General features: G+C 41.1%; 1 protein-coding gene across 3 annotated transcripts; it reads right to left on the bottom strand.

Moving 5' to 3' along the window:
* Window positions 1-14,750: 14,750 nt before the first annotated feature.
* Window positions 14,751-50,010, bottom strand: ZC4H2 (zinc finger C4H2-type containing). 3 transcript variants are annotated; one of them, XM_068533293.1, is made up of 6 exons: window positions 49,867-49,941; window positions 38,580-38,671; window positions 21,652-21,823; window positions 19,889-20,061; window positions 18,845-19,007; window positions 14,751-16,199 (listed from the first exon to the last, which is right to left on the bottom strand). In XM_068533293.1, exons 2-6 carry the CDS (start codon window positions 38,663-38,665, stop codon window positions 16,086-16,088), a joined length of 708 nt encoding a protein of 235 aa, XP_068389394.1. In that variant the 5' UTR covers window positions 38,666-38,671; window positions 49,867-49,941; the 3' UTR covers window positions 14,751-16,085. The 3 variants fall into 3 exon arrangements, with proteins under 3 accessions (XP_068389394.1, XP_068389395.1, XP_068389396.1); XM_068533294.1 differs by lacking the exon at window positions 38,580-38,671 and having other exon boundaries at window positions 49,867-50,010; XM_068533295.1 differs by lacking the exons at window positions 18,845-19,007; window positions 38,580-38,671 and having other exon boundaries at window positions 49,867-50,010.
* Between the last annotated feature and the right edge of the window lie 22,079 nt (window positions 50,011-72,089).

Consider the following 72,089-nt stretch of genomic DNA (forward strand, 5'->3'; position numbering starts at 1 on the left):
GTTAGGGATGTTTTTGGCTATAATATCTTCAAATATTTTCTCAGGCTCTTTCTCTTTCTCTTCTCCTTCTGGGACCCTATAATGTGAATGCTGGTGTGTTTAATGTTGTCCCAGAGGTCTCTGAGACTGTCCTCATTTCTTTTCATTCTTTTTTCTTTATTCTATTCTGCGGCAATGATTTCCACCACTCTGTCTTCCACCTCACTTTTTCGTTCTTCTGTCTTGGTTATTCTGCTACTGATTCTTCTAGTGTATTTTTCATGCCAGTTATTGTATTGCTCATTTCTGTTAGTTTGTTCTTTAAATCTTCTAGCTCCTTGTTAAACATTTCCTGTATCTTCTCAATCTGTGCCTCCGTTCTTTTCCCGAGATTTTGGATCATCTTTACTATCATTACACTGAATTCTTTTCAGGTAGATTGCCTATCTCCTCTTCATTTAGTTGTTCTTGTGGGTTTTTATCTTATTCCTTCGCTTGCAACATATTTCTCTGTTGTCTCATTTTGTCTAACTTTCTGTGTTTGTGGTCTCCTTTCCACAAGCTGCAGGATCGTAGTTCCTCTTGCTTCTTGTGTCCACCCCTGGTGCATGAAGTTGTTCCAAGTGCTTGTGCAGGCTTCCTGGTGGCAGGGACTGGTGCCTGCCCTCTGGTGGGTGGAGCTGGGTCTTGTCCCTCTGATGGTCAGGGCCATGTCAAGGGGTGTGTTTTGAGGTAGCTGTGAGCTCAGTACAACTTTAGGCAGCGTGTCTGCTGATGGGTGGGGCTGTGTTCCTGTCTTTCTGGTTGTTTGGTCTGAGGCATTCCAGCTCTGGAGCCTGTAGGCTGTTGGGTGGGATTGGATCTTGGTGCCAAGATGGGGACCTCTGGGAGAGCTCACGCTGATCAATATTCTCTGGAGCCTCTGCCACCAGTGTCCTTGCCCCCAGAGAACCTATCCCGGAACAACGATTTAAAAGATGGCTGCTGCCTTTCAGCAGACTCCATGGAGGACCAGAGAAAATGGAGACTCTTTCCAAAGCTCCCCAGGAACGACAGTTTAAAAGATGGCTGCCTTCTCAACAGAATCCATAGACAACCAGAGATAATGGAACAGAATCTTTCTGATATAGATCACCAGTGTGTTATAAAAGGATATAACTCACGAACAGCCATATAGAGGAGATGCATAAGACAAGGTATGTGGGAATGGTGTGGATCTTCCATGCTCTCTCCAGGCCTGCCACTCGCCCCTCTCTCCCTCAAATCCTAATGAGAGCCTTGCTGGGTAGAATATTCTTGGTTGTAGGTTTTTCTCTTTCATCATTTAAAATATATCGTGCCACTCCTTTCTGGCCTGCAGAGTTTCTGCTGAAAAATCAGCTGATAGCCTTATGGGAGTTCCCTTGTATGCTGTTTGTTGCTTTTCCCTCGTTGCTTTTAATACTCTCTCTTTGTCTTTACTTTTTGTCATTTTGATTACAATGTGTTGTGGTTTATTCCTCTGTGGGTTAATCCTGTATGGGACTGTCTGTGCTTCCTGGACTTGGGTGACTGTTTCTTTCCCCAGGTTAAAGAAGTTTTCAGCTATTATACCTTCAAATGTTTTCTCCGGGCCTTTCTCTCCCTCTTCTCCTGCTGGGACCCCTATAATGCGAATATTAGCACCCTTGATGTCGTCCCAGTGGTCTCTTAAACTGTTCTCAATTCTTTTCATTCTTTTTTCTTGTTTCTGTTTGGCAGCAGTGATTTCCACTACTCTGTCTTCCAGCTCACTGATCCGTCCTTCTGCCTCACTTAGTCTACTATTGATTCCTTCTAGTGTATTTTTCATTTCAGTTATTGCATTCTTTAATTCTGTTTGGTTTTTCTTTATATTTTCTAATTATTTGTTAAAAACGTCCAATTTCTCACTCTGTGCATTCATTCTCCTCCCAAGTTCTTTGATCATCTTTACGATCATTACTCTGAACTCTTTCCCGAGTAGATTGCCTGTCTCCACCTCACCTAGTTCTTCTTCTGGGGTTTTATCTTGTTCCTTCGTCTGAAACATTTTCCTCTGTCACCTCATTTTGCCTAAATTGATACTTGTATTTTTATGTATGTGGTAGGTTGGTTACGCTTCTCGATCTTGGAGAAGTGGCCCTCTGTAGGAGACATCCTATCTGTCCCTGCAGTGCACTCCCCTCTCACGCCCCCAAGGGCCAGGGGCCAGCTGGTCCCAGGGTAGTGTCTGGCCTGTGTTTGCAGACTTGATCTGCAGGCTGTGAGACTGTAGTTTTCTTGCTGCTGGTGTCTGCCTCCTGGTGGATGAGGCTGCTCTAGAGGTTTGTGTAGGCTTCCTGGTGGGAGGGGCCAGTCCCTGCCCCTTGGTGGGTGGGGCTGGGTCTTGGTCCTCTGGTGGGCAGGGGCTGTGTCTAGGGGTATGTCTAGAGGCGGCTGTGGGTTCAGGAAGTCTTTAGGCAGCCTGTCTGCTGATGGGTGGGGCTGTGTCCCCACCCAGTTGGCTGCTTGGCCTGAGGCATCCCAGCACTGGAGCCTTCAGGCTGTTGGATGGAGCCAGGTCTTGGTGCCAAAATGTCAGCCTCTAGGAGAGTTCACACACATGCATGCTCTCCGATATACCTGCCACGAGTGTCTATGTCCCCAGGGTGGGCCACAGCCACCCCCTGTCTCCCCAGGAGGCCCTCCAAAACCAGCAGGTAGGTCTGGTTTGGGGTCCTATCAAAGTACTGCTTTTGCCCTTGGTGCCAGTGCACATGAGAATTTGTGTGCGCCCTTTAAGAGTGAAGTCTCCATTTCCCCCAGTCCTGTGGAACTCCTGCAATCAAGCCCTGGTGGCCTTCAAAGCCAAATGCTCTGGGGGCTCCTCTTCCTGGTGCCGGACACCTGGGATGGGGGGGCCTGACATGGGGCTCAGAACTCTCACTCATGTGGGAGAACCTCTGTAGTGTAATTATTCTCCAGTTTGTGGGTCACCCACCCTGGGGGGTATGGGATTTGCTTATATCATGAGTCTTCCCCTCCTGCTAGTCACATTGTGGTTCTGTCTTTATGTCTTTAGCTGTGGAGGATCTTTCCTGGTAGGTTTCAGTCTTTTTCAACGATGATTGTTCTGCAGATTGTAGTGATTTTGGTGTGCTCATGAGAGGAGGTGAGCTTAGGGTCTTTCTACTCTGCCATCTTGGCTGTTCTCCCCTGGTCAGGGTGCACGGGGCGGCCTCATGCAGGGGCACCTGCGGCCGGGCAGGAGTCTGCCTGCCCGTTGGTCCCATCCTGTTTCCTCCTACTGCCCGAGCGAGCACAGTCTCGCTTCCTCCAGACAGCACTAATATTGTGACTTTAGGCAAATTACTTAACCTCTGAGCTTTAGTTCCTTCATCAGTAATGTGGATCTATTAATGCCTAGTTAGAACGATGGTTTGGAGTATAACAGAGATTCCAACTATGTTCACTTCAGAAGTCAGATAGAACTGAAATGCCAATAGGATGGCCCCTTCAACTCCACAGGAGTATGTTTGCATATGAAACCAAGGAGCCTTCTGGGGAAACAGTTACCTTAAAGGGTGGGAGAGTCAAGAATAATGGCTCACTGTTCAGTGGAAAGATTTTGAGTACAGTGTAGGGTCTGCCACTCACATTTGCCCAGTCTCTGAGAACCCATTCCTAAGTCTCATGAAAGTAGGACTTAGAGATTTCACTAGCAACTTTGCCTGTGTTACATGGAACTAGTGAAAGTAGAGTCTGCTTTTCCTCATAAAACAGACCAAGTGGCTCAAGAATCAAGCAGAGAAAGGGGGCATCACACCAGGGAGCAAGAGGAAAATGAAGTGAAATGACTGACACCAGGTAGTAATCAGAAGGAATATACTACCACAATACATGAGAACCTCCTGAGGATTCCCAGGTCTCCTTAGGAGGCATTTCAATGTCCTTGACTTCTCACTGAGGGAGTCTGGGTAGAGCTAGGAAAAAAAAAATTGTTACTATTAATTTGTGGCCCATTTTTTCCCCAGATGATTTTATAATGGAAATTTTCAAGCGTATACACAAATAGAGTATAGTGTGATCAAACCTCATGTACCCACCTCCCAGTTTTAACATTTGTCTGCACATGGCCACGCTATATCTCTCTTTACTCTCTCACCTCCTTATTGGAGTAGTCTGTAGCAAATCCCAAACATCATTTCATTTCACCCTAAAATACTTCAGTATGTATTTCTAAAAGATAAGGACGCTTTTTTTCCTCCCAATATTACTGCTGTATCATTATCACAGCTTAAAGAGTTAACAATTCCTAATGTCATCAAATAGTCAATCAGTGCTCAAATTTCCCTGACTTTTCTTGTACTTTACAGTTAGTTTGTTTGAATTGGGATCCAATCCAAGATCTAGAAATTGCATTTCGTTGATTCATATCTTAATTCTCTTTTAACCTACAAATTATCAGTGATAGGCAGATTAATGCCCCCCCCCAACATGTCCACATCGTAATCCCTGAAAGTAATGAATGCATTAGGTTACATGGCAAAGGGAAATTAAGGTTGCAGGTAGAATTAAGTTCGCTAATTGTCTGATCTTAAAATAAGGCGATTATCCTGTATTATCTGGGTGGATCCAGTGTAATCACAAGGGCCCTGAAAAGTGGAAGAGGAAGACAGGAGAGAAGAATCAGAGGGAGATGTGAGTACAGAAGAATGTCAGAGAGATTAACATTGCTTGCTTTGATGATGGAGGAAGGCGGCCATGAGCCAAGAAATGTGGGCAGTCTCTAGAAGCTGGAAAGCACAAGGAAATGGATTATCCCCTAGAGCCTCCAGAAAGGAAAAGAGCTCTGTCAACACTTTGGTTTTGCCCCAATGATACCCGTGTTGGACCTTTGACTTACAGAACTGTAAGATAATAAATTTGTGTTGTTTTAACCCACCGTTTGTGGTAATTTTTTAAAACAGCAAATTGAAAACTAATTCATTCTCTTACTCTCTTTTCTCTCTCTCCATTTATTTCTTGGTGAAACCACATTTGTCCTACAGAATCTCCTACATTCTGAATTTAGTTGATTGCATTCCTGTGGTGTCATTTAACATGTTCCTCTGTCCCTTGTATATCCTGTAATCTGGTAATTACATCTAGAGACTTGATCAGATTCATGTCAACTCATCAACATAGCTACTTCATAGGCATTGAGTGGTCTTCCTTTCCCAGGTGATTCTGAGGCATCCAGTCCATGGACCAGCATTTGGAAACTACTGATCTTGTCTGACTCCTAGGAATATTGAAGCCCAGAGAGAAGATGGGACACACACAAGATCACACAGGAAGTTAGTGGCAGAGATGAGACTATAATTCTGATTTGAAATTCATAATACCACCAGATCCTGGGGCTAGATGGATCCTCAGAAGGTCATTGAGGCAGAGCTCACATAATCAGCTTTTTAGATGATTCAACATTTAGCTCATAGGGTAGCCTCAATCTTACAAAAAGATTTCAAGTCTTTCACCCTAAACTGCTGCCAGAATGGAAAAAAGAAGAGTCAGGTTAACTGGACCCTGGCTAATCTTGCGGTTTGCTCTTCTGGGGAAGCTCTTCCTCAGAGTGACATCCTAGGGTGGTCACCCCAATGCTGCTTCTTGCCACCTTCTGAGTCAGGGTTCAAGAACATAGATAGCCCTTGTGAGAGAATACACTCACAAACACACACGCGTGCGCACACACACACACACACGCACGCATGCGTGCAACTAACATGAGGAGAGTTTGTTTGTTATAATTCGTAAAATCACTGTATCATCCATTATGCCATTTGATCCTCCCCAAAGTCCTGGGAGGTGTTCTGAGCAATAACTATTACCCCCATTTTACACATGAGCAAACTGAGGCTCAGAAAGGTAAAGTGACTTACTCCAGGTCGCAAAGATTTCAGATCTGTCTGACCCCAGCCTCTACATCCTTGGATCCCCCACCCGTGTCTTCTTCCCAAACTAAGCCCTTCATGTGTCCACCTGCAGGCTCAAGTCCATCACAGGTCCTGAGCCAGTCCCCATCAGAGTAACAACTTGGTCAGCAGCTTCTTTGTACTAAGCAATAAGACTTGGAATTAAGATGTATTGCTACCCAGGTCACTAGGGAATAACAGCCACCATTTATTGAGCACCTACCATCTGCTAAGTATTCTTCTAAGCCCTTAGATGGATTCCCCACCACACTATTTTCCACACTTTATGGAAGAGGAAAATGAGGCTTAAGAGTGATTATTGACTTGCCCAAGATCACACAGCCAATAAGTGGAAGATACAAGATTCAAATTCGAACCAGTCTAACTGTAGACTGCCCTTCTCCCCTACCCATGCTGCCGTAACACATGCAATTCTGAGCACCCATGTGGCCTCTGGGTGGCAGCCCTCACTCCTCTTCACGGAAGGAACAGGAAATGATCGTGATCAGGGTCTAACTGCACTGTGCTAAAGGCTCAGATGAGGTTAGGGACCATGAATGCTAAGCAGGGCCAGGCTACCCAGGGCTGGGAGGTGTTCCCAGCAGCACTTGGCTGCCCGGGACAACATCAGCAATGATCTTTGATTTGAGGTTCTCTGGGTAAGATGGAGGAAGGATGGGGACAAGGAGAGCTGAAGGTATTGGCAAATGAAACGCTGAAGCAATGGACCAGGAGGTCCAGGCTAGAGGAGAAAGGCAGGATGGGTCCCAGGCCTGAGGTCTCTGTGGGGTCCAAGAATAGGTAGGCAGAAGGAACTGAGAGAAAGAGGAAGGAGACTGGGAAACATGGTAGGGGTGTGAGGGGCAGAAAGGGGACATGGTGTCATAACATTTCAGAAGTTATGAGGTTATCCCTTTTGGATGTGGACAGATCTTGGAATTGGGAGTTGAGAAGGAGCAGAGATGAAGGTCCAACAAGCTTTGATCTGTGACTGGAGGGAACAAATGCCTTCTCTTGAGATGAGCCTCAGGCAGTAAAGACCATCCTGTCCCTGGAAGGGGTTCAGCCTCAGTCTTCCTAGATGGTATATGGAGCTGGATTTTTCCCCAAACACAGTTGGCTTGTCCCATGGGACTGAGCTCCTTTATGCCCCCTCCCCTCCATCACAGCTCACTGCCATGCAGCAACAATGGCCAGAGGCTACCTTTGGTCACGTGGAAGACAAGATCACTTAGGGATGCCTCAGAGAAGAGGGTATCCAGTAGAAGGACATCTAGCTACTTTGATGAATCAGGGCAAAGGTGGCATCAGGAACCTAGAATAGGCTGGAACTCAGGAGGAGACCTCGGTTCTAGCTCTTCCTCTGCAGTAGACTGATTTGTGACCTTGTGCCAGTCCCTTCCTTTCTCTGGGCTTAATGTACCCATTAACATGAGGACGAGTTGGACTAAATGACTCTAAGTACCTTTCCAGCTCTAAATTCCTAGGCTCAAATCTAACAAGGGATCAGCTGTGTAAGGAATGGGAACTAATGTCTGGCAAGTTATGAAGGGATTTTAATGGGATCACACGGGGATTATTGAATTTATTTTTGAAGCTTTAAGGTGTGCTGCCGTTTACTCCTCTGCTTGGCTAGGGACAACTGCTGAGTTTCTTCATACCGAAGTTGATCAAGCTGGTTGCATAACAGGGTAGAGGCTGCTAAGAACCCTAGGCTGGTTGAATACCTATCATATTATTGGGCTCTGAGGCAAAACTGAAACTGGGTTTTCTCCTTCCTTCCCTCCTCCAATCCTGAACTTAAGGAAGAGAATGAGTGTGTCTAAATTAACATTTAGAAGATGGACTAAATAGATACATCAGGAAACCTCATTAATCTTCCAGTAGTCACCCATCAGCTGGCACTGCAGCATAGCCTTAGGTCCTCCCATCTCACTCAACACCTTCTCCATGCTGTGGTTGATCATGACGCATCCTGCAGAATGCTTTGGGGGAAATTTAAAAGGGAGTTTAGAAGGCTTCTAGAGTTGCCTACAGGAAACAATATGGATGTCTACCAGCATCTATCCCCCTGCCACTAATTGCCACAAAAGAGAGAGTCAGAGAGGGGAAGGGAAGCATTGAGAGATACTGGGCAATTCCAGCCAGAGCTGTACCACTGTTTGGCTTGGGCAGTGCTTAGCATGATGGGAGGCAGGACAGGGGAAGGGGAATGGAGCAAGTGTCTGATTACCATTTTCCTTATAAGACAGGGCCAGGACTGGGCCAGCTAGTCTAAACAGTCTACCGACTGAGGTCAAAGTTGTATTCAGAGAGGCCACAACCAGAGCATAAGCCCCAAGACAGCATGCCAGTGGATGAGCTGAGGTTCCAGCATTGCTCAATCAACCCCAAACCCCAAGACCCAAGGAGGACCAAAGGTGTAATCAAGGTCAAGAGCCAAGAGTGTGCATTGCAAAAGGATGAAATTGGAGCAAATGCAGGTCAGGAACAAGCAAGGGGGTGCCTCAGAGGCTTGTCATAAACAGCCTTGTGGCATTTATGAGGCATGGGGTACCTAGTTTGTGCATTTCTCCAGTTGGCTTAAATGGCCAGAGCAAAGATGGAGCACCCCTGTCTCCAACACATACATGCTATTCCCTGGTAAGGGTTGGCCCTGGACTTCACTTTATTGGTGAAGGAACCTAATGGGTTCATGGGCGTTCCTGAGATGGAAGGTGGCTTTTCACAAGCTTTCGCCTGGCCCCGAACCCTTTACTGCACCAGAAACTGGGGCTGAATGTGGTGCTAGTGGAAGTTCAGACTTCCTCCATTCTGCTCTCCAGTTCTCCATCTCAACTAGCTGGGGCTGGACACAGGGCTAGAAGATGGGGAATGTGCTCTAGGCAGTAGCAGATAAGTGAATCTTCATAGACGTTGGCAGCTGGAAACAGAATGCCATGGGGTTTGTTTCCTTAGTAACTGTCTCCAGATTTTTGCAGGGGTAAGGGTGATAAAGATGGCCTCTGTATGGAGATTGTCTTCTCTGGTGCTCAGGGATGAGTGTTGGCTTCACATTATTCCTCTGTAAACTCCAGTGGGTCCTATAGAAATTTTTGAAGCTATGCTGCTCATGCAAGTGGCTGAGGGCTGGGGTAGTAGCAGAAGTAAATGCCACCATTGGGGTAGAATGGAGAACAGCAACCAGTTATACCCATAGATTCAGCAGTGGTGAATCTAAGCTTAGTGTCAGTAAGAAGTGTAACAGCTGAGGTACTCTCTTGCTAGGCTCTGATTATTCCTGGGTTGCGGATGATAGACTAGAAAGACAGGTGGAGAGGGCACTGAACAATACTTTCCAATGTATCATTGCCCAGTCCTGCTGTGGCTTTAGGAAGACACTCACGTCAGTTATGAAGTTCATGGTGATTGTGTCCAGGAGCACTTCCATTGAAAATCAGATTGCGGATCTCTTTGGGAGACTGGTTATGCACTTGAGTTTTGGTGTCTGATGTCTTAGGTTTGAGTCCCAGCTCTGCAACTTACTGCACGACCTTGGGCAAGAAACCTAACACACTTGGTGCCTCCGATTTTTGTAAAATGGGGATAATAATCGCACATATCTTTTAGGACTTCTGTGAGGGTTAAATGTGAGCATTATGTGAAGCACACAGTTCAATGCCTAGACCATAGTAAATGCTCACTCAATAAAGAGAAGCTATTATACTGTGTCTCTTTCAGGTCTGTCTTCACCCCAATGCATGTGTCACAGAGGGACATATATTAGAAGGCATCGGACCAAAAGCAGAGCCATCAAGGGTCCTGGCAATCCATGTTTTTTAAAGGGATATGGTGCCCTGCCAGAGTAGCATTAGGCAGAAGGAGTGCACTTCTCTGTGCACTTTTCTCTTGGGAACCCATAAACAGCCATTTGTATTCTTGGGGACCCCTAGGCTGACTCTTCACTTTTTCCTGGTGCTGCCATGTATGGACATCTGTTCCTTGCTCCTTTTGGATGAATATAACCACCTGCCTGCTGTGGAGGCATCCCCTCTGCTTTCTGGATGGAACCCAGAGGCCTCCTGGTGGGCAATGTGGTTACTTGGTCAGGATGTGGAAGAATGTCTGGAGTCAGGGTTGGCAGTAGGACTCAGAGATCAAGGGCAGTGTCTCAGGCCCTTGGAGTTGTCAGGGTTATGGAATTTCAAGCTCAGACGGCTAGGACTAAGGTGATGTATAGAGGAGAATGGCGGAGGCATAACTGCCTCTGCACTGGGTGTGCACAGCAATGTGGTGGGACGTTCCGTAACAGGTTCACCCCATCACCAGCAGGGGGCAGCATCTACCCAGATGGCAGGGTAAGTGGGTCAGGGCCAGATCTGAAACTGTCTGCCCAGAGCCCCTGAGCATGCTATGACATGGATTAGAAACAACAGGTGACAGCTGCCCTTAACACTACCAGAAAGAAAGAAGACTCACAGTACAGCTGGGCCTAGGACTGAGGGATTTCCCAGGATGTAGGACTTTCAGTTTTAAAGCCAGAGCAGTCCTGGGCAAACTGGGACAAGTTGGTCACCCTAAGTAGGAACGCAGAGCTGTCTCTCTCTCTCTCTCTCTCCATTATCATCTGTTCTGCCCGGTGCTCTGCCAATTCCACATGGTGTGTGTGTGTGTTGGGGGGGGGGGTGGTCAGTGAGAGCTATGCTGATTATACAAGAGGTCAAATTATAAAGTGGGAATGCTGGGGAACAAACCAAGGCTTTTAGGCAGAGAAGTAACATTACCAGGTAGATGTTTTATGGCTCCGATATTTTATTATGAAAGCAATTACATATACAGCAAATTTTACAGGTAGCACCCATATGCCCGCACCTAGATCCTACTATTAGCATTTTACTGGACTTCTTTTATCACATATCTATTCATCTATCCATCCACCAATCCACCTAAGTTTTGATGCATTTCAAAATAAATTGTAGACATCACTACACTCTTCCAAGCATTTTTGAGGTTTAGTGGAGTCAGACAGACCCAAATTTGAAGGCACTTGCCTTCTACCAGCTTAAATTTTCTCATCTCTAAGTTGATGACACTGCGTGTTGGTAGGAAGATTTGATTTGTTTACTTTATGAAACACTCAGGTAATGCTTTCTATGTGCAACTCATAAATATTATCTCATTTAATCCTAGTAACAATCCAATGAGGTAAATTCTGTTATTACCCCCATTGTACAGATGAGGTTTCAAGAAGTTAATGAGCTCCCTGAAGGTCACACGGTCAGCAAATGGCATTGCTGAGAGTTGAATCCAGACTCTCTGACTTTGGTATCCACGCTCTTAGCCACTACACTATGCTGCCTCCCACAGCGCCCACTAAATTATGGACATCCAGTGAATGGTGACCCTCGCCTTCTTTGTTTTTAAATTTTTCACTGCAACCCCGCACAGTAGGTATTATCTCCAGTTTACAGATGAGGAAACTGGAGGTTGGAAAAGTTTGATAACTTGCTCAAGAATGCACTGCTAATAAATAAAGGATTGGGGATTTGAACCCAGGAACGACTCGTTCCTGGGTCAGTGTCATTTCCCTGTACTGCACAGTACAGAAACCACTGAAGTGCACATGAGCCTAGACCACTTATGGGGGATTCTTGTTTAGGGATGGTCTTTCCTCAGCCATAGCAGAAAAGAATGTGGTGAAAAGAGGGGCTTCTGCCTAGTTCCCATGAGGGGCCCGTGTCTTTTTATAACTATGAAACAGACTCAGTGGCAAGTGGCAGCAGAGCCTCGAGATCTCATCAAGCTCCAGGAAAGGAACCATGACTCTTAGCTATCAACTTTCCCTCTGAGGGAGGCCCTACATGGGGGCAATCCCTTCCCTATTGTACCCTGCCTCCTCTTTCCTTTTCTCCCCCTCCCTTCTCCTCCCCTTCCCTTCCCTTTCTCTTCTTCCTTCTCCTCCTCCTCCTCCTCATCATCATCTTTGGCCTCTCAGGAAGCCAGTCATAATCATTATCATTTTCTTCCTCATAGCTATCATTTACTGAATGCTTCTCAAGTGCTGTTCTAGGCACTTTACATATATTATTAGCTCATTTAATCTTCACAACAATGCCATGAGGAGAGGACTACTACTATTCCTACCTCACATATGAGATATTGGAGCCTCAGAGGGGTTAAGTACCTAACCTAAGGGAACCTGGCCCTGAGTTAACAGCCTTCCCAGAGTTCACCTTGGGAGATGTTGATCATCGCAAAGATGCTGATAATCGCTATGGGAAAGCTGGGGGCATAATAGTAACAGGGAACTGGACTTTAAGAGCAGAATTGCTAAAATTGCCTGGCCTTCCCCTGTGGAGTGAGCACCTATCCTCAGTGTAAAAGCGACCCATCTGGCACAAAGCATGTATACAATTCATCCCCACTGTGTCAAACGTGTAAAGAGAGCCCCAAACCGGGTTATTCCCAGATTGGAAGACCTGGGTTCTAGTTGTGGCTTTGCTCTTAACCTGCTAAATGACCTTGGGCAAGTCAGTTCCCCTCTCTGGGTCTCATTTATAAAATGTAGTACTACATGCTCTACTAACAGTACAAGGCTATTAATGTGAGCATTAAATGAGAATGTTGAAGAAGGTGCTTTACAGCATCTTACCAATATAACAAATAACTTCCCTTACTCTCCTCCTCCTCCTCCTTCATCTCTCTCTCCTTCACCTGCCTCGTCTTTGTCTTTTACTCTATTTTGTTCCTTCTCTTCCTTTCTTTAGTCTCCTCTAACCAGGTCTCAGACTTATCTGAAGAACTGCTCTTAGGCAGAAGAAACACAGGCTTTAAAGGCAGACAGACCTAGCTTTGCCTCCTGGCTTTGCCCCTTCCTAGTTATTTGTTGGGCAACTATTTTACCCTTTCTGAGCCTCAGTTTTATCATCTGTGAAAATGGGCACGCATAATGCCTTCCTTGTAAGGTTGTTGTTGGATGATGTGGTAGGTTGTCTGCAAATACGACCAACAATTGCCCCCATCTCTGGCATACACGCAGCTCCTCCCATCAAGAGGCGGAGTCTCTTTTCCCCACTCCTTAAATCTGGGCTGGCTCTGTGACTTGCTTTGACCAATAGAGTACAGCAGCAGTTTTGCTGTATGACTTCTGGTCTTATGCCACAAAAGGCCTTGCAGCTTTTGTTTTCACCCTCTGGGAAGACTGCTGCCACATCAAAAAAATGTCTCACTACTCTACTTGGAGAGAGAGGCCCAATGGAGAAAGAAAGGCCCTGGAGAGTAAAATACTACAAAGGGAGGTGGGAGGCCCAGCCAGCCCACAGCTGTTTCAGCCACCACAGCTGAGGTATCAGATATGAGAGAGCACACACCTGGGGTCCTTCAGCCCCAGCCAAGCTGTCTGAGGCAACACCACATGGAATAGAAATAAGCCATTCACAGCAAGTCCTGCTCAAATTGCAGAATCACGAGCAAATAAATGGTGGCTGTTTTAAGCCACTAAGTTTTTGGGTGGTTTGTTTCACAACAGATAGCTGAACCAGAAAAATTAAATGAGATAGTAGCACCCCACCCAGTGGCTGGCAGGTATAGGTGCTCAACATTTGATTGTTCCCTTCCCATTCAGAGGTGTTCCCTGGGAAACAGCTGACCTGGCTAGTTGTGCTGCAACTGAATTGACAGATCTGATCTCCAGTGTGCCAAAGATGCAGAGCAATGACCACTTCTCCTATACTTTACAGGGACCTGCTGAGAGCTATACAGGTTAAGGTGTACTCCAAGTTACACAGCTGAGTGTCCTCCCTTTGCCCAGAGTGAGTCTAGGCCACCTTAAAAGCAGGCTTGTAGCTGAGCAAAATCTGGGGTGGTAGAGTAATGTCAGCTAAGACAAATAGTGTTTCTTTTGACCGCTCATCCAATCTACCTGGTGCCAGAGGCACAAGGAGTAGAAGTACTTACTATATGCCTGGCATTGAGTGCTTACTATATGCCTGGCATTGCTCACAACAGTGCCAGAAGTAGGTACTGTTATTTTCCCCATTTTTCCAGATGAGGACACTGAAGCACAGAGAAGTTTCTGTCAACTGTTGGGTTTCTGGAAAGCACTGGGACAGTTTAATGTACAGGATATTAATTAGGGAGCCCTTGGGATCAACACTTGCAGAAGAAAAGGGAAGAGAAGGAGGCAGGATTGGACAGAGGGAGCTATTGAACTGCAACTCAGTCTTAATGGAAACCACAGTACACCCACCCATGGGGAGCTCTGAAGCTGGTATGACCCTTCGGAGTTGTTCCCAATTGTATCCTCATAGGGGAACAGACCTTTACATTCCTGCATCAGTCACTGAATTCCTAGTCCCTGATTTCTAGTTCAGAGTTATTTCACCTACTCCTGTGATCAAGCCATCCCAAAAGGGAGACAAGCTTAAAAAAGTGATCATGGAGAAAAAGTAGGAAAAAAAAAAAAAGGACTCTGGAACCAGACAAATCTGTGTTCAAATCCTGAAACTTCTCTTACTAGCTGTCTGTTTAACTCTGTACAAGTTATTTAACTTCTCTGAGCTTCAGTTTACATTTTCGGAAAATGGCAATAAGAATACTTAGCTTGAAAAGTTGTTTTGAAAATCAAATACAATCATCTATATAAAGCATCTTACATAGAGACTTGACACAGAGTAGGCACTGAATACATGGAAATTATTATAAAAATAGGGTAAATTATTATGCGGCGGTGTGCCTGGTTTTCTCACTTGTAGGGTGGAGTGAATAAGAGTAAAGAAGAGCTACCCAGAAGGGGAAAGGGCATTACATCTTTTCTGTTACCTGGTACTTGTAGGCACTGAGTCAGCATTTACTCCAATGAACAAATGTTTATTTAAAAGGATTTGTACAGACATAACGCTCTTACTTTCAAAGAGCAGAGGAACCTTTTATATATTATGAACACACACACACTGTGGCAACTTAAAACTACAGCTAAGAAAGGAAGGAAAAATATCCCCCCCTCCCCAGCCAGGAGCTAACACTTTTTCAGTCAGTCAGCCCCCATCCCTGTCCCTTAAGTTTGAGAGCGACTTGACTAGAGATGTGCCTTTGGAGGAGGGAAGAGCTGTAGGGCTTGGGGAGCCTGGTGCCTTTTCTTTTGAGAGGGAAATCCACCTGCACAATCCACAGGAAAAGGGGTGGCCAAAAGCTGACCTGAGCTGAGGCTGCCTTAGAGAAGAGAGACTGGAGTAGAAGTCCCACCTACCTGCATGTGTAAAGTGACTGGCATTCACTTGAATCTCAACCCACTACTCTGACCTCTAAGATATACCATTTGAGTAAGTGCCAGAGTAATGGTTTTGAACAAAAGGCAACACAAATGTCAGCCTGGGGCCTCTACAGCCTAAGGCAGCCCCGATAGCAGAGCCCTCAGACCAATGACTTAGGCATCGAGTTAGGCAGGACTTGTGGAGTGGGTCTGGCTCCTTGATTTCACTGTGGGGAACATCTGCTACTGATTTTCAAAAGCTAGGTTTTATTATGGGAGAAAAGCCCACAGATTTTAGGATCCCCAGACACATAGCCTGGTACCTGAGAACTTTAGTATATCTGGGATACTGCCAGGTGGTGGGGTGGTGAGCTCAATAATAACAGCCAGGCCTCCCAAATGAATATGAAAAGGAGAGCTTGTCCAAGCTACCTCCGGGCCTTGAGGAAGAGATGAGGTTGGGGGTGGGGGAGATAAATGCACCAAGCCTATTGAAAAGTCCAACAAGAAGACTGTTGTCCCTTCAGAGCCTAAGGCAAAAGTACAGGGAGGGGGCACACTGGAGCCTTCACCTGAAACAAGATATGGGCCTCCCCAGGCCCTCAGGCCTTAGGCCCCAGGCCTCAGGCACAAGAGACAGAGAATCACATCTGGGACTTCTGCCCTTCCCTTAGCTCCAAACAAGGGCAAGGGTTGAAATGTGGGTGAGAGAGAAGGGATCTTCAGACACAACTGTCATTAGCACCTGAACCACATCTCTTCCTAAACCAGAAACTCCAAGAGCAAAAAGAAATAAGAGCAAAGTGAGAGAGGGGTTGTGCTTCCATCACATTAAATAGGAGACTTTGTAGAGGTGGGGAAGGGTTGTTTCACATGGAGACATCAATCACTCTGGCCAAGGGGAGGGGTTATGAGCAGCAGAGCTCTAAGTGTTCTCCCTCTTTTCATTCATCCTGCTTCCGTTTTGGCTTTTTGGGGTTCCTGGACCGACTCTTGGCTTTGCACAGAGGGCATATAGGTGCATTCCGGTGAATTTGTTGATGACATGACAAGCAGGCCTGGTGGGGGGCACAAGACAAAGCAAGTTAGTGGTCAGATTCTTCTAGGCCCTGGTTCATCTTTCCCAGGGGCCCCCACAAGCAATTGCGATTTCCCAACAGAAAGAAGCAAGACCCAAGTAGCGAGTCCCAAGTAGCGAGATCTGTGCTGGATGTAAGGGATGCAAAGGATATAAGGGAGTGAGAGTCAAAGAGGGGTATTGAGGAAAAATATCCAAAATTTGGCAATAAGGCAAAATGTGAATTGCATATTCATTAAGCATTATACTGGAGCATGGTCTAACAGGCTCACTGAAGGATTATTTAATTCTCTAGGACAGGTATCAATAAACTTCTCCTGTAAAGGCCAAGATCGTAAACATTTTGGACTTTCTTTTCAGGTCATATGATTTTAGTTGCAACTACTCATCTCTAACTGCTTACATAAAAGAAGCTATAGACAATACATAAACAAGCAGGCATGTGTGTGGGCCAATAAAACTTTATTTACAAAAACGGGGAGCAGGTCACACTTGGCCTATGGGTTCTGGTTTGCTGACCCTTGCTCTAGGAGAATGTCTCTTTGTTTGACTGTTTACTACTTATTTAAAAAATTGAAGTATAGTTGATTTAAAATGTTGTGGTAGCTTCTGGTATACAGCAAAACGGTATAGATGATAGATAGATAGATAGGTAGATAGATAGATATTCTTTTCTGTTATGGTTTATTACAGGATATTGAATATAGTTCCTTGTGCTATACAGTAGGACCTTGTTGTTTATCTATTTTATACACAGTAGTCTGTATCTGCTAATCCCAAAAGCCTAATTTACCCCTGTCCCACCCCCTTTCCCCTTTGGTAACCATAAGTTTGTTTTCTATGTCTGTGAGTCTGTTTCTGTTTTGTAAATAAGTTCATTTTTATCATATTTTATATTTCACATATAAATGATATCATATGGTATTTGTCTTTCTCGGTCTGACTTACTTCACTTAGTATGATAATCTCTAGGTCCATCCATGTTGCTGCAAATGGCATTATTTCATTCTTTTTTATGGCTGAGTAGTATTCCATTGTATATATGTACCACATCATCTTTATCCGTTCATCTGTCGATGGACATTTAGGTTGCTTCCATGTCTTGGCTATTGTAAATAGTACTGCTATGAACATTGGGGTGCATGTATCTTTTTGAATTAGAGTTTTCCCTGGATATATGCCTAGGAGTGGGATTGCAGGATCATATGGTAACTCAAATTTTAGTCTTTTAAGGAACTTCCATACTGTTCTCCATAGTGGCTGCACCAATTTACGTTCCCGCCAACAGTGTAGGAGGGTTCCCTTTTCTCCACACCCTCTCCAGCATTTGTTATTTGTAGAATTTTTAATGATGGCCATTCTGACCGGTGTGAGGTGATACATCATTGTAGTTTTGATTTGCATTTCTCCAACAATTAGTGATGCTGAGCATCTGTTCATGTGCCTATTGGCCATCTGTATGTCTTCTTTGGAGAAATGTCTATTGAGGTCCTCTGCCCATTCTTTGATGGGATTGTTGGTTTTTGTGTTATTGAGTTGTATGAGCTGTGTTTATATTTTGGGAATTAAGTCCTTGTTGGTCGCATCATTTGCAAATATTTCCTCCCATTCCGTAGGTTGGCTTTTCATTTTTGTTTATGGTTTCCTTTGCTGTGCAAAAGCTTATAAGTTTGAATAGGTCCCATTTGTTTACTTTTGCTTTTATTTCTATTGCCTTGGGAGACTGACCCAAGAAAACACTGGTACAATTTATGTCAGAGAATGTTTTGCCTGTGTTCTCTTCTAGGAGTTGTATGGTATCATGTCTTACATTTAAGTCTTTAAGCCGTTTTGAGCTTACTTTTGAGTATGGTGTGAGGGAGTGTTCTAACTTCATTGATTTACATGCAGCTGTCCAGCTTTCCCAATACCACTTGCTGAAGAGACTGTCTTGTCTCCACTGTATATTCTTGCCTCCTTTGTCGAAGATTAATTGAACGTAGGTGAGTGGGTTTATTTCTGGGCTCTCTATTCTGTTCCACTGACTATAAATATTTTTCCATTAAATAGTATACTATTTGACTATTTACTATTGATCAGGGCCCAGATGCTGTGACTTAATGTTGATAAGGCACAAATGGTTTTTGCCCAGTAGAGATGCAAATTATTTTTGTTCCAAAGAAAAGGTAATCACAAAGATTACAGTTTTATTTTCCTGTAGGACATTAACCAGTTCTGGATTTAACATTGCAAACTTATTTCGGCATTCCTTTCCTTCCCTGACCTGACTATATAATTATCTGTTCCTCTAATGCTTCTGGAACCAGCTTTGTAATGCTGCTGGCTCCCTCGTTAATGACACACGTTCACTATATATTTGTCCGAGTCACGTTTCTAACTTTCTGAAAATTATACTTTAGCAGAGCCTGCCAATCTCCCTGCATTCTAACCCCTCTGGGAATATGAGGCAACAAGACCAGTGGCTCTACTACAGCACACATACACACCACCCCTTCCTCTGTGCCCCAAGCGAAGGCTGTTTTAGGAAGACCCCAAATAAGTAAGGCCAAAGACCCAGACCCAACCTTCCATGGGGCTGCTTGAGGATACCTTGCTTCCTCCACAGTCCATACCCAGCTCACTCACCTTCATAGGTGGGGGCTGCTGCCTGAAGGTGGCTGTCTGCCGAGTGTCCTGCTTCCTAGCCACTTGGAGTTGTTGGGCGGCAGCGGCTGCGGCGGCCAAGGATTCAGGGATCGGGGGCTCCTGAGGCTCCGTCTGCCACTCTGCTTTCTGCTTCTCAAAGTAACTTTGGAGATGAGAGACATTAGCTGGATCATTCTGAAAGCAAGGAGAACCTTGCCCCTCTTAAGGACTCCATGCTACAGAACGAAGGGGGTTGGGCTGTGGCTCACTGTAGGAAGTTCCTGCACCCTCTCCAGCACAAGGCTCTTCTCCCTGGGTGCCAGGCCCACTGTGTGTTGGGAAGGGTACTCCTCCTGCTCCTTGGCTCTGACAGGCCCAGAAAAATAAAAAAAATCCCAAGGCTAGCCAAGTCCTCAAAGGGCATTTGTCTACCCTCCATCCCATGATCCTTTGCAGTATTCCTATTAAGTGTCCTCAGGCCTCTGCTGGCATACCTCTAGGAATAAGAAGCTCACCACTTCCACAGGCAGCCTGCTCTACCTTAAGGAAGTATGTTCCCTTCTATTCCTTCTACTGAACTGAGCTCTGTGTCTCTGTAAAGTAAGCCTAGTTCCTAACTCTGGGTCTTGAGATAAAGTTCCAGGCTAGCCCCTGGAGGCCATGAAAGTTCACCCTTCTGTGTTTTCAAGGTTTCTGGACACCCCTTCTAGACCTTGACTTGGGAAGTGACCTCTTAAGAGTCACAGATGCATACACACACAACGAGTCATAGACATAGTCTTGTATTGTCAAAATTGCACAAAGAACTTTAAAAGCCATCTAGTAATTCTAGTCTAATCATCTAACAGCCCAACACAGAGACTTACCCAAGGTCATGCAATGAGTCAGCCACTGACAGGCCTGGGGCTAGGACTGGGTACCCTGACTTTCAGACCAGGCTTTATGTGTGTATATATGTGTGTGTGTGTGTGTGTGTGTGTGTGTGTGTGTGTGTGTGTGTGTGTGTGTGGTGTATGTTGCAGGGACAGGAGGCAGGCAGCTTACTCCAAGGAGAGCTTCTCCTCCTCTTCACATAAGTCAGGGAGCCTCTGCAGGCCCAGAGTCATGCGCAGGGCATCCACATGTTCCTTCAGCGGCTTATACTCATCATGTAGCCGCCGGGTAGACTCTAGCAGCTTGTTTAGGTCATTCTCAGACTGTTTGATGGTGTTTTCCATCTGGAACACAGAGTGAGGTAAGCACAGAGAAAAGACTCCAAGATTCTCAGCGAGGCTGTACAGCTGAGTGGATAATAGCACAGGCTCCAGAGCCAAACCAATCTATGATCAAGTCCTCAATCCACTATGTATTCTATGTGACTCTTGTCAAGCCTCAGTTTTTTCATCTGTATAATGGTGATAACAATCATACCTACCTCATATAATCTTGGTGAAGATTCAACGATTGAATTCATATAAGCGCTCAGTACAGGGGCTAACACAGAGTAAAGGCTCAATTAGTGGTAGTTATTATTCAAATATAGCATCTTAGAGCTGGAATGGCCCTTAGAGCTCATGTAGTGCACCCCACCACCATTTTACAGATCAGAGAATTGAGACTCAGAGAGAAGAAGTAACTTCCTCAGAGAAATGCTTCCTAGGAGCAAAGTCTACATAAAGACTCAGGGCTTCTGCCTCCCAGGCCAGTGGCTTTTCTCCTAGATCAGTGGTTCCCAAAATGCAGTTACCAGATCAGCAGCATCAGCATCAACTGGGAACTCATTAGAAATGTAGATTCTCAGGTACCACCCCAGATATAAGCAATCAGAAATTCTGGGGTGAAGTCCAACAACCTGTGTTTTAACAGGCCCTCTAGGTGACTCATGAGGCATGTTCAAGTTGGAGATCCACTGGCCCAGATTTTCAGCCCCTCTGTGACTAATACCTTGTTTATTTCTCTATCCTTAGTTAGCTGGCAGCAGAACTGCCAACGCCTCATGAGACCCTGATATCCTGTGATCTTGTGACACAGAAAATCCCAGGTAACTACTGTCCAAATTGCATTCATATTTCCTTTAAGACCCTAGGCCTGGCAATATCAGGAAGTATATATTGCCACAGAAATGAGTTTCCCAAGAATAGAAACTTAGCTCCTTCAAACGTGATTAAAAAAAAAAAAATCTCATTATCATAGGCTCTAAGGGTTGGAAAGGGCCTTACAGGTCAGCACCTCCAACCTCCCTCCTGGTGAAGGAATCACCAATACTGTAGCCCAGACAGGTGACCATTCAGACTCTGCTTTAATAACTCTAAAAAGTGGGGGACTTATCACCATAGCAGGCAGTTCATTCCCCACATTCCAAGGGTCTCCAAAAGAGAGACTGTAATGAGGGAGCCCCAGTTTGGTAGGCTGGCAGAGATGGTTTGTTTGGCTTAGTTGGAAGCTTTGGAGCCCTAAATTTAAGTTAGATCCCCAAGGCATCTGCCTGCTCTGCTTTTCCCCAAGGCTAGCTCTCAACTCCTAGACTCCCAGAATGAGAGCACATCAGTGCTGAATGAGACCTCAGAGGTGACTGAATCCCTCTCATGGTACAGAGAAGGAAAATGAGGCCCCGAGAGAAGAAGGAACTTGTCCAGTGATATACAGTCGATCAGTGACAGAGCCAGGGCTGGGTCTCAGAACTCCTGGATTCTTCCATTTCACCATAGCCTGATGCCTACTCCCCCAAGTTGGCCACAGCCACATCTCAAGGAGAGTCCACAGCACTCACTACTGCCTATTCCTCCTCAAAGGGCCCAGAAATAGGCTTCAGGCAGCCATCCACATACCACATTGATATCAGCGTGGATCAGTCGGAGTTCCTCCACATGGGCCATCTTCTCCTGTAGCAGGAGGTCCATCTCCTGCTTGTATTCCTTCAGGTGCCTCTCCTCTGATTCAAGGGCCTCAAACTCAGCCTTCAAACGGGTCTTGATCTTTTCCATCTGCAGGGTCTTGTTCCTGCCATTCCCCAAAATGAGGAAACAGACCAGCAGGAGAAGGCAGGAAAAGGGAAATGGAGTACAGAGTTAGAGAAATGGAGTACAGAGTTAGGCCCTGAGCCAGGGCTATCTTGTTAAGCCATCTTTCTAAGCTTCCCTCTCTTCAGGCAGAGGCAGCCTGAAGCCATCCCCACAAAGACAGGAGATTCTTTCTTCTAAGATAAAAGCTCAGTGGGTCTCGAATGGGGATGATTTTGTTCCTTGATGGAGCATTTGCAAACGTGGGGCAGGTTTTAGCTGTTAGATTGATTCAAGGGACAGCACTACTGGCATTTAGTGGATATGGGCCAGAAATGCTAAACAGCCTCTCAATGCACAGGAAAGTCCCACATCACAAATAACTCCCACCCAAGATGCCAACCATGACCTCTTGAGAAACTCTAGAGCAGCACTATCCAATAAATTTTCTACAATGACGGAAATTTTCTGTATCTATGCTTTCTAATACAGTAGCCACTAGGCACATGAAGCTACTGAGCATTCAAAATATGGCTAGTGCAACCGAGGAACTGAATTTTGAATTTTATTTAATTTTAATCAATTGATTAAAATTAAGTTTAAACAGCCACATGGGGATAATGGCTCTCATATTGGACCGCACAGCTCTATAGGGTCCCCTCATCAGTTCCAGAAGAGGTAGGAGACGGGAAGAACTGCAGCTCATTTCTTTTCCTAGAAAAAATAAAACCTATTTCTGGCTGTTAAATCCCAATTGCATACCCTCTGGCTCAGTAATCCCACACCTAGCAATTTATTCTAAAGAAATAAGTCAGGGAAGCAAAAAGTTAATACACAGGGATATGCTTTCTGGTCTATGGGCAAAATTGGAATATTTGGCAGCCACTAAAAGGAATCATTATGAAGACTTGTGACATGGAAAATGTTGAAGATACTCCATGAAAAGGTATATACACTAGGATTGCAATTTCAAAATACACATGCATGTGACTAAACAAAAGGAATTGGCAAGAGTACAGTTTCAAGGATCTTTGAGACCACTGAAGCCTGCCTAAGTGAAAGAGCCACAAAACTTTGGAAGGAAGCCCCTCTAGGGCACACTGTTGCCCTCCCACTCACTCTCTACTCTCTGGTTCTCAGGTTCTGTCTAGCCATCATCCGTTACTCAGATTAGGCATCTCCTTTATTCTGCCTCAGTAGCTGGCTTTCTCCTCTGCCCCAGCCCATCCCATGGTTACTCTTGCTCCACACCCTGGCCTCTGGCCTCTGACCTCAGCCTGCTTCTGTGTTCATTCTCTCTCCTTTCTTCAGCATTGCCTGCGGCTCCTGCCTCAAGAGGTGGCCCTCAGTGGCACAGAACCACAGAAAGAATTATGTTAGGTGGGTAGGATGACAGGAGAAATTTTTCTTTCAATATTCAAAAATTTCTTTTCAAGTTATTATATTGCTTTTACCTTAGAAAAGGTTAAAAGGATGGGTGTTATTATCCCATCTGTAAAGAAGGAAATTGGGAGTTCAGGATGGTAAGTTGCAGTAAATGGGATGCTGGGATTTGAACCCAGGGCTCTCTAACACCACCCACTACTCCACACTGCCTGACTGGGGTTACCCAGGCTAAGGGGCATAAACATATTGAGGGTTCTCGGTATACCTGTTCAACTGCCTTGCAGAGGGATGATAGTGATTTGTACTGGTCAGTTAATCCACTACTTAGAGCCCCCTCCCATCTAGACTTCTATTCTCTTCCTCTAGATTGCATACAGAGCAGTCTAAACTTCACCTATCCCTACCCCAATTTACAGATGGGAAAACTGAGATTCAGAGTGATATAGTGTCTCACCCTGATTCATACAGCCAGTTTGTGGCAGTGCTAGGCCTAGAACCCATTTCTGCAGGCAGAGCCATAATTTGAAAGGAACATGGGCTTTAGATTCAGACGTGGGTATAATTCCTGGTTCTGCCCCTGACTAGCTATTTGTCCTTGGACAATAAGAATAACAACTATATTTATAGTTTAATTATATTCATTGAGCACCGATTATGCACCAATTATAGAAGGCTTAAAGATACATTCATTCAACAAATACTTATGGAACATCTATCATGTGCCAGCCACTGTACTAGGTGCTAGAGATAGAGCAGATAACAGGACAGCCTGTGGACAGGGATCTTCATCTAATGAGGAAAATAGACCCTGAACACATGTAAAACTAAGTGATAAGTAATATGGATGAAATGCAGAATGCAATGGAAAGACACACCAAAGGGTTCTAACATAGTCTGAGGGACACTGTAGTCAAGGGGGCTGTCACAGGAAGCTCCCCTGAGAAACTGAGAATGTGACATCTAAGCTAAGACCTGGAGAATGGGTCGGAGGTAGATGCCTGGGTAGCAGGTAGACATAGAGGAGAGCAGTCCAGGCAGAGAGAATACTATTTGCAATGGCCCTAGAACAGAAAAGAATATGGCACATTAGAGGAACTGAAAAAAGGTCAGTGTGGCTGGAACATCTACTGCAAGAGGTGTGTGTGTGTGCGTGTGCGTGTGCGTGTGCGTGCGCGTGCGCGCGTGTGTGTGTGTGTGTGTGTGTGTGGTGTGCTGGGGGCTGTCTGAGATGAAACTAGGGAAGTTGCCAGAACACAGCCTGGAGATTGAGATGAGGAGCGAGTACTTTTATCTTCAGGAGAAGGGGGAATCATTGTAGAACTTTAAGCAGCAGGAGAGTGACATAATCTGATTATCTCTTTTCACTTTTCTCAGCCCTGGTCTCCTCATCAGTAACACAGGAATAATAATAGCACTTACCTTACAGGTTCTTTGCTGAGGGCTAAATGAGCTAAGACATGTAAAGTCCCCAAGCAGAGTATGTGGCACGTGGTGAGCAGTCAACAAATGATAGTACCTGTCCCTCCCCACACTGCCCAACTCTTCTGCTATGGTTATCTCCTTTACCACAGTGGTTTAAACTTTGTTATAAAGAGCCTACAATGGGTAGGATGTGTGTATAATGTGTGTGTGTGTGTGTGTGTGTGTGTGCACATGCATGTGTGCACATGTACTAGCATGAGTAGCAAGGTATATTACCACTTATTAAGACTATAATAATAATCATTAACATAAGTCACCTCATAATGTCAGTATGAATAATGGCATTTTATAGGGCTGGCCCAAGCCTTCCTAATTTGTAATCAATTCAGTTAAGATGCTAGCGACTACTACTAAATGAAATCAGGGGTGAGAGATCTCTCTCACTGACACTTCATAGAAATCAACATAGTACATCTTTCCCTGCTTGGATGAGTGCCTTTTATCTAATCCTCCCTCCTCCATCCATGTCCAATTCTGCTTATAGACAACCCCATGTTGTCAGGCAGGGGACACTGCAATCCCAGATTAAATCAAAATAAACCAAAGGTTTTCACCTGGTGGGGTCACAGTTAAAGTGCTGCCTGGAACTGGAAAATCAAAGGCACAAAGGCTTCCTCAAAAGCACCGTGGTATTTCCTCTCCTTCAGGAGGAGGACTGTCACCAGCAAAATGGCAGCTTTATCCTTTGGGTATGAGGGCCAGGGTAGCCACAATCCAAGGTGTTTTGGAGCCTTTTTCTATTGTCCACTGTGGCAAGAAATGGCAAGGACTAGGGACCCTGGCTAAGGGGCAGAAGGGCTAAGACTCCTCGTTATGAGAGGGAAGCAGAGTTATGAAGATGGAGTTCAGAAATAGCCTCTATTTACTGCTATTTCTAAAGTCAGTTTCTCGGGGGCTGGCGGGGAGCCCGGCCCATGCTTTAGTGGAGGGACAGCGGTGTCACTGCAGCCTTTGATGGTACCACTGTTACCTCTCAGCAGTGGTTTACCAAGGGCCGGGCAGTGAGAGCAGTCCACCCCAGGTGCGGAAAATAAAGAGGTGCATTGTGTGCAGAGAATTAAAAAAAAAATTAATAGAACCAACTAAAGTTGGTCTGCTCTTTATTATCACCATGCACTGACAATTCTAAACAATGTCCACTGAAGGACATCTGGGCTGATTCCAGTTTTTGGCGGTTATGAATAAAGCTGCTATGAATATCCAACTACGAGTTTTAGTGTGACCTTAAGTTTTCATTTCTCTAGGATAAATGACCAAGACTGCAATCGCTGGTTTGTATGGTAATTGCATGCTTAGTTTTTTGAGAAACTGCCAAACTGTTTTCCAGAGCGGCTGTACCATTTCACATGCCCGCCAACAATGTATGAGTGATCTAGTTCCTCTATGTGGCCAGCCATTTTGCTTGAACTGTTTTAAAAGGTATATGGAGATACCTCAAAGTGATCTTAATTTGCACTTCCCTAGTGGCTAGTGATACTGAACATCTTCTCATGTACTTATTTGCCATCTGTATGTCCTTTTCCAAAAAATGTCTGTGCATGTCTTTGGCCCATTGGACTGTTTGTTTTCCCAGGGTTGAGTTTTGAGAATTCTTTATGTGTCCTAGATATGAGTGCTTTGTCAGATATGAGGTTTGCAAATATTTTCTCCCATTTATTAGCTTGTCTTTTCATCCTCTTAACCAGGTCCTTAGCAGAACATTTAAAACTTTTTTTTGATGAAGTCCAATCTATATATATATTTTATGGATAATGCTCTGGTGTCATGTCTAAGAGTCTTCACTAAGCTCTAGGGTCTGCAAATTTTCTCCTATGTTATCTTCAGAAAGTTTTATAGTTACATTTATGTCTACAATCCACTCTGAGTTAACTTTGGTACAAAGTTCGAGGTTTAGGTTGAGATTCTTTTTTTTTTTTTTTTTTGCTTATGGATATGCAATTGCTTCAGTACCGTTTGTTATAAAGACTGTCCTTCCTTTGTTGGATTACTTTTGCACCTCTGTCAAAAATCAGTTGGCCATACTTGTGTGGATCAATTTCTGGATTCTCAGTTTTGTTCCAATTACCTATGTGTCTGTCCCTTTGTCAGTATCACGCAATCTTAATCACTGTAGCTATATAATAAGTTTTGAAATCAGGAAGAGCGATTTCTCCCATTTATTTTTATATCTCAAAATTCTTTTGGCCATTCTAGTTCTTCTGCCTTGCCATATAAATTTTAGAATAATTTTGTCTATATCTACCAAAAATCTTTCTGGCATTTTGATGGGAATTTTATTAAATTTGTACATCAATTTGGGAGGATTGGCATCTTTACTATATTGACTCATCTTCCAAACCCTGGATACAGTGTCTCTCTCTATTTAGATCGCCTTTGATTTGTTTTATTAGCATTTTGTAGTTTTCAGCATAAAAGTCCTATACATCTTTTGTTAAATCTTTGTTACACTTAGGTATTTCATGTTTCTGAGTGCTTGTAAGTGGTTTCATGTTTTGTAATTGTAGTTTCCACATGCATATTGCTATTTTTTTTTAATGCTGATCTTACATTCTGCAATCTTGCTGACCCACGTGTTAGATGTAGGAGTTTTCTGGTTTTTTGTTTTGTTTTTGACTTATCAGGATTTCCTACATAGACAAATCATGTTATCTGCAAACAAAAACAATTTTATTTCTTCCTTTCCATCTTGTACGCCTTTTATTTACTTTCTTGCCTAATTGTCCTGCCTAAAACCTCTAGTGCTATATGGACTAGCAGTGCTGAGAGTGGACATCCTTGCCTTGTTTGTGATCTACGTAGGACAGCATTCATTCTTTGACAAGTAAGTGTATTGTTAGCTAGCTGAAGGGTATTTGTAGATGTACTTTATCAAGTTGAGAAAGTCCCCCCACCCCCATTCCTAGTTTTTTAAAGAGATTTTATCATAAATATGTGCTGACTTTTGTCAAGTGCTTTATCTGTATTAATTGACATAATCATGAGATTTCTCTTCTTTAGCCTTTTGATATGATACATAACAATTAATTGATTTTTGAATAACAAACTAACCTTGCATCTCTGGAATAAACCCCTCTTGGTCATGGTGTCAATTTTTTTTTAATATATTGCTGAATTCTATTTGCTAATACTTTGATAACGATTTTTACATCTATAATCATGAAGGATATTAATTTATAATTTTCTTGTATTGTCTTTGCCTGAAATTGTTTCAGGGTATTAAGGGCTTCATAAAATAAATGGAGATGTGTTCTTTCCACTTCTGCTTTTTGGAGAGACTGTTAAGAAATGGGGTTAATTCTCTTTAACCATTTGGTAAAATTCTCCAGTGAAACCAAATGGGCATGGAGGTTCTGGTTTTGGGGGTTGCTACTTTACAAATTTAATTTTCTAAATAGTTTCAGGGTTATTCAAATTATCTATTTTATATCGGGTGAGTTGTGGTAGTGTTTTTTGAGAATTGACCCATTTCATGTAACTTGTAATGAGTAGAATTGTTCATAGTATTCCTTTGCTATTCTTTTGAAGTCTGTGGGGTTGGTAGTGACATTTTCTGTTTCATTCCTGATGTCTGCAATTTGTGTCTTCTCTCTTTTTTCTTTCTTAGTATTGCTAGAGGTTTTTCAATTTTATATATTTTTGCAAATATTCAGCTTTCTGTTTCATTGATTTCTCTACTTTTCTTTCTGCTTTTAATCATCAGTATCTGCTCTTATCTGTATTATTTCCTGTTTTCTGCTTGCCTCGGTTTTATTTTGCTCTTCTTTTCTAGTTTCTTGAGGTAGGAGCTTAGATTATTAATTAGAGGCATTTCCTCTGTTCTAAAGTAGGCATTGGTGCTACAAATTTCCCTCTCACCACTGCTTTTGCGTCATCCCATTTTGATATGTTCAATTTTCATTTTGATATGTTTCATTTTCATTTTCACTCAGTTCAATGTATTTTTATTTCCCTTGAGATTTCATCTTTGAAACATGCGTTATTTTAGAATTTTTTTTATTATTATTATCCTTTTTCCTGGTATTTTTTTCTGACTTCTTGATTTCCAGTTTGACTTTATTAATGTCAGAGAACACACTGTATTTCCTGTCTTTTAAATTTGTTAAGAATTTTTTTTTTTTTTTTTTGTATCCCAGAATATGGTCTGTCTATATTGGTATATGTTCCATGGACACTTGAAAAGTATGTGTATCCTGTTGTTGGGTGGAATGTTCTATAAATGTTAATTAGATCCTGTCATTGATGGTGTTGTGGAGCTCTATACCCTTGCTGATTTTCTGTCTAGTTCTATCAAATGATAGACGTATGTTAAAGACCCCAGCTATAATTGTGGCTTTGTCTATTTCTTCCTTTGGTTCTGTCAGATTTGCCTCTCATATTTTACAGTTCTGTTGTTGGTGTATACCCATTTAGGACTGCCAGGTCTTCTTGGCAGACTGACACTTTTGTCATTATCTAATGTACCTCTCTGTACCTAGTAATTTTCTTTGCTCTGAAGTCTACTTTATCTGATATTAATATATCCATTCCTGCTTTCCTTGGATTAATGTTTCCATGGTATATCTTCTTTCATTCTTTCAACATACCTATATCTTTATATTTGAAGTGAGATTCTTGTAGACAGCACATAGACAGGTCATATTTTTTAATCATCTTGGCTGATCAGTATTTGGATTGCAGTATTTAGGCCATTTATATCCAGTGTACTTATTGATAAGTTAGGACTTAAGTGTATCATTTAATTTTTGTTTACTATTTGATCTCTCTCTTATTTGATTCTCTGTTGTTTCCTTTTTGCTGCCCTCCTATCTTTAATTGAATGTTTTTTGGAATTACATTTTACCTATACTGTTTTGAAGTGTATCTTTTTCTATAGTTTTTTCAGTGGTTGCTCTAGGTATTATATTTCATAATTTATCATAGTCTTCTCTGTCATCTTGTTATTAGGGTGAGTGAAGAGTAGAAACATTACCTCCCTTTATGCCCCCTTTACCCTCCACCATTTATAATATAACTATCTGAAATATTTCTCCTACATAAGAGCTATGTTTGTAGAGAACCATGTTACTGCTTCCACCATCAGAAATGATTTAGAAAACTAAACAGAAGAAGGAAAATGTACTGTATTTTAATTATATTTTTACTCTTTCTCTTGGTTTTTCTTCCTTCCTGATATTCCATGTTGTCTTCTTTTAGGAAAGATTCCTTTAGCTATTATTATTTTAGGGTAGATCTGCTGGTGACAGATTCTCTTAGTTTTCTTCATCTGAGAATGTCTTAATTTATTCCTCATTCTTGATGGATATTTTTGCTACATGTAGTATTTGCAGTTGATAGTTCTCTTCTTTCAGGACTTGAAAAATCTTGTGCCACTTCCTTCTGGCTTCTATATTTTCTGATGGGAAATTCACTGTCATTCAAACTATTTTCACCTATAGGTAAGGTGTAATTTCTCTTTGACTAGTTTAAGGCATTCTAGTTTTCAGACATTAACCATGATGTGTCTTGGTGTGGATTTCTATGAGTCTATCCTCTTTGAATCAGTTGGTGTATATCTCTTGACAAATCTGGGGAGTCTTCAGCCATTATTTCAAATATTTTTTAGTTTCACCCTCTTTTTTCTCTGTAGACAAGGCCTCTCTGTTGTGTAATTCCTCCTCCTTCCTTCCTTATGCCTTCCTTCCCTTTTATCCCCATTTCCTACATCATTTACGCCCCACACAGGCAACCATTCAAAACTACTTAATGCCTATTTATTGTGTTGCATGTGTTCTTCTAAACGGTAAATTATTGATGTATATTAAGGAGAGAAAAGGAGAGGAAGAAGGAGAGGGAGAGGGAAAGAGAATGAGAGAGAGAGAGAGAGAGAGAGAGAGAGTGTTATGGACTGAATCATGTCCCTCCAAAATTCATATGTTGAAGCCCTAATCCCCAATGTGAGTGTGTTTAGAGGGGGGCCTTTAGAGAGGTAATTAAGGTTAAATGAGGTCATAAATGTGGGACCCTAATCCAGTTAGACTGGTGCCCTTTGAAGAAGAAGAAGACACACCAGAGGTTGCCTTCTCTCTGTCTCTACAGGTACAGAGGAAAGGCCATGTGAAGACATAGCAAGAAGGCAGCTGTCTATAAGCCAGGAAGAGAGCCCTTACAAGAAAGTAAATTTTCTTGCACTTTGACCATGGACTTCTAGCCTCCAGAGCTGTGAGAAAATAAATGTCTGTTGTTTAAGCCACCCAGTCTGTGGTATTTTGTTGTGGAAGACTGAGCAGATTAACACAGATTTTGGTACCATGAAGTGGGGTACTACTTTAATAAAAACCTAAAAATGTGGAAGTGGATTTGGAACTAGATGAGGAGTAGAGGCTGGGAGAGTTTTCAGGCGCATGCTAGAAAAAGCCTATATTGCATTGAAGTGACTGTTGGTAGAAACATGGACATTAACGATGCTTCCAGTGAGGTCTCAAAGAGAAAAGAGGAACATGTCATTAGAACCTGGAGAAAAGGTGATCCTTATTATAAAGTGGCAAAGAATTTGGCTGAATTTTGTTCTAGTGTTCTGTGGAAGGTAGAGCCTGTGAGCAACGAAATTAGATATGTAGCTGAGGAGATTTTTAAGCAAAGTGTTGAATGTGAAGCTCAGCTGCTTATAGTAAAATGCAAGAGGAGAGAGAGAAATCAAAAGAATCATTAAGCAAGATGAACCAGAACTTGAAGATTGGAAAAATTCTCGTTCTATCCATATTGCAAAAAATATAAAGCATCTTCCGGAGAGAACACCAAGGATGTGGCTAGAAAACCACTCCTTGAGGAGATTACTCATGATTTTAATTAGGTATCTCAGCAGAAGTCAGGAACAGAGATGGGATTATACAAGCACAGTCACTGTCAGCATGGACCAAGGGGAGCAGAGAGAGGATGAAATAAAGGAAAGTTTTTGGAATCTACAAGGCAGGACAATAGAGTTACTTAGCTGCAAACATGCTTCATCCTTCAAGTAAAGGAAAGAATGACACCAAAGGTGATTAAGGGATCATCAGGGCTGCCATTCCCACCATTGGGTCTAGACCTAACCGGCTCTGGGGGCAAGGCTGTTGCCTCCTCAGTTTCAGTGGGCCAGGCTGCCTCTGACTAGTGCCTCAGGAGAAAGGCAACAGCAAAGGGCTGTGAGGGAGGGGGTGATACTGCCCAAAGCATCCAGCCAAAGATTATTCTCCAGCCTGAAAAATCTAATGAAACTTGCCTTGCTACGTTTTGCACTTTCTTGGGCTCTATCATCCCTCTCTTCTTTCTGATTTCTCCCTTTTCAAAAGGGAATGTCTATCCTATGCTTGTCCTACTATTATACTTGGGAAGCAGATCATTTGTCTGGTTTCACAGCTGGAGAGGAATTTTGCCCTTTGGATGAATCATACCTCAAGTCTCATCCAAACCTAAATTAGGTGATATTTAGATGAGACTTTTGACTGGGCATAGGTTCTGGAGTGCATTAAGACATTTGGGGCTGTTGGGAAGGGATGAATGAATTTTGCATGTGAGAAAGACATGCATTTGGTGGGAGGCATAGGGAGGAATGTTATGGAATGCATTGAGTCCCCTAATATACATATGTTCAAGCCCTAACCCCCAAAGTACTTCCAAGTACTTTGAGGGAACTTTTAGGGAGGTATAAGGTTAATCTCCAAAATATTTGGAGAGAGAATTTTAGGGAAGTGTAAGGTTAAATGAGGTCATCACAGTAGAGCCTTAATCTGGTTGTATTGACGTCCTTATAAGTAGAGGAAGGGACGCATGAGCTCTTTCTGTCTCCACACAAGACCAGAGGAATGGCCAAATGAGGACACAGGGAGGAAGCAGCCATCTACAGGACAGGAAGAGAGCCCTTACCAGAAATCAAAATTTCTGGTATCTATATCATGAATCTCCAGCCTCCAGAACTGTGAGAAAATAAATGTCTGTTATTTAAGCCACCCAGAATGTGTTATTGCTTTGTGGCAGACTAAGCTGACTAACATGCGCGTGCCTGGGCGCGCGCGCCTGGGCGCACGCGCGCGTGCACACACACACACACGCACGCACGCACACACACGGTATAGACTACTGATAACATATAGTTTTCATATGGCACTCTGATGTTAAGATCCAGGATTCCTTGCTTCTAAGTGTGGTCATCCACCACATTTTACCTGTCCACACTTCCAAGGATAAACTCTCACTTTGCTTCTATCTCCCCCCTCCACAAACAATACTTTGATGAATATTCTTGTGTCTGTCTGAGTAAATTTAGGTGGCTATATCCCAGGAGTGGGAAATCTGGCGCACAGGTAACGTGTATTCTTATTTCAAGTAAGAAGTGCCAATTTGCTGTGCAGGATGGCTACACCAGTTCACACTCCCACCAGTAGTGCATGAGGGCACCTGTTCTCTGTGCTTGTACTCAGAAAGGAGGAGCAATGCGGAAGCTTAGGGGATGCCCCAACTGGAGACCTGTAACAGAATGCACCCTGAGCTGGTCTCATTTCTCTCTTAAACAACCTCTGCCTGACTACCTAGCAGCTCTATCTTACCACCATCAAGAACTGATTAAGAGCTTTGCCTAGTTATTGCTGCTCTGCCCACCCCCACGACCCATCCCTGATCTCTGGGGGTTAAATAGAATTTTATCTGAAGGTCTCTGTATGTATTTGGGCATTTTCAGTGAAGCCAAACCCTTGGCACAGACAGCAGCCAAGTGATTCACATACAGCAAGTGGTACTCACAGACCAATGTGGGTAGGACCTGAGCACATGTGACTCTCCAGGCTGGGAGGGACCTTCGAAGGCATCTATCATCCCTTTGCCAGCCACTGCTTAAGTGCTTTCTATAATATCACTTCCAAGTGTTCAATTAGGCCTTCCTTGAACAACTTAGTCACAGAGCTCTCACTATTTCTCTAGACAAACCATTCCTTCTATAGGCAGCTCCAACAATTTGAAAACCCTAGGGTCACACAGAACACAGATCAGATGCTCCTTGTCCCCCCCCCCAAATTCATTCTCCTCCCCCTCCATAATAATAGAACCCCTGATTTTCATCTGGGCATGTGACACCTGGACTAAGGGCTGTATTTCCCTCTCTCCTTTGCAGCTGTTTGTGGCCACGTGACAATGTTCTGGCCAGTGGGATGAAAACACATGTGATGTGTGCAACGTCTAAGCTGTGACCCTAAAGGGAAGGAGTGTGCCATTCACTTCTCCTTTGCCCTCTCCCACTGCCTAACATGTATACACAACATCAAGCCATCTTCAACCCTGTAGATGAAGGCTACACCCTGCACATGGTGAAGCAACAATATAAAAAGAGCCTGAGTCCCCAACACGGAATAACCACACAAACCACAGGCCGCTTGTTCCCAGACTGATAATGTGAGAGAGAAGTGAACTTCTGTCTTGTTTTAACCACTGTTAATTTGGAACCAAGTTGGATTAGCTTTACCAATAAACATCCCAGTTAACTGGCTACTGCATTTATTTGAATCTAAAATGCCATTGGACATAGGGTACACATTATCTTATGGACTACTAAGAGAAAAATGCTACCTATTATATTATGACAAAATGTTTTCTTTTAATTTAAATGTTCATTTAATAGTTGTTGAAAGAGCTCTGGTAGACTGATTTAAGACACTATTTTAATCAGACTTTTCTAGTCTGAGTCATTTCTCATACACAATAACCTTTTATTTCAAGGGAAAACCACGATGAAATATTTTTGAAGATACTTTAAGTGGCAATTAAAGTCAACACATACAGTGATAATCATGCACATAATTCAATTGAAGGGATGATAATATGAACAGCCATGGCCAAGTTCGCATGTGCTCATGCATGAACAATAACACAATTCCCTCTTGGCCAATGGCAGTTGTAAGGTAGAATTGTATTTAAGACACATCCTGACTTTAGATTTTTAAAATATAAAATATGTGTGTATTAAATGGTGAAATCTGGTCCTTTAAAACCAAATTTGGGGAATAACCTTCACTTCCACTCTAGTCAAAATAGAGTAACGGGGACCAGATTTACCCACCTGTGCAAAATAACTAAAAGCAAAACAAACAAAAACGCCAAGACAAAACATATGAAAAAAACGGTGCTCAAATCATTGGACTTCAGGCAAGTAAGGTCAGTGATCTCTGAGAGATAGAGAAGCTTAGATGAGCCTGAAGATTGCCCCATCCTACTGCCTAGAGAAATATTCTAGACTGCAAGACAGGGACGGGGAACTCAGACAGAGCCTGGCCATCTCCCTCAATTGAGGAAATGGAGCTATGAGTCTGGAGAAGCCAAGGAACCTGGAGTTCACAGGAAAGAGTTTTGGAGAGGGGAGACCTGTGTAGAGAGAGAATGCTTACAATTTTCAGAGGCTCCCCCTCAAGTACTCACTGAAATATTGATCAGCACATGTGTGTAAGGAAACTAACTACCTGAAGCCAAGGAAAGAACCACCTCAGTGGATTAGAGGAAACAGTGATCAGAGCCCACAAAGGGCTGAGAATAGTGACTGTTCCAAACAATGAAGGTAGAAAATATTCACAATTTGTATAGCATTAGAGTACAAAGACAAGTTCTGCATCACTAATGAGGAAAATGAGCTCTACACTAAATGCTGCTATGGTCCCACTTAGCTAAGCTGAAAAGCAAGGCCCAGAAGGATAAAACAGATTCCAAGTGTCTTAATGACATGCCATAAGAAAGCTCAAGAATATTTATAGGAATGCAAAAATCTGCAGTCAACAAGGTAAATTTGAAAATGTCTGGCATCCAACCATACCTTGCCAGGTGTGCAGTTTGAAGCAGGAAAAATGCTATCCACAATGCTGAGAATAAAAATCAAAACTGATCTAGAAATGACACAGTTGATAGAATTAGTAGCCAAGGATACAAATAGTTATTATAAATGCATTTCATATGTTCAGAAAGCTTGTGGAAATACTGGCCACGTTAAGTACAGTTGTGGGAGAGATGAAAAATACCCAAATAAAATATCTAGAGATGAAAACTACAATGTCTGAGGTGAAAACTACATTAGTCAATTTAGACAATAAAGGAGAAAAGATTAATGAACATGAAGACATACCAATAGAAATTTCCCAAATGAAATATACAGAGAAAAATGGTCAAAAAAATAAACAGCATCAGCAAACTGTGGGACAACTTCAAGTGGCTAAAAGTACACGTAACTGGAGATGAGGAAGGAGGGAGAAAAGAAAAATATTTGAAAAATTAATAACTGAAAATGTTTCAAATTTGATGAAAACTATACATGCACTGATCTAAAATGTTCAACAAATCTCAAGCATGGGATGCAGGAAGAAAACTACACCAAGTCATATCACAATGAAATTGCTCAAAACTAATGATAAAGAGAAAATCTTAACAGCAGCCCAAGGAAAAAAGGCATGCTGCCCAAGAGGAACAAAGTAGGATAGAATCAAGACGACAGTGGCATATTATTTTCAAAGTACTGGGAAAAAGAAAAAAAGAAAAAACCTCTGCCAATATAGAATTCTTTACACATTGAAAATAACTTTTAAAAACAAAGGTGAAATAAAGACTTTCCGAGACATAGAAAAGTTGGGATCTATATCACCAGCAAACCTGCTCTATGATAAATGTTAAAGTATGCTCTTCAAGCAGAAGGAAAATAATAGCAGAGGAATACAGAGCATTGAACACGGAAAAATATAATGACTTTTTCTTGTTATTTAAATTCTTTAAAAAGATAACCAACAGTTTAAACCAAGAAGTGCATCAATGTAATAGCACAGAGGGCAGAAAGGGAGAAATAAAAATACAGTGCTGTAAGTTTCTTATACTATATCTGCAGTAGTATGAGATCACTTGAAGATAAAGTGTGACAAGTAAAGATGTATATCATAGACTCTAAAGCAACTACTAAAATAATAAAAAAACAGAATAATAGCTAATAAGTCAGAAAAACAGATCAAATGGGACCATAAAATATACTTAATCAAAAGAAGGCATAAAGGGAGGGGAAAGGGAACAAAAAAGCAGATGAGATAAATGGAAAACAACAAGGTGGTAGATCTCAACCTAACCATATCAACAAGCACATTAAATATAAATGGTCTAAACACCCTCAGTTAAAAAGCAGATTGCCAGATTGGAAGAAACAAGCAAACAAACAAACAAACCAAACTGTGGACTGCCTATAAGAATCCCACTTTAAATATAAGGGAACAAGTAAAAGTGAGAAGATACACCATGCTAACGCTATTCAAAAGAAAGCTGTCTAAATGCAGTGTGGTATCTTGGAAATCCTATCAAAATCTCAGCAGGCATTTTTGTAGAAATTGATAAGTGAAACCTAAAATTCATATAGAAATGCAAAGGGCCTAGAGCAGCCAAAACAACTCTCAAGAAGAATAACAAAGTTGGAGAACTTACATTGCCTGTTTTCAAGAATAATTTTAAAGCTGCAGTAATCAAAACAGTGAAGTATAGGCATAAAGATACACAAATAGACCTATGCAGCAGAACAGAGAGTCCCCAAATAAACCCACAAATATATGGAAAGCTGATTTTTTACAGTGATACAAAGGCAATGCTGTGGAGAAAGAATGCCTTTTTCACCAAAAGGCCCTGAAACAACTGGATATCTACATGCAAAAACAAACAAACAAGAAAAAGGCGTCAACCTATACTTTGCATCATACACAGAAATTAAGTGAAAATGGATTATAGGCCTACATGTAAAACCTAAAATTTCTGGAAGAAAATCTTTGTGACTTTGGCTTAGGCAAGGTCTTTCCTTATGTTATACAAAAATCACAATCCATATAAAAAAGAATACTGATGAGTAAGACTTCTTTATCAACATTAAAAACTTCTGCAATTTAAAAGACACTCTTAAGAGAATGAAAAGACAAGTTGCAAACTGGGAGAACATCTTTGCAAAGCATGTATCTGATGAAGGCCTTGTATCCTGAATACATAAGGAACACTCAAAATTCACAATAAGTAAATATATAACCCAACTGAAAAATGAGCAAAAGGTTTGAATAGACACTTCACCAAAGAAGATAGATGGGTGGCAAATAAATGCATGAAGAAGATGTTCAACAGGATTAGAAATTGAAACCTTCATACTCTGCTTCTGGGGATGGAAATTGGCACAACCAATTTGGAGAACAGTTTTGCATTATTTTAAAAAGTTATACACATGCTTGTCATATGACCCAGAAATTTCACTCTAGGAATCTAACCAGGAGAAATGAAAACATATTTCCACACAAAGACTTATATGTAAATGTTCAGAGCAGCATTCATAAGAGCCAAAAGGTGGAAACAACCCCAATGTTCATGTGGTGAGTGAATAAACAAAATGCAGTATATCCATACAATGGAATACTGTTTGCCAATAAAAAGGAAAGAAATACTGATATATGGTACAATGTGTATGAGCCTAAAAACAATGTGCTAAGTTATGTGCAATGTCCTGAAAAGGCAAATCTATAGAGACAGAAAGTATATTACTGGTTGCCTAGGCCTGTGTGTGGGAACAGAGATGGACTGACACTGGGCATAAGGGCTCTTTTGGGGATGCTGGGGATGTTCTAAAATTGTATTGTGGTGATAGTTGCACAACTCTGTACATTTACTAAGAGTCATTGAATTGTACAGTAAGTCCCCTACATATGAAAAAGTTCCATTTCAAGAGCACGTTCGTAAGTTCAATCTGTTCGTAAGTCCAACAAAGTTAGCCTAGGTACCCAACTAACACAATTGGCTATATAGTAAAGTACTGTAATAGGTTTATAATACTGTAAACACAAATAATACATAGAAAACAAACACAAAAAGTAAACATTTTTAATCTTACAGTACAGTACCTTGGAAAGTACAGTAGTACAGTACAATGTTTGGTGCTTCTTAGCAGTATCAGCTGCATCACTGCTGCTTTTATGCTTCTGGACATCCTGGGCTTGAAATAAAGATACTTACTACTGTGCTCTATACAGTACTGTACAGTAAAGTACACAAAAGTACAACCACTTGTAGAAGATGCACCCACATAACAATGCACGCCAGACACATGAACTAATGTACATGATTGGACATGTGAGCACAGGTTTGCATCTTTGAAAGTTCGCAACGTGTAGGGAACTTATTGTATACCTAAAATGGATGGTTTCTATGGTATGTAAATCACAACTCAATAAAGCTGTTAAAAATATATCCTCCATTGTCTTCTTACTGTACCCAGAATTAAATCTAAACACACAAATTCTAAGCTCTTTGTACCCCTCTGCTCCTGTTTTCCCAGGAAAATGAGTGATTCGTCAAAAGGCTTGTGTAGAAAAAACAGATTTTAAATGGATTTGGACAAATGAGGTACCCGGGAGGAATGGGAAGTGGGTTAATGTACCCTTGTGGTTGATTGCCTACACCATGCTGTTCAAGCTTAGGATCTAATGCCCAGCCTTCCATGCTCTATCCAGCAACTGGGTAGTTTGGGCTAAGATTAAAGGTAAGTAAAAGGTCGTTCCTTTCACAGATCTACAGAGTGGGCATTATGCCAGCCACTGCTTAAATGCGCACACACATAATAGCTTCCTTCTCTTTTCATTTTCTATCAATCATGCAGACAAAAATAAATGTATTAAGCAAGTGCCACTTACCCAACAGTGTGCTGGATCCTGGGGGTGACTGAAGAGAAGACCCCTTCCTTCAAGTAAAATTATTGATTGTGGTCCAATATAGAAAATAGGTCAAATCATAACTATTATGGTTCAAGTGGAAGTGGGTACCAGAGTCTTTATTCTCTCCTCAAATCCAACCCTGCCTGACTCTACCAGAGTAGGCCTTGATACACCTCCCTGCAACTCCCAGGGCTCCTCAGAACATTACTTCAAAGCCACCAATAAAATCTATCCTCTTCACTTCAGAGATGAAGAAACAAATGTCCAGAATGGGAAAGGAACTAGCCCAAGAGCATGCAGCTATGGTCCTCTGGGTCCTCTACATGTACAGACTTTCACATGAAGCAATTTGAAATCTGGATAATTATATATATAAGAGCCTTCTAGAAACTGACACTATACCATATTTCTGTCTGTAAACACCATGTCATCTATCACACCGCTTTGGCTCAACAATTACATTTGGAGTGACAATTATGAATGCAAATAAGTGGTAAGTCCAGGGTACTGACTGTAATCTCAGTAGTCTCAGAGAAAGAAAGATATTATCATGGGTGGGGGGCTTTAATTCATTCAGTTAAGATTTACTAAGAGTGTATAAGTTCCAGGAACTGGGAAGGAATTGGGAGTTAAGAAAGGATTTATTTAATAAAAATAGCTATCTATCTATCTATCTATCTATCTATCTATCTATCTATCTATTTTTGGTGTCTACTATGTTCCAGCAACTGTCCTAGGCACTTGATACGCTATCTAATTTAATCTTCATCATGACCACATAAATAGGTATGTTTAGCTTCATTTTTACAGATGAAGAATTTGAGGCTGTGAGAAGTAAAGTGACCTGCCCAACATCACAAAGCCAGGAAGTGCAGAATCCAGTGTGCTGAACCTGATGACCTTTCCACCATACGAAGGAACTTTCCTCATATATGATGTATTTCAAGCCATGGAAAACAAGCCAATGGGGTGAATCTTGCCCTGGATCAGTCAGTCACCAATTTTAAGGGTGAAATAGGGCACATCATGGAACCTCTTGGAAGCTTGGAAATTCTATCTACCTGAGAAGTAAGACTCAGTGTAGTCCTGCACAGAGTTGTTGGATGACTCCATAAGATGGAATCTGTGGAATGTTTGGCCCTACAAGTGAGGAAAGCATCCAAGTCATTAAAGACCCGATTTTATATGGAAAATTTCCTAATGAAATCCTCCCAAGAGGCTAAGGCGCAGCTGGTATGGCCACGGAATCCCAGGAAATCCACAGAATACTTCCTTAGGATTTCCCACAATCACTGGGGCTACAGTCTTACTTAAATCTTGAATGAAGATTCCTGACCTCCTTAGGCCACAGCCTCTCCAGACAGAGTCCTGGGCCAAGACAAAAATATTCAGCTGGCTAACTTCTTTCCAATGGCTCTTTGCTGACTAATGTGGAGAAGGAAGGGTAGAGAGCAGAAGAAGTTCTAGGGCAATGGATCATCTATTCCTGGGACAAACTTGGCAGGCTCATCTGTCACCCAGCTTAAGGGGTGACTTAGCCCCAACACTCACTCAACAAGCAGAGTAGGAAAGCTGGGACCTGTAGGACTTGAGGATGGGCAGACCAAGTGAAGACACTGGCTAGCAGAGATGGATGGAAAACTGCCCAGATTTGTTGATGAGCTAAGGGAATGGTGGGAAGTGGACCGATCCAGAATATATTATATAGGCATAATCCGCCAGGTCTTACTAATGCAGTGGTTTTTCCAAGTGTGTTCCCTGGACCGGCAGCAACAGCATTGCCTGGGAACTTGTTAGAAATGCAAAGTCTCAGGCCTTCCGAATAAGAGACTCTGGAGATGGGACCCAACAATCTAGATTTCAACCGCCTGCCAGGTGGAGCCTAATGCACGCCCAAGTTTGACAACCACTGTGCTAGTGTTTTGGATACATGGAGTCATAGAGGGAAGAGTGAAGAATGATTCCAGATTTGGGGATGGGGGTGGCATTTACTACTGATGGGGGAGACTAGGAAAGGAGACTGGGGGTGGGGATGCGGGTAAAGTTGAGAGTTCTGTTGGGGTCTGTTTAAGATGCCAGTGATATATCCAGTGGGGTTGGTTAAGTGGAAAGTTGGATATGTGAGTACAGAACTCAGGGGAGAGATCAGAGCTATTCACCTTGATTCTAAGATCCTTGAGAACAGATCTAATTCATCTTAGACTCTGAGAATTTCCCAGCCCTGTGTATGGCCCAGAACAGGTGCTTGGTAAATGTAACTGAATGAAAAAAAAAGGAGCCGGCTTTTCCTGCTTACTCTAGTCTGATGAGAACACTGCCTAAGTACCAAGTGTTCTTCCATTTAATATTTATTTGTGCATCTGGAAAAGCAGCTACTGTTGGAAAAGAAGTTTTCTTTGAACAGTTCACCTTGAAGACTTTCTTATAGCTTAGCATCAAATGTCAACTCTCTTGCATTCTCTCTCCTGTAGCCAGAATTGGCTTGACTTGCCCATCCCTAAGTCCCAGAGTTGCCAGCTGTTCTGTGACTTGTTGTTGAGTGAGCATTGGGGCCAAAACTGACTTAGTTTTCAAGCGAGGTGATAGTGGAGCCTGCTGAAGCTGCTACAACAATGACAGAGGGAAGGAAGGAAGGAAGAAAGGAAGGAAGGAAGGAAGGAAGGAAGGAAGGAAGGAAGGAAGGAAGGAAGGCAGACTCATGTCAGTTCAAAACTTTACCATAAGGCAGAATAACTTCAGTGCTATAATAAATCTCCCTGTGGGAGCCCAAAGGGGTAAGTGATTCATTTGGACTAGGGAATTTGAGGTTTTGAACAAGAGGTGGTGTTTGCTCTGGGTCTTCCTTGAAGAATAAGTAGGATTTACAGGCTTGGAATAAGGGAAGGACATTAAGAATGAGGGATCTGCCAGCTACATGTAAAAGAATGAAATTAGAACACTCCCTAACACCATACACATAAATAAACTCAAAATGGATTAAAGACCTAAATATAAGACCCGACAGTATAAAACTCTTAGAGGAAAACATAGGAAGAACACTCTCTGACATAAATCACAGCAAGATCTTTTTTGCCCACCTCCTAGAGTAATGAAAATAAAAACAAACATTAAAAAATGGGACCTAATGAAACTTAAAAGCCTTTGCACAGCAAAGGAAACCATAAACATAACGAAAAGACAACCTTCAGAATGGGAGAAAATATTTGCAAATGAAGCAATGGACAAGGGACTAATCTCCCAAAAATACAAACAGCTCATGTAGCTCAGTACCAGAAAAACAAACAACCCAATCAAAAAATGGGTGGAAGACCTAAATAGGCATTTCTCCAAAGAATACATACAGATGGCCAAGAGGCACATGAAAAGATGCTCAACATCACTAATTATTAGAGAAATGCAAATCAAAACTACAGTGAGGTATCACCTCATGCCGGTCAGAATGGCCATCATCAAAAAATCTAGAAACAATAAATGCTGGAGAGGGTGTGGAGAAAAGGGAACCCTCTTGCACTGTTGGTGGGAATGTAAATTGATACAGCCACTATGGAGAACAGTATGGAGGTTCCTTAAAAAACTAAAAATAGAATTACCATATGACACAGCAATCCCACTACTGGGCTTATACCCTGAGAAAATCATAATTCAAAAAGATACATGCACCCCAATGTTCATTGCAACACTATTTACAATAGCCAGGTCATGGAAGCAACCTAAATGTCCATTGATAGATGAATGGATAAAGAAAATGTGGCACATATATACAATGGAATATTACTCAGACATAAAAAGGAATGAAATGGGGTCATTTGTAGAGATGTGGATGGACCTAGAGACTGTCATACAGAGTGAAGTATTGTTTTGGCCAAAAAGTTCGTTTGGGTTTTTCCATAACATCTTACAGAAAAACCTGAATGAACTTTTTGGCTAACCCAATAAGTCAGAAAGAGAAAAACAAATATCGTATATTAATGCATATATGTGGAATTTACAAAAATGTTACCGATGAACCTGTTTGCAAGGAAGCAATAGAGACACAGACGTAGAGAACAAATGTATGAACACCAAGGGGGGAAAGAAGACGTAGGATGAATTGGGAGATTGGGATTGATATATACACTAATATGTATAAAATAGATAACTAATGAGAACTATTGTATAGCACAGGGAACTCTACTCAATGCTCTGTGGTGACCTAAATGGGAAGGAAACCCAAAAAAGAGGAGATATATGTATATTTATAGCTGATTCACTTTGCTGTACAGCAGAAACTGACACAACATTGTAAAGCAACTATACCCCAATTAAAAAAAAAAGAATGAAGGACCCACATTAGCAAAGGCCTGGAAGAATGGAAATATATAAAACAGTGAGGAACTTCTGTGTGGATAAAGAATAAGGTGAATGAAAATGAGAGGTAGTAGATAAGATTGGAAAGGTAGGTCTGGGACAGACTTGTGGGGGAGAGGGGCATGAATGTCATGGCAACAATTATAGGCAAATGTCTATGGACATATAGTAGGAAATGACTTACAATGAGAAATGAATCTTATATTGTGACACACAAACACAGATAGAAAACTGAAACAAAAGTTCCCACAGAGAATACCTACCATTTCTTATGCAATGTATGCTGATATTTTCTATCTTATTTTGTATAAATTTTTTTTTTTACAAATCCTACTAGCAGCTAATTCATTTCATGACCTACTAATGGTTCACGATCTGTGTTTTGAAAAATACTGCTACAGGCAATGGGAAGTCAGTGAATGTGTTTGAGGAATAACATAGTAACTCCAGTGCTTTAGGAAGGTAGTTCTCATAGCAGTGTGGATGGAATTAAAAATAGGGGGCAGACTGAAAATAGGAAAGCAATTCTATAGGTAGAAAGCGCTACAATATTATAATTATCCAGGTTGGTCATGATGAAGGCCTAAAACAGGACAGTGAGTGTGGAGGTTGAAAGTGGGGCATGAATATGAGCCAGATGTTGAAGGTGGGACTTGCTAACTGATCAAAGGTGAGTTATAAAAAAGCAAGGGTAATCAGCATCAATATCCAGGTTTCAATCTGAGGTAACTGTGCAGAGAATGATGGCATTAAACAAGTGGTTTAGTGGGAGGAGCTGGATTGGGGCAGGAAGAGACAAAGTCTTAAGAGTTGATTGACTTCAGCTGTGTCTGTGGAACAACCAGGCAGACAAGCCCAGTAGACTGTGGGATATATCAGGCTGAAGCTTGGAAGGAAGTTAAGGGGTAGAGACTGGAGAAATGAAGATAATATTTGAAGCTGTAGGAGTATAAGAGGTAACTCAGGAGAATGTGTAGAGAGAGAAAAAGAGAAGACTTGAGAAAAAGACTTAAGAGGATCTACTTAATGCTACAATATTTACTTCCAAAATGAGTTTTTCCTTTCTTAAGTGAGTAAAGTTTATTGTGTATGGATATGTGTGCACTGGGGCATGGATGAGTGCAATGTGTGTGTATGAATGACATGTGCATGTTAAGGAAATATTAGTATGCATTTGGGGAGCTGGTGAAGGGCTCTGGTTGCTCTAGCAGTGGCTACACTCACTTTCTTTGCCTCATGGCTTCTTCTCCTTTCCTTCCCTCTTTTCCATCTCTCCTCTTTTGTTCCATTCTTTCCTTCCCCTTTCCACATATCCACATGCTCCTTCATCACCACTTGAAAGCCCAAGAAATTGATGGGCAAAATAGACCAGTGTGGGACTTGGGGCCCAAGGTCTGCAGCATAGTGTTGGAGTGTGGTTGGGGTTAGGAGGAAAGACAGGGCTGTGAGCATGTGGTCAGAGTCAGAAGTGGGGAATGGTTTGTGGTGGGAGAATCCATTCCTGAGACATTTTCCACTTCAAATTCTGCCATCAGTGTGTATGTACATGAATGTGTGTGACTATGAATGTGTATATTTCTGTGCCTGTGCCTGGGGGTGTGTCTGACTCTCAGCTTGACTTAATCAGGTTTTGGGGCGATATTATCCTCATCACTGCTACTTCAGTGCAGAAGTAAAATTATTTTTTTAACAGAAATAGGCTGCTTTGTTTATACCTTTGAGGGATTTAGGATTAGAGCAGTTGAAGAACTGTGAATAATGGTTAATTAGATTATCAGCATTTGTTGAAATGCATATGCCATGTGAATAGGAGGATACATTCTCTCTTCCTTTCCTAGCTGTGTGACCATAGATAGGTTACCTAACCTCCCTGAGCCTTAGTATCCTTTTCTGTAAAATGCAGATAATAATTCCTACCACAGATTTCCATTAGCAAGAGTTGAATATTAAATGAGCTAAGAGCTTTGAAATCAGTAGGTGTTCAACCAATGTTAGTTCCTTTCTCCAGTTCCTTCTACCCCTTCCTTCTCTCCACCTCTCATACATGTTTTACTGGTCCACATGTGAAAATCGAGTTGTATTTGTAATACTTTCCCTATTTTCAGTTCTTAAACCAAGTGATATAACCTTTGCATATTACTGTAAAATTATCAAAAGAAGGCTAATTTAAATCACTTTTGGTGCATACACATCTAGAATTATGTCTTCTTCGTGGATTGACCCTTTCTCATATAGTTCAGTCATGTTTTTAAATCGACTGTCATTTCATTGGTGTATTTAGACCATTTATATTCAACATAATTATTGATATGTTAAGGCTAAGTGTGTCATTTTATTTTTTGTTACCTGTTTTTCTCTGTGATTAGTTTTTCTCTTTTCTTTGGCCTGCCTTCCTGTGGGTGACTTGAACATTTTTTTCAAATTTCATTTTGATGTATCTATAATTTTTTTAAACTAAAGCATAGTTGATATGCAATATTATATTAGGTTCAAATGTACAGCATAGCGATTCAATATTTTTATAGATTATACTCCATTTGAAGTTATTATAAAATATTGGCACTATTTCCCTGTGTTTTATAATCCTTGTATCTTATTTATTTTATATATAGTATTTTGTTTCTCTTAATCCCCTACCCCTTATCTTGCCCCTCACCCACTTTCCTCTCCCTGCTGGTAACCACTAGTTTGTTCTCTATATCTGTGAGTCTGTTTCTGTATTTTGCTATGTTCATTCATTTGTTTTATTTTTTAGATTCCACATATAAATGACAACATACAGAATTTATCTCCTCAAAAAACTAAAAATAGAACTACCATATGATCCAGTAATTCTACTCCTGTGTATATAATCCAAAGAAAATGAAAACACTAATTCAAAAAGTTACATGAACCCCAGTGTTCATAGCAGCATAATTTACAATAGCCAAGATATGGAAGAATCCTTAGTGTCCATCAACAGATAAATGGATAAGTAAGATGGAAATTTACCTCCCTTTTACATTCTTTTATACTCCCTGTTTATAATATAAATGTCTTAACTATTTCCTCTATATACATTCAGAACCACATGAGACAGTGTAATAAATTTTGATCCAATCATCAAACAGGATTCATACAACTCAAGAGGAAAAGAAATTCTGTTGTATGTACCCATGTTTTTGCCTACTGTGCTCTTTCTTCCAAGGTTCCTCCTTTTATTGTTTCTTTTCTGTTTTAAGACTTACTTTTTTCATTCTTATAGGGTAGACCTCCTACTGATAAATTCCCTGTTTCCTTTCATCTGAGAATGTCTTGATTATCCCTTTATTCCTGAAGGATATTACCACTGCACATAGGATTCTGGGTTGACGATTCTTTTCCTTCAGCAGTTGAAAAATGTTGTGCTACTTCCTGCTAGGGCCTCATCAGTTTCTGATGAGGAATCTGCTGACTTTCTATTTTTTTTTTCCCTGAAGGTACAGGTAAGATGTTGTTCCTCTTTGGCTGTTTCCTACATCTTTTCTCTGCTTCTGTTTTCAGAAGGTTGACTCTGATGTGTCTTGGTATGAATTTCTTTGGGTCTTTTTTCATGGTGTTTGCTTAGCTACTTGGATCTGGAAGTTTATGCCCTTTGCTCAGTTTGGGAAGTTTTAAGCCACTACTTCTTCAGGTACTTCCGGTCCTGCCTTATTTCTCCTCTCTTTCTGAGATTCTGTTGACATGACTGTTAGACCTTTTGTTATAGTCTCACAAGTCTGGAGGCTCTGGCTCTGCTCAATTCCTTCTTTTCTTTTCTTTCTTTTTTTTTTCTTTTTACATTTAATTTCCCTCTGTTGTTTACACTGGGTTATTTCTATTGTTTTATGTTTAAGTTGTCTGATTCTTTCCTCTGTCTTCTCCATCTTGCTGTTGATCCCATCCATTGAGTTTTTAGATATTTTTTTTCCAGTTTTCAAACTTCCATTTGGTTCTTCTTTGTGTTTTATATTTCTTTTTGAGACTTTCTATTTAAATGCTGAGATTTTCTATTGTATCATTTGTTGCAAGTGTGTTGTGGTTGCTCCCTGAAGCATTTTTATGATGGCTGCTTTAAAATCCTTGTCAGATAATTCCAACCTCTGTGCTCTCTCAACCCTGGCATCTGTTTACTTCCTCTTGCCACTGAAACTGATAATCTTGGTATGGCAAGTGATTTTTTTCAATTAAATTTGGACACTCTGGATCTCTCTTAACACTTTTGTCTTTGCAGGCCTCCTCTGATGTGCTACTTTTTCAGGGAAGGGGGGCAGTATAAGTCCAGGTTCTCCACTGGGTCTCTGATTGACATCCAGGTTGGGGAGAGGCTCTTTGTTATTGCTGGTTGAGGGTGAGAGTTCTGGCCTCTCTTAGGCCTCTTAGGATCCCATCCCAGCTAGTAGTGGTAGGAATGCCAGGTTTACCACTGGTGAGGGTCGAAGTCATGGCCCCCCATTTGGTCTGTACTAGAAAGGGTCACTTTTCCTTGTTCCCAACTGTTCCTTCCCTTGGGGTTGGGTAGGGATTCCTTTAAAGTCTGGTAAAAATAAGTCTAGGCTCTTCACTTGCAGGCATAAGTTTCTTATTAGCTGCACTGTTATTATGACAGCTGACTTTTTCCTGCACCAAGATGCCTCACTCCCTATATCCTGATTCTTTTGCAGAAAATAAATTGCAATATACACCCTGTCTACCCTTTCCTAGGACCCGAAGGGATAGAATGGGAAGACCAGAGCCTCTGCACACAAATTGACTGGGTTCTTGTCAAAATCTGGCATTTTCAAACTGTTTGGCTCTGGAAAAATTACTTAAATTTTCTGAGCCTCCATTTTCCCAGTTGTAAAGGAAGTGTAGGAAGCTCTCAGGATTGCCGAATGCGCAATAGTAGGTCAAGCGGCTTGGCACACCAGGGGCTCAATAAATAATAGTTCCTTCCTTTTACTCTCCAGCAGAAGTAGAAATATAACCCCTGCAAAGGACAAAAAAGCCAAGGTGCTTCCCCACCACCACCATCATGTGTGAGTCTCACCAAAGGCATTCACTCCAAGAGTTAAATCTCTTGGTCAAAGTCTTATTTCTTAAAGGGACTTGATATCCTCCCCCATTTTTCTTCAGGTTCCTGGAAAATACTAAAGGGAACGGCCCAACCCAGGGCACCCTCAGAAGGAGGGTGAAAGCCGAGGCAGAGGCGGGTCGGTGGGGGACAGGGTGTCCTGGCAGAGAAGAGCGGGTGAAGGAAGGCCTGGTATTGGCCCAGGCAGTCCACTCAACTGGCGTTATTGTGCTCTGAGCAAGGACAGTATCATCGCCTAGCCAATGCCACTCCTGGAGAAAAGGGGTAGGGGATGCAGGCAACACGCACTTTGCGTCCCGCCCATTAGCCCATCACCTCTGGGGCCTGAGATCAACTGTTGCAGGCGGCAACTGCCTCCCCAGTCTCCATCACTCCCAGCCCCCTTCCCAAGCACCGGGTAGGAGAGGAAGAAAGTGGTGAGTGAAAGCAAAAAATACATAAGAGCGAGTGTTCTCTGTCCTCCCTGTCCTGGCCTGCAGGGATTCCTCCGCATCCCCAGTCTGCAGCCCCGGGCAGCCGCCACCAGCCCCGATGTGTTAGACTCTGCTCTCAAAAGGCTCGCCCGAGCTCGAGGTCCTGAAGTTGAACAGAAAACTGAAAAAAAAAAAATCTAGACACCTAAAGAGCAAGGAGCCAAATACACCTTGGAGCCTACAAACGCTTTGAAAAATAATGGGTCCAAGAATGCCATTCCCCCAACTCCCACACAAGAAGCATAAAGCTGTCTTGGGACCAACACCCACCCACCCCCGCCCCCCCCCAACACAAACACACTTACACCGTGTGTCTGCATCTGGCTTTCTCAGACACATCTGGCAAAAGATCCCTCTCGGTCGGTCTGTTTCTCTGTCTGCCTCTCTCTCTCTCTGCTAGTCTCAGTTCCGATTCTCCCCTGCCTCATTCCCATCCTTGAATTCCGTGGTGAATGGGATCCTTTTCAGTCCCCCTCCGCAAGTAGCCCAACAATAGACACTTTCCGTAGCTAGCAGCCCTCTCCCGCAGTGAGGGATTTGGGTAGCTTCGGAGGGGACTGGGAGGGAGCTGCAAAGTTCCACTTACCTGATCTCTTTAATGCTTTCCAATTTGCACATGATTTCTTGTTCATCTGCCATGCTTTTCACTCTCACTTTCACGTCCTGAGAAAGGTACAAACACACAAGCCCAGGGATACAATAGACACAATGTAACCACCTCCTCCCGGCATGGGGCTCTGAGCCTGTGCGGTAGGGACATGGAGAAGGCCTGGGAGCTGTAGTCCGCAGCTCCAGGACCAGCCAGGCAGCCCGGAGGCCTGCAGGACTACAACTCCCAGAAGGCCAAGCGAGACATTCCTGTTTCTCTTCCTGCAGCTGCACTTTAAGTCAATTTGTCACAGATAATTGTGTCAAAGGTTGTGAGGAGTACAAGGGAATAGTGATATTCGTTTGGCCCGTGAGAGCGAGAGGTTGAGTGTTCTGGCAGCTGTCTGGGAACTCGTGGCTTTGGCATTCAGATGGGGTGGAGAAGAGGTGGAAGGGAGGAGGGAGCAGCTGCTAAGGCTGAAGGATGGGGAGGGGTTGACCACGTTCCTTCCAGCCCTCCATCCATTCTAGTTACCGAGTTCAAACTTTGCCAGTCAACGAAGGAGGTACTGGGGGAGGCACTGGGTGAAACAAAGATAAATAAAAGCAAGTCCTTGCCTTTGAGGAGCAGGAGAGAATGAAAAGTAACCCATTAATTACAGTGCATTGTGCTGTCATAATACAGAAATGGATAAAGTGTAATCTGAGCAGAGAAGATGTAAATAGGTCTTAAAATATAACTGAGAATTTTCCAGTCCACTGGGGAGGACTGACTTTCCAGGACAGGGCACAACACATATAGAAAGGAAAGGACAAGTGGGCCAAGGTGTCTGGAACATAAGGTTCATATATGGAGTGGGGAGGTGGGAAAGAGAAATGGGAGATGTACCTAGAAAAGCTAGGCTGGAACCAGATTGTGAAAGACCTTTAACTTAATCCAAAATAGAGTTTGGATTTAATAGTATAGGCACACATTCACCCAATACACATTTATTAAGTGTGCTAAATAATGCCAAGTTATTTTATGTTTCAAAGCATGGGAGTGATAAGGTTGGAAGGATGTCTTAGGGAGGTGACTCTAGAGGCAAAGTGGAGAATGACTGGGAGGAGATGAGAGCATGTAAGAAGAGGTAATTGCTCAGAGAGAATGGAGAGGTCCAGAGAGCTGGGTTTTGGACACGTGGAGGACTTTGACTCACTCCCAACTAAAAGTAAGCTGGAGCTCTCTCTGATTGATCTTGCCCTTTCTTTTTCTAGGCCTCAGTTTCCTAATCTGAAAAATGGACCTACTTAGCCCCACCTCAAAGGCCCATTGTAAGTACTCAGTGAGATCGTTCCCAGATATTGCTAAATACAGGGCTTGATATTTTGGGGAGTGGGACAATAGTAGAACATGAGTCTCATGACATTCTGGATATCCACACTGATTTTAAGAGTTTTCTAGGGAAGGAACTGAAACCCTTCTCTTCTTTGGATCCCAGACATAATAACTTTCACAACCAGGAATTTCTCCATGGTGTCCAGCCTAACAGTTTCCTTGTGGTCTTGAAGATCCTTGTCTTGTAGTGTCACTAGCAGGCATTTGAATACTATTGAGTTGGTTGGTCAGAAAGACTGTGGGTCTGAGCTACCCTACCTTAGAGTCCAGAGCCAAGAATTTGCTGCAGCCCTGTTCTATAAGAGGAGGGGGAAGGGAACAATCCATGTAAGTGCCTGGCATGTATCAGCTACTGTGCTGAGAGCTGTATGTACAGTCCCTCATTTCATTCTCTCAATCTCTGTGAAGGGGATAAGTAGATTTATCTGTTTCTACAGGGAAGAAAACTGACTCTGGAAAACTGGCTTGGCCAAGGCCACAAAGTAAGTTACAAAGCTAGAGCCTGGGCTCAGATTGGACCAAGGGACTTGGGAATATCTATGAAAAAATATGAAGAACAAAAGTAAAATGGCATCTTAAATGTATATATTTATGTCAAAATATCACTTTATAAGTTAACTCTTGTTTGAAGAGAAATGGAAGGTGTGCATGGGGATGTGGAGGGAAAAATTTAGGAATGGCCTCTGAGGTTTTAAAACTAATTTCTCTTCTTCTGCCATCCACTTCCTCTTAGAATCTTTACCTCATGCTGTGTTCACATGTCTGGTAAGGGTCTAGAGATAGCTTTGTATCTGTTTCAATTAAATGTGTTAATAGATTTATAATATGATTTTCAAAGTAATTTGGCAAATGTCTTCCAAGCCTCACCAAAACCCTATTTCACAGATGATGAACCAGGCCAAGAGAGGCAATGGACTTATCCAAGGTAACCCAGCCTGTCTGATGCAGAAATAGAACCCTGAACTCAGGGACCTGTGCTCTTCCCATAGCCCCACACTACCTGTATCAAGCTGCTGCAACCCCAATGGAATCCAAACTCCTCTGTTACTTGAGCCAGATATTACACCCAATAAAGGGAGCCTGCAGAGGGCCAAGTGTGTTCCATGCTCCCAATCCAAGGACATTAAAGGGAGATGACAGTTAATCTAGGTGAAGGAGCCCTGGAAGCATCTGGAACTTGGAATAAGTTTTGTGCTATTTGTAACAAAGTATCCAATTAAGAAAAGGGTCCATAAGCCTTGTAGCTTTCATGGATTTGTCTTGGCTTCTTGACATCTTTAACAACAGGTGTCTCACCTGCACCTTGCTGAGTTGTAAGAAATCAGGCTAGCAGTGAGAGGAAGGTAAATGTTACAGGTAAAGAGAGGGGAATAGAAAGAAACCATACCTTCTGCTCTTGCTCCTGAAGCAGTACTTCAAACAGTATCTTCAAGCCAAGCTGGTAGCCATATAGTAAGAGGTGTTCAATGAATCTCGATTGATCAGAAAGCTGTAACAGATGAGAGAATATTTTGGAGTTGTGCTAGCACTGAGTTATAATGTGTTATTTTATTAGAAAAAGTTCATTGATTTGAGGTGGGTGGTGGGAATAAAATACCTCAGTCCTATCAGGATCAATATTCTCCTTATTACTAAGAAACAGGTAAGGAGGCAGGATATGTTGGGATGAATACCATTAAAATGTAAGGAGTTAGCAAAGGGAAAGTGAGCCAGTTTCTTCTTAACTTGATACTTCCAGGGAACAGATCAAGATTTTAAGAGTGGAGGCCAGAATGTTTGAATTCATACACCTTTCCCTCTGTTTCAATAATGAACTGAACTAAGACAGGAGGCAGAGATGCAACAACAGCTTTCAATCTGAATTGCCTTTCAAAAAGTGATGACAAAAAAAAAAAAATTGCAGAGGGAGGAACACGCCCAAGCTCATTTTATAAGGCCACCATCACCCTGACACCAAAACCAGACAAAGATGTCACAAAAAAAAGAAAATTACAGGCCAATATCAGTGATAAACATAGACACAAAAATCTTCAACAGCATACTAGTAAACAGAATCCAACAACACATTAAAAGGATAATACAACATGATCAAGTGGGATTTATCTCATGGATGCAAGGATTCTTCAATATACGCAAATCAATCAATGTGACACACCACATTAAGAAACTGAAGGATAAAAGCCATATGAAAATCTCAATAGATGCAGAAAAAGCTTTCAAAAATTTCAACACCCATTTATAATAAAAACTCTCCAGAGAATGGACATAGAGGAAACCTACCTCAACATAATAAAGGCCATATATGACAAACCCACAGAAAACGTCATTCTCAATGGTGAAAAACTGAAACCATTTCCTCTAAGATCAGGAACAAGACAAGGATGTCCACTCTTGCCACTATTACTCAAGATACTTTTGGAAGTCCTAGCCATGGCAATCAGAGAAGAAAAAGAAATAAAAGGAATCTAAATTGGAATAGAAGACGTAAAACTGTCACTGTTTGCAGATGATATGATACTATATATAGACAATTCTAAGGTGCCACCAGGAAACTACTAGAGCTAATCAATGAATTTAGTAAAGTTGCAGGACACAAAATTAATACACAGAAATCTCTTGAGTTCCTATACAATAACAATGAAAGATCTGAAAGAAAAATTAAGGAAACAATCCCATTTACCATCACAACAAAAAGAATAAAATACCTAGGAATAAACCTACCTAAGGAGACAAAAGACCTGTATGCAGAAAATTATAAGACACTGATGAAAGAAATTAAAGATGATACCAGCAGTTGGAGAGATATACCATGTTCTTGGATTGGAAGAATCAATGTTGTGAAAATGACTATACTACCCAAAGCAATCTACAGACTCAATGCAATCCCTATCAAATTACCAATGGCATTTTTCACAGAATTAGAACAGGAAAATTTACAATTTACATGGAAACACAAAATACCCTGAATAACCAAAGCAATCTTGAGAAAGAAAAACAGAGCAGGAGGAATCAGGCTCCCTGAATTCAGACTATACTACAAAGCTACAGTCATCAAGACAGTATGGTACTGGCACAAAAACAGAAATATAGATCAATGGAACAACAGGATCGAAAGCGCAGAGATAAACCCACGCACCTATGGTCACCTAACCTATGACAAAGGAGGCAAGAATATACAATGGAGAAAAGACAGCCTCTTCAATAAGAGGTGCTGGGAAAACTGGACAGCTACATGTAAAAGAATGAAATTAGAACACTCCCTAACACCATACACAAAAATAAACTCAAAATAGATTTGAGACCTAAATGTAAGGCTGGATACTATACAACTCTTACAGGAAAACATAGGCAGAACACTCTATGACATAAATCACAGCAAGATCCTTTTTGACCCACTTCCTAGAGTAATGAAAATAAAAATAAACAAATGGGTCCTAATTAAACTTAAAAGCTTTTGCACAGCAAAGGAAACCATAAACAAAAGGAAAAGACAACCATCAGAATAGGAGAAAATATTTGCAAATGAAACAATGGACAAGGAATTAATCTCCAAAATATACAAATAGCTCATTCAGCTCAATATCAAAAAAACAAACAACCCAATCCAAAAATGGGCAGAAGACCTAAATAGACATTTTTCCAAGGAAGACATACAGATAGCCAACAAATACATGAAAAGATGCTCAACATCACTAATTATTGGAGAAATGCAAATCAAAACTACAATGAGGTATCACCTCACACCGGTCAGAATGGCCATCAACAAACAATCTACAAACAATAAATGCTGGAGAGGGTGTGGAGAAAAGGGAACCCTCTTGCACTGTTGGTGTGAATGTAAATTGATACAGCCACTATGGAGAACAGTATGGAAGTTCCTCAAAAAGCTAAAAATGGATATACCATATGACCCAGCAATCCCACTCCTGGGCATATACCGAGAGGAAACCATAATTCAAAAAGACACATGCACCCCAATATTCATTGCAGTACTATTTACAATAGCCAGGGCATGGAAGCAACTGAAATGTCCATCAACAGAGAAATGGATACAGAAGATGTGGTACATATATACAATGGAATCTTACTCAGCTATAAAAAAGGAACGAAATAGTCCCATTTGCAGAGACATGGAGGGACCTAGAGGCTGTCACACAAAGTGAAGTAAGTCAGAAAGAGAAAAGCAAATATTGTATAATATCGCTTATATGTGGAATCTAGAAAAATGGTACAGATGAACTCATTTGCAAAGCAGAAATAGAAACACAGTTGTAGAGAACAAACTTATGGTTACCAAGGGGTAAGGGGGGAGGTGGGATGAATTGGGAGATCGGGATTGACATATATACATTATTATATATAAAATAGGTAACTAATGAGAACCTAATGTACAGCACTGGAACACTACTCAATGTTCTGTCGTGACCTAAATGGGAAGGAAATCTAAAAAAGAGGGAATATATATATATATATATATATATATATATATATATATATATATATATATATACATACATATAACTGATTCACTTTGCAGAACAGCAGAAAGTAAGACAACATTGTAAAGCAGCTATACTCCAATAAAAATTAATTTAAAAAGTGCTGCAAAATACTAAATTTCTCAAGTCATGTTTCTTAGTCAGCGTTTCTAAGAGAAAAATGAGCCAAAGTTTTTGAGTCATTCAACCAAGAAATATTTATTGTGTACCTTTTGTGTCAGGCACTATGCTAGGCAGCAGAGATCCCATAGTAGATATGACAGACATAGGCCCTTCTCTCACCAAGTTTGTAGTTAAAGAGACCAGTTATTACAAAGATCACACACACATAAATATACAACTATACCCAGCAATTAAGGATTGCAAGAAGTCTGGGTTCTGTGAGCACACAAAATAGGAGAACCAACTTAGTCCTAGCAAGTAGGGAACAGTCAGGGCAAGCTTCCTGAAGGAAGAGTCGTGAGGGGAAACTAGACAGGAAAGGAGGGAAGGAGCAGGAGGCATCAGGATTCATTCATTCAGTCAGCCATTAAATACTTCTTAGGCACCTGCTACATGCCAGACACTCTTCTAGGCACTAGAGGTATAGTGCTTTGCATGTATTAATTCAGTTTAATCCTTGCAACGACCCTATGAAGTGTTACTATTACTGTCCCCATGTTACAGAAGAGGAAGCTGAGACATAGAAAATTTAAGTAACTTTCCCAGGGTCACTCAGCTAATAAGTGGCAGAACTGGGATTTGAATTTAGACAGTCCGACTCCAGAAGCCATGTTCTTAACCACTATGTTCTATTGCTCCCCTCATGAAGTTTAGTTTCTAGTGGGAGATGCCAGACAATAATCATGGAAAAGAAAACAAACAAATAAATATGATAATTTTAGGTAGAGATAAGGCCAATAAATAAACTAAAAGAAGATAATGGAGACAAGGGCACCCTCTTACACTGTTGGTGGGAATGCAAACTGGTACAGCCACTATGGAGAACAGCATGGAGGTTCCTTAAAAAACTGAAAATAGAGCTACCATATGATCCTGCAGTCCCACTCATGGCCATATATCTAGAGAGAACCATAATTTGAGAAGATACATGCACCCCAATGTTCATTGCAGCACTATTTACAATAGCCAAGACATGGAAGCAACCCAAATAACCATCAACAGAGGAATGGATAAAGAAGATGTAGTACATATATACAGTGGAATATTACTCCAGCAGCAACATGGATGGACCTAGAGATTCTCATACTGAGTGAAGTAAGTCAGACACAGAAAGACAAATATATGGTATCACTTATATGTGGAATCTAAAAGTAGGCACAAATGAACTTATCTACAAAGCCAAAATTGAGTTGCAGATGTATAAAATAAACTTATGGTTACCAGGGGGTAAGGGAAGGGGGAGGGATAAATTGGAAGATTGGAATTGACACATACATACTGCTATATATAAAAGAGATAACTAGTAAGGACCTACTGTATAACACAGGGAACTCTATTCAATACTGTGTAATGGCCTATATGGGAAAAGAATCTAAAAAAGAGTGGATATATGTATTTGTATAACAGATTCACTTTGCTGTACACCTGAAACTAACACAACATTGTAAATGAATTACACCCCATAATAATTTTTAAAAATAATTAAAAATTTAAAAAGGAAGATAATGGAATACAGTGGTGGCAGATGAAGAAATTTTTAAGTTAGGATGTCAGAGAAGGATTTTCTTCAGGGATGACATTGGATTAGAGACCTGAGAAGGAGTCAGCCATGCAATGATCTGGAGAAAGAGTATTCCAGACAGAGGGAATAGCCAGTGCAATGGTCCTAAAGCAAGAAGATACTTAGCCTGTGAAAGAAAGTAGGCAGAGCTCTGGCTGATTGAAGGGAACAGTAGACTGAGGAAGGCAGAGACAAACAGTATCTTGTAAATCATGGTGAGGAGTTTGGATTTTATTCTATTTACAATAGGCAGCCATTGAGTGTTTTAAGTAAGGAAGTAACATCATCTAGTTTTTAAAGATCACTCTGACTGCTCTGAAAATAGATTGTATTGGGACAATAATGGCAGCAGGAAAACCAGCCAGGAGATTATTGCAGTTATCCAGGAAATAGATGATGGTGACTTGGATTGGAGTTTAACAGTGGATATAAAGAAAAATAGACTGATGGGAAACATATTATTGGATGCATAACTGATATGATTAACTCACGGATGGGATGAGGAAGTACGGAAAGAAAGATAGGGGCATCTAAAATGACTTCTGGATTTTTAGGCTGGGTAATAGGGTAGTGCCATTCACTGAGACAGGAAAGACTGGAAGATAACCATAGGATGTTAGAATTGGAGGGACCCCACATGTGGCACATGGAAAAACTGAAGAGCAGAAATTGTAATTGACCTGCCTCGGGCCAACCAGTGAGTTAGGGGCAGAGATAGGTAATCCCATTTTCACTCTTCCAGAAACTTGCACGTCCTTCATCCCTTCAATTAATCTGGCCTATTAATTCATATAATGGGAGCGGGGAGTAATTGAAGCCTTAACCAAGATTCCCCTAGTAGATGGGAATCGTGGGTAATTAGCATATAATTTGCATCTGCCTACATGGATTGTGCTAGGTATTTTCAGGCAATGTTTCAGCTGAGATTTTTGCTATTTTTGATGGCTTTGTGTCACTGAACTTTCTCACTCCTCTATCCTTTCTCAACTGCCCAAAGTCACTGACCTAGATCCTCCACATGTAAAGTGCAAGGTATAAAGAAGAGCTGGTAGAGTAGGGGAGCCCCACTCCAAGTCTGTAAACCCTACTGTGAAAAACCCTATTAGAAAAGTAGCCTAGTATACATCTACTGAATTTTCTTAATAAACATTACCAGCTTCCTCTAGAACGCAAGGGAGGAGAAGAAACACTGGCTGCAAAGTCCAGGACCTTGGATTCACATCCCAGCTCTGACACTGCCTTAGTCTTACCATCTTTACAACAATAGGATAGAAGTCTCTAATGTCCCCTGGAACTTAAAATAAAATACCTAACAGAGGATACATGCTTAAAGCCTCATTTTCTAAGCCCAACAAGATGTAAGCCTAAGGCCCTCTCTGGTTTATTTCACTATGTCATCCATCCTCCCAACCCCCAGTAGATGTGAGTCATTTAGCCCATCTACACTTGTCCTTTCCTATTTATCCTCTTCTAAATGATGTAGTCATTCTCTCATTTCCTTGAACTTTTTCCTTATATGTTTGTCCCCACAGCACTTGCATTCTGATCAGGAGAGGTGAGAAATCATGTGAACAACTACTTTTGTTGTATTTGTTTCTTAAATAAATTTATTCAGGTTTTCTAAATCTGTGCTGATCAGCTTCCATGAAGAGGTAGACTAAGAAAGCAGGAGAGCTATGTTGAGGGACTGGCTGCACCACTAAACAGCTAAGCCTTCTCTGGGTCTGTTCCTCATTTATAAAATAACATCACACTAGATGATGAACTCTAAGGACTTCTGTAGTGCTGACATTCTTGAGATTCTATTTTTTACCAGATATGCTTTTAAAAATTCATCAACTTACTGGAAACATTTGCCACCAATCCTTTCCTCATTCATTTCTCATTTACTCAGAATCACTCAAATGGGAGGAAGAGGAGGCAGGAGACCTGGATCCTCTGTCCAGCTTTGCCATTAACTGCCTGTGTGGCCTTGTGCAGGTCTGTTCCTTTCTCTGGGCTTTTGTTCCCACATTTCTAACCAAAGGGATTGGACTAGTTGGTCTGGTACTCTAGCTCAGTCATTTTGGGATTCTATGATGCTATAAATAGTATCCTTTAGGACTGCTGGGCAGCAAAAGGAGCTGGTTAATTATCTTTGTAATTTTTCTGACTCCTTGGATAATTCCCTTCCACCAAAAAATAAGCTGGTAATGGTCAGAAGGATTTGCCAAGACATGTGTTCACCTGTGTGTGAGTATGTTTACTGTTCACCAAATGCTTTCATCTGTGTTTCATTTTTGTTGCAATCTGTCCTAGTTCTCATTGGCATCTATGGTAGCAGAGCAGCAGGCTAGCTACTGGGCTCTGTCTGTATTGTTGCCAGAGGAGATGGTCACAGCCATGTTCCCAGAGTGATGTCATGATGAAATGGGGTTTCCTCCCTTGACTATCAAGCCACAGCACTGCCCTTATCGCCTTCTTCTCTGAGTGCACTTTTCCTTCTTTAGCTCCTTTTGTTTCTCCTGACTTCAAAATAGAAGTAATCACCAAGGTACTGACATCAAAACTTTTTTTCTTCTGCTTTCTCCCTCAGGGAACTGACAGTACCCCTTCCATCATCCTTCAACTCTTACCTCTTTGAGGATGACCAAACTGTATGTCTTGCTTCCAATAACCTTCAGATCCTCATTTTAACTGCTTTCTTTATATTGCCAGGACTGGGTATGCATCTGGGCTTCCAGAAGGGCTGAATCCTGCCAGGGTCCCCTCATACCTTTCCCAGTCTGGAACACCCTGAAACCACCTATAGGTCCCTACTCCCCCTCATAGAGATGTTTAAGTATTAGATGAAAAGAGATAGCATGTGAAAAAGCACCTAGCACAATGGCTGAAATATAGTAGGAATTCATGTTAATACCTTTCACCTTCCTCTCCACTCCCCCTAGTTCTCAGTCATTTTGTGCCCCCAAATTTGGAAAGAATTCAGTGAACAGAAACAGGATCAGAGCATGAAAAATGATAAGTTGTTTTGATTTATGCTCAAGAAGACAATGACAGAGGTTTTATTTAGATATCTCAAAGTGGACATTGCAACTTATGATGTGAAGTTTGGAGTTTGTCTCCCCTGAGTCCATGGCAAAAACAGCTTTAATTATAGTAGAGGTTTAGAGGGATGATAAGTTGTAAAGCCACAGTGACATATGGAAAATATGGAGAGATTCAACTATATAAAGATCAAAACTGTACAATGAAAAGTGACACTCATAAAATAAAAATGAAAACAGACTGGGAAAATAAAAATAACTCCTAGGTCTTGGTGTTACCTCACCTAGAGGTTGGTTGCATTATAAACAGTGGGCCAAATCTTAAGTCAAATAAATGAATCACAATAAATGAAACATCAGGCATCAGCAAGTAAATAGTTAGGGAGGTGAGTAGGAAGGCAAATGTCCCTTCCCTGAGCCTTCAAAATCCCCTTGCATAGACTCCATATAATTGCCTAGCTTGGCTGCCCCAGATATTCCTTCATTTCTTAGCACTGGTGGAAGTATGCAGAATAGCGAGGCACCCAGACTCCGCAGTCAAGCTGCGTGGGTTCATGTCTGGGCTCTGATATTTTTAGCAGTTTGACAGATGGACAAATCATTTCCCTTCTCTGAGTTTTAGTCTTCTCATCTGGAAAATGGAGATGGTGATAATTATAACTACCTCTTAGGGTTGCAATGAGAATTAGATTGAGTTAATATTTGGAACTGGCTTAAAATTAGATCCAGTTCCTGGCATAATAAACACTATAGAAATACTTGCTATTATTATTAAGATGGATATTCTTCAATAAACTTTCTTGTCACCTCCTTGTTTTCCACTATTAGCAGCCTAGCACTCCCCACCAGGCAGGTTCCAGTATCCTCTAAAACTTAAGAATTAAAAAAAAAAAATTGCGCTTATCTGCTTAGGAATGGAAATACCAATTAAGTGTGTTGTTGATTTGGTCACCAGTCTGTCATAAAATTGAGGATACAAAAAATTTAAACCTCGGTATTATTTAGAAATGGGAAAATAATATTCCCATTCCTATAAAATTGTCATAATTTTACTATACACATTGATTACTGGATCTACTATTCATATTAATTAATTTCATATAAATCCTACATATAGCACATTTGCACATAAAAATATATCTCAACTATATCATAAATCAGATACAAATTAAGATATTAGCTCTATTGAACACTAAACATTTAATTTAAAAAATTTTGCTTTCTTAAAATTTAGATATCTCAATTGGGGAATGATTTGGATGATTTGGGTTTCTTGGGGAAAAAAGGAATTCAAGGAACAAAGGAATTCAAGAAATGATTTCTTCTTGATCCAATATTTCACTTCGACATATGTTTATTTTTTTATTATTATTATTATTTTTTACATATGCACTATTTTTATTCAAATGTTACAGTTGAGGAAACAGACTCACAGAGGGTAGGTTACACCCAAGGTCACACATCTAGGAAATGGCTAAGCCAGGGTTTAAAACCCTGACTGATTCCAAAGCATATGTTCTTTCCACAAATAAGAGCAGTGTAGTTTCTTCTAGTTCCTACCCCATAAAATTGGGAGTGAGTATTGACAACAGGCTTGCTCCACCAGAAACATATTCCCAGCAGAACCACCTTCGACTGGAAATAAATGTTGTCAGCATTGTCAAGCCTGAGAAAATAATCTTGGCACATCCAGCAGCCTTCTTACAGACGTCCTCTTCTTGCGGGAAACTGATCTGTGCCAAAATATTACACAACTGGGCACACATATCTGTTCTTTTGTTTGTTTATTATAGTTTTCAAAAATCTTTGAAAAGAACATGTACATGAACATTTAACATCTGGATTAAAAACTATATAATCATAAAACTTGGTCTTACTGCATATTGAAGGCAAAAGGATAAGATTACACAGTAGGCAAGTATTTGTGAGGGATATACAATGATAAGACATTTATGGTATAAAACACACAATGTCTAATGAAACACAGATTTTAGTTATAACATCACTACATATTTAAGTGTGTATAGATCAAATAACAACTGTTAGAACCAAGTATAGTAGTATGATTTTTCCTGTAATCAATTAATTTTATTTTGAAAGACATATAAAAAGGAATAATAGGGCTTCCCTGGTGGCGCAGTGGTTGAGAGTCTGCCTGCCAATGCAGGGGACACGGGTTCGGGCCCTGGTCTGGGAAGATCCCACATGCCGCGGAGAGGCTGGGCCCGTGAGCCACAATTACTGAGCCTGCGCGTCTGGAGCCTGTGCTCCGCAACAAGAGAGGCCGCGATGGTGAGAGGCCCGCGCACCGCGATGAAGAGTGGCCCCCGCTTGCCACAACTAGGGAGAGCCCTCGCACAGAAACGAAGACCCAACACAACCAAAAATAAATAAATAAATAAAATTTAAAAAAAAAAGGAATAATAAGTTTATGATGTAAAAGTTTTCTTAAATGCTTGTGGGAATTGAACACATTAGATGTCTAAATAAAAGGAAACAACAACTAGACAACTGGGCATGAGGAGGCCCAATTTCCTTGTTTACTACCAACCAGCTGTGTGACTTAACAGAGTCACCTAAAGAAATTACCATTCGTGGAGCATAGATGATGTACAGAATGCTTTACAACTGCCTTGAATTTTTACAGTAGCTTTATGAAATAAGAATTATCCCAATGTTACAGATAAGACACTGAGATTCATTAACTATTCAAGGTCACACCATAAGTAAATGGTAGAGCCATGTTTTGAACTGGAGTCTAACTCATAAGCTGATACACTCTTTTCATGACTTGATGCCTACATTTCTCAGGATCTTTTTTTTTTTTTTTTTTTTTGAGCAGCCAATCCTTTTTATTTTTCTTACTGTCTGGTAAACGCTCATCTGATCCCAAACCAATTTGTTGAGCATCTATTGCAAAAGTGAACTCAGGCCATATTTCTTAAGTACTCATCAGACATTCATGGGCACCCATATATGTTTTTCTCCAGATAAATATAGGCAACCTTAGTCATCCCTGAGCATTTTTCTTCTCTCTTTTTAAAAATTTTTCTTATTTTTTTTAATTTTTATTTTTTTTCACACACACACACTGTATTTTATTTTTACAAGAGATAAATAAACTGACACCAAGCATTGTAAATGGATGACCACAACAAAAGCAACAATGATTGCAATTACCAAACACAAAACACACTCATACTATGTCATGATATTGATATTCAGTCCCGTAATCCTCCACTGTAACAGCTCCTTTACTTTGCAGTGAAAATTGATTTGTATATTTTTTGCCTCTGAGTCCTTCCTTGTGGGATTTTTTTTTATTCAAACAGAAAGTCACAAAAATTATAATCATCCTCATCAGTTCACTCAGTCCCATGTAATTAATTTTTTTTCATCTTGATCTCTTGTTAGCACTTTTATGAATTCATCAGTTTTCCATTAGAGTTCTGAAAATGCTTATTCATTCAGTTCAGCAGTATAGTCAGTTACCAGAAACCTGTACTTCTCAGAGTCTTTTCCATGAATTCCTTGAAGATGAAACCCTTTTATAGGAACATTTTTGCAAAAGCATTAGAGTACACCCAGAACTGTCTGTAAATGACAAAAGACTTAAAAATGACCACGGTTAAAGATTTGATGAAAGTTAATAATAATGCAATTGACAAGGAAATTTAGTTATTGCTGAGATATACATTTTAAAGTAAAAACTAGAATTATGACTTATAACATTATACCAGAACATATAAGATTTTTAGAAATTTCATGTAATGTCTGAAACATTTATATTAACATATTTCCATAAAAATAACCCAAAGAAAGTTTAGTATTAGTTGTTTTTGTTTGTTTGCTTGTTTGTTTTTTATACTGCAGGTTCTTATTAGTCATCAATTTTATATACATCAGTGTATACATGTCAATCCCAATCGCCCAATTCAGCACACCATCATCCCCAACCCACCATGGTTTTCCCCCCTTGGTGTCCATACGTTTGTTCTCTACATCTGTGTCTCAACTTCTGCCCTGCAAACCGGTTCATCTGTACCATTTTTCTAGGTTCCACATACATGCGTTAATATACGATATTTGTTTTTCTCTTTCTGACTTACCTCACTCTGTATGAAAGTCTCTAGATCAATCCACGTCACAGCAAATGACTCAATTTCGTTCTTTTTATGGCTGAGTAATATTCCATTGCATATATGTACCACAACTTCTTTATCCATTCGTCGGTCGATGGGCATTTAGTTTGCTTCCATGACCTGGCTATTGTAAATAGTGCTGCGATGAACATTGGGGTGCATGATTCTTTTTGGATTATGGTTTTCTCTGGGTATATGCCCAGTAGTGAGATTGCTGGATCATACTGTAATTCTATTTTTAGATTTTAAGGAACCTCCATACTGTTCTCCATAGTGGTTGTATCAATTTACATTCCCACCAACAGTGCAAGAGGGTTCCCTTTTCTCCACACCCTCTGCAGCATTTGTTGTTTATAGATTTTCTGATGGTGCCCATTCTAATTGGTGTGAGGTGATACCTCATTGTAGTTTTGATTTGCATTTCTCTAATAATTAGTGATGTTGAGCAGCTTTTCATGTGCTTCTTGGCCATCTGTACGTCTGCTTTGGAGAAATGCTCATTTAGGCCTTCTGCCCAGTTTTGGATTGGGTTGTTTGTTTCTTTAATATTGAGCTGCATGAGCTGTTTATATATTTTGGAGATTAATCCTTTGTCCGTTGATTCATTTGCAAATATTTTCTCCCATTCTGAGGGTTGCCTTTTCATCTTGTTTATGGTTTCCTTTGCTGTGCAAAAGCTTTGAAGTTTCATTAGGTTCCATTTGTTTATTTTTGTTTTTATTTCCATCACTCTAGGAGGTGGATCAAAAAAGATCTTGCTGTGATTTATGTCAAAGAGTGTTCTTCCTATGTTTTCTTCTAAGAGTTTTATAGTGTCCAGTCTTACATTTAGGTCTCAAATCTATTTTGAGTTTATTTTTGTGTATGGTGTTAGGGAGTGTTCTAATTTCATTCTTTTACATGTAGCTGTCCAGTTTTCCCAGCACCACTTATTGAAGAGACTGTCTTTTCTCCATTGTATATCTTTGCCTCCTTTGTCATAGATTAGTTGACCATAGGTGCGTGGGTTTATCTCTGGGCTTTCTATCTTGTTCCATTGATCTATGTTTCTGTTTTTGTGCAAGTACCGTATGGTATTGATTACTGTAGCTTTGTAGTATAGTCTGAAGTCAGGGAGTCTGATTCCTCCAGTTCTGTTTTTTTTCCCTCAAGACTGCTTTGGCTATTCGAGGTCTTTTGTGTCTCCATACAAATTTTAAGATAATTTGTTCTAGTTCCATAAAAAATGCCATTGGTAATTTAATAGGGATTGCATTGAATCTGTAGATTGTTTTCATTAGTATAGTCATTTTCACAATATTGATTCTTCCAATCCAAGAACATGGTATGTCTCTCCATCTTTTGGTATCATCTTTAATTTCTTTCATCAGTGTCTTATAGTTTTCTGCATACAGGTCTTTTGTCTCCCTAGGTAGGTTTATTCCTAGGTATTTTATTCTTTTTGTTGCAATGGTAAATGGGAGTGTTTCCTTAATTTCTCTTTCAGATTTTTCATCATTAGTGTATAGGAATGCAAGAGATTTCTGTGCATTAACTTTGTATCCTGCAACTTTACCAAATTCATTGATTAGCTCTAGTAGTTTGCTGGTGGCATCTTTAGGATTCTCTATGTATAGTATCATGTCATCTGCAAACAGTTACACCTTTACTTCTTCTTTTCCAATTTGTATTCCTTTTATTTCTTTTTCTTCTCTGATTGCCGTGGCTAGGATTTCCAAAGCTATGTTGAGTAATAGTGGTGAGAAGGGACATCCTTGTCTCATTCCTGATCTTAAAGGAAATGCTTTCAGTTTTTCACCATTGAGAATGATGTTTGCTGTGGGTTTGTCGTATATGCCCTTTATTATGTTGAGGTAGGTTCCGTCTATACCCACTTTCTGGAGAGTTTTTATCATAAATGGGTGTTGAATTGTGTCAAATGCTTTTTCTGCATCTATTGAGATGATCATATGGTTTTTATTCTTCAATTTGTTAATATGGTGTATCGCATTGATTGATTTGTGTATATTGAAGAATCCTTGCATCCCTGGGATAAATCCCACTTGATTGTGGTGTTATCATCCTTTTAATGTGTTGTTGGATTCTGTCTGCTAGTATTTTGTTGAGGATGTTTCCATCTATATTCCTCAGTGATATTGGTCTGTAATTTTCTTTTTTTGTAGTATCTTTGTCCAGTTTTGGTATCAGGTTGATGGTGGCCTCATAGAATGAGTTTGGGAGTGTTCCTTCCACTGCAATTTTTTGGAAGATTTTGAGAAGGATAGGTGTTAGCTCTTCTCTAAATGTTTGATGGAATTCACCTGTGAAGCCTTCTGGTCCTGGACTTTTGTTTGTTGGAAGATTTTAAATCACAGTTTCAATTTCATTACTTGTGATTGGTCTGTTCATATTTTCTGTTTTTTCCTGGTTCAGTCTTGGAAGGTTATACCTTTCTAAAAATTTGTCCATTTCTTCCAGGTTGTCCATTTTATTGGCATAGAGTTGCTTGTAGTAGTCTCTTAGAATGCTTTGTATTTCTGCGGTGTCTGTTGTAACTTCTCCTTTTTCATATCTAATTTTATTGATTTGAGTCCTCTCTCTCTTTTTCTTGATGAGTCTGGCTAATGGTTTATCAGTTTTGTTTATCTTCTTAAAGAACCAGCTTTTAGTTTTATTGATCTTTGCTAATGTTTTCTTTGTTTCTATTTCATTTATTTCTGCTCTGACCTTTATGATTTCTTTCCTTCTGCTAACTTTGCGTTTTGTTTTTCTTTTTTCTCTTGTTCCTTTAGGTGTAAGGTTGGATTGTTTACTTGAGATTTTTCTTGTTTCTTTAGGTAGGCTTGTATAGCTATAAACTTCCCTCTTAGAATTGCTTTTGCTGCATCCCATAGGTTTTGGATCGTCGTGTTTTCATTGTCATTTGGCTCTAGGTATCTTTTGTTTTCCTCTTTGATTTCTTCAGTGACCTCTTGGTTATTTAGTCACGTATTGTTTAGCCTCCATGTGTTTGTGGTTTTTGCATTTTTTACCCTGTAATTCATTTCTAATCTCATAGCATTGTGGTCAAAAAAGATGCTTGATATGATTTCAATTTTCTTAAATTTACTGAGCTTTATTTGTGACCCAAGATGTGATCTATCCTGGAGAATGTTCCATGCGCACTTCAGAGGAAAGTTTAATCTGCTGTCTTTGGATGGAATGTCCTATAAATATCAATTAAATCGATCTGGTCTATTGTGTCATTTAAAGCTTCTGTGTCCTTATTTATTTTCATTTTGGATGATCTGTCCATTGGTGTAAGTGAGGTGTTAAAGTCCCCCATTATTATTGTGTTACTGTCGATTTCCTCTTTTATAGCTGTTAGCAGTTGCCTTATGTATTGGGGTGCTCCTATGTTGGGTGCATATATATTTATAATTGTTATATCTTCTTCTTGGATTGATCCCTTGATCATTATGTAGTGTCCTTCCTTCTCTCTTGTAACATTCTTTATGTTAAATTCTATTTTATCTGAAATGAGTATAGCTACTACAGCTTTCTTTTGATTTCCATGTGCATGGAATATCTTTTTCCATACCCTCACTCTCAGTCTGTATGTGTCCTTAGGTCTGAACTGGGTCTCTTGTAGACAGCATATATATGGGTCTTGTTTTTGTATCCATTCAGCAAGCCTGTGTCTTTTGGTTGGAGCATTTAATCCATTCACGTTTAAGGTAATTATCGATATGTATGTTCCTATGACCATTTTCTTAATTGTTTTGGGTTTGTTTTTCTAGGTCCTTTTCTTCTCTTGTGTTTCCCACTTAGAGAAGTTCCTTTAGCATTTGTTGTCGAGGTGGTTTGGTGGTGCTGAATTCTCTTAGCTTTTGCTTGTCTGTAAAGCTTTTGATTTCTCCATCAAATCTGAATGAGATCCTTGCCGGGTAGAGTAATCTTGGTTGTAGGTTCTTCCCTTTCATCACTTTAAGTATATCATGCCACTCTCTTCTGGCTTGTAGAGTTTCTGCTGAGAAATCAGCTGTTAACCTTATGGGAGTTCCCTTGTATGTTATTTGTCATTTTTCCCTTGCTGCTTTCAATAATTTTTCTTTGTCTTTAATTTTTGCCAATTTGATTACTATGTGTCTCGGCGTGTTTCTCCTTGGGTTTATCCTGTATGGGACTTGCTGCGCTTCCTGGACTTGGATGGCTATTTCCTTTCCCATGTTAGGGAACGTTTCGACTATAATCTCTTCAAATATTTTCTCAGGTCCTTTCTCTCTTCTCCATCTGGGACCCCTATAATGCGAATGTTGTTGCATTTAATGTTGTCCCAGAGGTCTCTTAGGCTGTCCTCATTTCTTTTCATTCTTTTTTCTTTAGTCTGTTCTGCAGCAGTGAATTCGACCATTCTGTCTTCCAGGTCACGTATCCGTTCTTCTGCCTCAGTTATTCTGCTATTGATTCTTTCTAGTGTAGTTTTCATTTCAGTTATTGTATTGTTCATCTCTGTTTGTTTGTTCTTTAATTCTTCTAGGTCTTTGTTAAACGTTTCTTGCATCTTCTCGATCTTTGCCTCCATTCTTTTTCCGAGGTCCTGGATCATTTTCACTATCATTATTCTGAATTCTTTTTCTGGAAGGTTGCCTATCTCCATTTCATTTAGTTGTTTTTCTGGGGTTTTATCTTGTTCCTTCATCTGGTACATAGCCCTCTGCCTTTTCATCTTTTCTATCTTTCTGTGAATGTGGTTTTTGTTCCACAGGCTTCAGGATTGTAGTTCTTCTTGCTTCTGCTGTCTGCCCTCTGGTGGATGAGGCTATCTAAGAGGCTTGATGGGAGGGACTGGTGGTGGGTAGAGCTGACTTTTGCTCTGGTGGGAAGAGCTCAGTAAAACTTTAATCCACTTGACTGTTGATGGGTGGGGCTGGGTTCCCTCCCTTTTGGTTGTTTGGCCTGAGGCAACCCAACACTGGAGCCTACCTGGGCTCTTTGGTGGGGCTAATGACAGACTCTGGGAGGGCTCATGCCAAGGAGTAATTCCCAGAACTTGTGCTGCCAGTGTCCTTGTCCCCACAGCAAAACAGAGCCAGCCCCCGCCTCTGCAGGAGACCCTCCAACACTAGCAGGTAGGTCTGGTTCAATTTCCCCTGGGGTCACTGCTCCTTCCCCTGGGTCCTGATGCGCACACTACTTTCTGTGTGCCCTCCAAGAGTGGAGTCTCTGTTTCCCCCAGTCCTGTCGAAGTCCTGCAATCAATTCCCACTAGGCTTCAAAGTGTGATTCCCTAGCAATTCCTCCTCCCTTTGCCAGACCTCCAGGTTGGGAAGCCTGATGTGGGGCTCAGAACCTCCACTCCAGTGAGTGGACTTCTGTGGTATAAGTGTTCACCAGTCTGTGAGTCACCCACCCAGCAGTTTTGGAATTTGATTTTACTGTGATTGTGCCCCTCCTACTGTCTCATTGTGGCTTCTCCTTTGTCTTTGGATGTGGGGTATCTCTTTTGGTGAGTTCCAGTGTCTTCCTGTCGATGATTGTCCAGCAGCTAGTTGTGATTCTGGTGTTCTCGCAAGAGGGAGTGAGAGCACATCCTTCTACTCCACCATCTTGTTTTTGACATATGTTTATTGAATAACCTCTCTCTTTTGAGTGCTAATCTAAAGGTTGGAAGTCCAAAGAAATAAGCACAGTTCCTGCTTTCAGAGATTTCATAGCCTAATTGGAGATGGGCTGGTAAATAAATAATAGCAGTGCATTTTGAGTATAATAATATCAATAGCAATACATTGTGAGTATAATAATAATAAATAACAGCAATAAATGAGAGGTGAATAGCATGCTCTGGGATTGCATAGAAAAGACTAAGGAGCTCCACATGGGAAGATCAAGAATGGTTTCCCAGCAAGGTATTATCAGAGCTGGGTCTGTTGCAGGTACCATTGGAAAGCTTGAATGAGTTTTCCTGTGGCAAGCAAAAGCATGCAGCTTCCTATAGCCCATGCCCTTCCAAACCAATACATCTTGTGTAAAGACTGACCCAACATTTCTCCTCTTGACGCTCTTACTTTCTCAGCTTATTTAATGCTACAAAGGCTGGTGAATATAAGTGCTGGAAAGGTCTCTTAGAAGTCAGCTAGATCAATGGTTTTCAAACTGGGTTTGACAGAGCCCTAAAATTTCAAAGTGAAGGGGAGTCACCCCCATTCCTGCTTAGTTGAAGCTCAACTGGTATCATTTTCATATTTGGGGTTTTCATGGAAGAGATTTTTCAACATAGTGTTCTGTTGCTTTAAAAATATGTGAAAACCAGTAAGTTAGTCCTACTTGTACTTATTTTAAAGATAGGGAAACTGAGGATTAGATCAAGAAGGACTTGGCCAAAGACCAAAGAAATGCAACAAGAAAGCAAGTGCTATTACGACAAACCTGCTTATCCTTTACTTGTCAAAGACAGCTTTAACAAAGTGTATTTTTAGTCTATGACTCATCCAGTCCCAAGCTAGAAGCCCTGCCTGCCATATTTCAAGACATGTCCTGGTATGGCCTTATTAGCAGTGGAAGGCTAGGTAAGATTGGAGGGGGTCAGAATCCAGGGCCAAGCATTCCCCCTATTCCCCTGCTACCATCTATTCGCATTGGAATTAGTGAGTGCCTGGGGAAGACTCAGGCCCCAGGTAGAAGGCTGGACTAGGTCCATTAACTGACAAGCCACAGACCAGAGAGTCAGTTGGAGTGTGACGTGAATTAACAGGAGTATCCCAACAGGTAGGAGATGCAGAGCAAGAAGGTCCAAGGCAGTCTATGTTTAGAAGACCCCAGGAGGCAGCTGGCTCCAATATGGTATGTCCATATAGACAAGGGCTCCAGCCAACAGACTTCAGTTAATCTCTGAGATGGAAGAATGGAGGAAGCTAGATGGACTGTCCAGTGAGATAAAACCAGGTCTCTATTTTAGAGGGCTTGGTGACCTGGACAGCAAATGAAGACATAGGGAGCAAGGCGGGAGCCTAATGATCAGAACTGGGACAAAATGTCAATTCTCCCCAAATTGATATATAGATTTAATGCACTTGATATCAAAATCCAGAAAGATCTTTGGTAGATAGAGACAAGGTAATTCTAAAATTGTTATGGAAAGGCAAAGGAACTGGAATAGCTAAAAGCAATTTTGAAAGAGAAGAATAAAGTGAGAGGAATCACCATAACCTATTTCAACATTTATTAGATAACTACAATGATCAGAAATGTGTGGTATTGGTAGGGAGATGGACACATAGATCAATAGGATAGAATACAGAGCTCAGAAATAGACCCACACAAATATGCCCAATAGATTTTTGGCAAAGGTACAAATGCAATTCAATGGAGGAAGGATGGTCTTTTCAATAAATGATGCTGGAGTTAAGTGGATATCCATTGGCAAAAAATGAATCTTGACTTAAACCTCACATCTTATGCAAAAAATTAACTCTAAATTGATAATGGACTCAAA

The sequence above is a fragment of the Eschrichtius robustus genome, chromosome X (genome assembly GCF_028021215.1).
Source record: "Eschrichtius robustus isolate mEscRob2 chromosome X, mEscRob2.pri, whole genome shotgun sequence".
Taxonomy (NCBI): domain Eukaryota; kingdom Metazoa; phylum Chordata; class Mammalia; order Artiodactyla; family Eschrichtiidae; genus Eschrichtius; species Eschrichtius robustus.

Coding starts and splice junctions, on each gene's coding strand:
- ZC4H2 (XM_068533293.1), bottom strand. CDS start 38,665: ATGTCCAGAAGCATAAAAGCAGCAGTGATGCAGCTGATACTGCTAAGA. Junction 21,824..38,579: donor GTACTACTGTACTTTCCAAG/GTACTGTACTGT, acceptor GGGGAATGGCAG/GAACAAGACCCTGCAGATGG. Junction 20,062..21,651: donor TCCACGCTGATATCAATGTG/GTATGTGGATGG, acceptor TCTGTGTTCCAG/ATGGAAAACACCATCAAACA.